This window comes from Vigna radiata, chromosome 4, assembly GCF_000741045.1.
Source record: "Vigna radiata var. radiata cultivar VC1973A chromosome 4, Vradiata_ver6, whole genome shotgun sequence".
Taxonomy (NCBI): Eukaryota; Viridiplantae; Streptophyta; class Magnoliopsida; order Fabales; family Fabaceae; genus Vigna; species Vigna radiata.
In genome coordinates, this window is record NC_028354.1 from 16,096,843 (window position 1) to 16,168,274 (window position 71,432).

Below are 71,432 nucleotides of genomic sequence, written 5' to 3' on the forward strand. Positions count from 1 at the left end.
TCAAGACACCTAATTTTTGTTATGTCTTTTCTTCTTCCTTTTCAAATATATAGTTTTTGAGGTTTTCACTGATCATGGAAGTTGCATTCCAATTAAGACATTGATGAGTTTCATGACAATAACCTTCAATCTTAGTGCATTTTAGAACACTTGTCTTCTCTCATGGCAACAATTTTTTTTTGCCATGCTTGGGTTTCCTTCTAAAATTACAATCTTGTCATTCAACTTTTCAATTTTGGATACCAAGACATCAAGGCCTCACAAACAGTAGGTGTATCTTTTAGTGTCACTCTCTTGGTACTTTCAAATTTAACCAAATGATTTTGATGATGAGTAGAATAAGTTAAACCATTTCTAGAAAAATCTCTTTACGAAAACATGTTACATTGTTCAATATTACTAGTTCTTATCAAAAAAGTTAGTAACACCAAATAATAAAATATAATTTAGTCATCATTGCTTTCTACATACTTCACTCTAATCTCACTAATGTATTATACTTGTAAATTCTCTATGAAATATATTCTCTTATTTTTCTACCACTTAAATTTCCTTTTAACATTGAACAAATAACTTTGTTAACTTAAAAAAAATGAATAATTGGTATAGAAAATATTAAGAAATATAAAAATTAAGTCAAAAGACCAAATAGATTAAAACTCTAAAAAAAACTTTTAAAAGCTCAAAACAAATAAAACTATAAATAAAGAGTTAATTTAGACAACACAAAAACTTCATTAAAAGACTTAATTCAAAATTAACATAAGTCAAACAATTCACAAGAAATAGTTTAGAAATTAAAAACATTTAACTCTTTTATTTATCAAAACTTATTATTATTATTATTATAAATTTTAGTTTATTCAAATTAAAAAGTTACTACTATGGGTTATATTATATATTTTCACATATTTAATGATTTATACGTATATAATTGATTCGAATTATAATTCTATATTTCACACATTACATCATTCCAGAGTGATATTATGAAGGGATCCAATTTTATGACTCAAGTTCATTTATTAATTAGACCTTATTAGCGAATACACAAAACAAATTAGTCACTTAAGTGAGATTATTTTAACAAGTAAATGATAATATTTTAAATAGTGACTAATATATTTGTAAGATGAGGTTTCATAAAGTTTTTAAAAACACGAGTTTATCTTATTGTAATAATAAGAGAATTTACGGTGTAAAAAGTTCAATAGGTACATATTCAGTATAAAATTCAGTAGATATCAATTATAAATGTTTTTTTAGGAAATAAAAATTATCTACTTACTTATTTAGACTTTTTTTTTTGTTTATTCTTAATATTTTTTTGTTACTAACAACTATGCTAAAAAGTCCTTTCAATTTTTCAGAGTATTCATTTTATGTAAAAAAAAATAAAAATTATATCTATATGTCGTAGTTTTTTTATTACGACCTAAACGTAAAATTTTATACTTTTAGTTTTTTTTTATAAAACTAAAATTAAAACAAACTCGGTTAAATCGCTATCATATTTTTTATTCATTTCAATTCATAAAAATTTATAAATTCAGGTAAAACTAAAAATAAACTAAGATAGCGAAACTGTTTAAAATTTTAAACAATGCATAATTAATCACATAAAACTGTAAAATATATTGATTTAAAGAAGACAATTTTAAAATCTAAGAGAAGTAAAATGAATGAAATATATAAATATTTTATAGAGTTTTATAATTTATTAAACAAAATTTAGTTAAATAGTCGGTTTTAACAGTGTAAAGTGATTTAGCAGTGTCTCTTATTTAATGTTGTGGTTGGTCAAATTCAACCACCTATTCTCATTCTCTATAAAAGTAAATGAAAGCAACTTCTTACTTTATATAACCAACAAATTGCAAACTATAATTTAAAATTATTGTTTACGTATGTAAACTTTTGAATAAAATTATGTGTTTTTTCTTAAAATAAAATTTACATACATGCAATTCTTTTGAATTTTGAATAAACGTTTTAACGTTTTTAAAGAAAAATAACATATACAAAACCTTTTGGAGGTAAAATTTCTATAGTTATTATTTTCTTTTTAAAATATAAGCTTATGACAAACGATAAATAATATCTTTCCTTCAAAATTAATTTTATGAGTTTTTTTTTCTCTCACAAAAGTAACACATTTTTTATTTATCAAATGAACAATTTTTAATTAAAAAATTATAAATGTGAACATTAAAAAAACTACATAATTTTATTATGAAAAAATTATACTAAAGTGTCACATCTTTAGTTTATAATATTTTAAATTAAAGTGGTGTTATTGACTTCTACAAAATATAAACTAAAATCGTATTATTTTGACACAGTTTAAAATACATTTAATCAAAGTCACGTTCCTAAATATGTTATGTATTTAAATCGTGTTATCCATAAACAACTTTTTCATAATAAAATCATACCAAAATAACATGATTTAACTAAGTATATCTGCAATTTTTTAAAAATAATTCATTTTGATAAAGTAAAAAATAAAATAAAATAAACATAAAAAAATACTTAATTTCACATATTCATACGATACAAACATTAATAGCATACTTGTGTAAATTGAAAAAAAAAAAATACTGGGCGAGTTGAGCAGATTAAAATGAAAAGAAAATTACACTTTATATTTTGGTTTAATATCTTAATAGATCTCTATTTTCGCTTAAAATCTCAAATAGGTCATTTACTTTTTTTAATATTTCAATTGAGTCTTTATTTTTGCAAAATTTAATTAAATAGGACATTTCCGTCACGCTGTTAAGAAGGATATGCTGAGAGTGTATGTTTTATTAAGTGACATTGAAAACATAACTAAATTGTATTTTTTTTATTTTTTAATTAAAATACGAAATATATACTTTTTAACAGATCATTTCAATTTGACAAAAATATTTATTTGATTTAATTTTAAGAAATAAAAATTTAATTGAGACGAAAAAAAAAAACCTATTTGAAATTCTAAACTAAAATAGAAACTTATACAAACATTAAACCTTATATTTTTTTTCGACGAAAATAACATGTTACACAAATTTAGATCATAATTAGAGATATTTTATAAATATCTCATTAAGAAAGATAAGACCGTTTAAAAGAAAGAAGTTTCTTATTCGAAGGTACACGTTAACCTGGTTGATAGTAACAACAAAAATCTTATATGAAACAATATGTAGTGATAATGAGCTCATATGAAAGAAAAAAAATGTATCATTGTTCATGGTATTTGATGCAATAATCATGATATAATTATATTTTATGACAATAGGCTAATATTAGAAAGTGCCACATCGGGTTGTGATATATATATATATATATATATATATATATAATAATAATAATAATAATAATAATAATAATAATAATAATAATAATAATATTTTTTTAATAATATTTAAACATTGATTATATGTTATTATATGATTGGTCTTAAATTATTTCATAATAGCGTTTATAATTATTATTATTAATCGTAGAATAATTTATGATCAATCACATAATGACATATAATTAATATTCAAATATGATAAAAAAATATTATCTAAATATCATCATGCATATATATACATAAAAAGTTAATGAGAGAAGTCAGAAAAATAATTGTCAATGTTGAGAATAAAGACTTTAACAAAAAAATATTATATGGAATATGTATTAAGCATTAAAAATTTCATAACATGTGACAACTAAGCCTACCACAAATGTGCATTAAAGATTGGACCTAATTTTTATTTATTTTTTTATTTCGACCGCTCATTCATACATCATGCAATTGCATACTCTTGGGCTCATTCATACATCATGCAATTGCATACTCTTGGGCTCATTCACGGATAAAAAAAGTATTTCTTTTACCACCTCCTGTAGGAAAAGACTGAAATATTTACTTTTACACCCGTGGTAACTGTAAAAGACTAAAATATCCTCTGCATCATACATCTGGAAGTGCTTTTCACAAAAGTAGAACGGTGCTTTTAAAAACTAGGGTGGTGGGTCAAGGAATTCTAGGGGGTGCAGGAAGAAACTTTCCTCTAACTTTTTAAGTATATTTTTCTTATAGTGCCTGAAAATTGCTTAATTGGGCCAGTAAAATTAATATTTTTGTGATACTGAAAAGCATACAAAACTATGAATAGTAAAGTGTTCTAATTCTAAGTTTCTCGAATGTCATATTTTTATTATGTTATATATATATATATATATATTTATTTATTTATTTATTTATTTTATCTTAAACCTCGAATGTTAATTGATGTAAAATTATTAAATGTGGTATGAATAATAAAAAAATTATAGTAGGATTAAGAACTATTTTCTGTTAACAAATATTTATTTCGTGTAAGTTACATTTTACAAATGCTTAAAAGTATATAAAATTACATCAGTTTCTTATACAATGATATTTTAATAATTTTTTTTTAATAATTTTTTTACAACTGGACAATCATTTTATTGACTCATTTGAATTTATTCTAAAAAAATATTTAAAACGAATCAATCATAAATTAAAAAGTTGTCAAAAACAAGTTGTTAAAGAAACTTTTTTTTCTTCTTATAAATATTTTACCACGTAATCGGAACCTTGCATATGGCATAGTAACTTTCATGAAAGCATTATTTATGTCTTCTTAATGTCATGTGTTCAAGAAAGAAGATGAAAAAAAAAAAAAAGAAAAAAAGAAATTAATTTTGGATAAATTGTACTCACTGAAATCAACACAGACTATTCACTCTCAAATAAATTATTCACTTAATTCGTTTCAGTAACAAAAGTAAGATATGATAGTTTATAAAAAGGTCAAAGATTAATAATCACATAATTTATAACACAAATGTAAGTGACATTCATTTGTGATTTTCTTAGTTCTGCTTAGAAAATTCTCACTAAATTTTTAACAGCTACCAGGACAAAGTTTATTATCATCTATCAGTATGATATGATAGCTATATCACTAAAAAGAGATTTGATTCATAAACAGATGCTTGTGGTTGTTACAGTAGAGGAGAGAACTCATAAGTATATAGCAATTCAATTGCATATGATAGGATTAAGAAGTTGGACACTGACAAAGATTACAATTAATCAATAATTAGAAAAAGGCAAAGAAAAAGTTATATCCAATTTGAAATAATCTATGGAATAACCAATAATTATTTTCAACTTATCACAGTTCACAAAGCCATCAAAAAAATATTTGGAAGAGACTTCCAATCAGTGCTGACACCTATAATATTTCATTTCCTTAATGAGAGAACAATATCTATATCTATAGAATAACAAATAAACCTCCTTAATTGTACTATCTCACTCTTTCAGTGAGAATGAGGAGAAATGAAATCTAAGCTAGCAAACGCTATACTGAAGCAATCAAAGCATAAAAAGGAAAAAAAAAAGGTACTATAACAAAGATATGGCTAAATTCAATGTTTTCAACAAGCAGAATCATTCTGAGAGTGAGCTTGTGCACGTCTTGCCTTTGCATCATCAAGATAGTTCTGATAGATGTAAGAGGCAAAACCCCATAGAGCCAAAAGCATAGAAATTATCTTCACCCCATTCATCTTATCATGAAAAACTATAACTGCAGCAATAGGAGTAACAGCTAAAGAGACAGTGCTGATAACGTTGGAGTAGAGAGAAGATACTAGGAAGATCAAGCCAACAACACCAACAGAGCATACCTGCCAGGCTATTGCTGTCCAAACCAAAGTCATTACATAAGCAACCTGTCCTTTCCCAAAACTCTCCATTTCTCCATGCATAGTACGCCATTCCCCACTTGCAAATAGGCCTATTACAGCAGCACCAGTGGCAACAAGAGAAGTGTAGATTTGCATTTCCAAAACAACAGAAAAAGTTTCCTTCTTCAGAACCTTCTCAAATGTCAGTTGCATGAGGGAAAGCAAAAGAGAGTACGCTGCAGAAGCTCCAAGGGTACATAGGAAACCAATAAGGTACTTTCCCTGAGAAAGACCTGATGGTTCCTGTGAGTCCTCGTTAATAGCAAGGAGAGAAGCAGAGAAAGTGAGAACCACTGTAGAGTTTATAATCAAAAGTGTGAACTTTTGAGCATTGATAAAATATGAGAAAACTGCATTAAAGGCTAATTGTGATGCACAAATCAGCGAGTATGTAGAAGCCGAGAGGTACAACAGTCCAGTGGAGTACATCATATTATCGGCAGCAATTAAGACTCCTAGACAAAAATATATCAAAACAATAACTTTGATGGAAGATGAAACAGAAGTTGAAGTCTCTGCAGGTGAAGGAATTGTATATAATGGAATGAACAAGAGTGGGAAGGCAGCAGTTTGAACTAGAGTAGCCATCCATTTACTATTTCCACCCTGATCATAATAAAATCTTCCAAGGATAACAGCAGCAGATTGGCCTATGATAAGAAAGCCTATACTGAGTGCCACAAGAAACCACCATTGACATCGCTTATATTTATTAAATGCTAATTCAGACATTGTTCCAGGTGCAATCATCGGTTCTTCATTGTCTGTAATTTGATGCAACATTGTAGTTAGTTTTTTTTTTTTTTTTTTAGAAGTACTTCAAAAGAACCTCTAGAACATAAAATGAAAAAAAGACAATCCCATTTAAACTCAATACATAAGTAGAGCACTCTGCACACAAGTTAACAGTTGGACATGGGTATATCAATGTCCATTCCTATCGAAGAATGATTTTATATCAATGTCCATATAAATCATGTAACTAATTCAATGCACATATGCACATTCATACTCTACTTTATTTTGATCACAGAACCATTTTATCAAGACAACTCATTTCAGTATGCAAGACTCAGTTGGAAAACATTTGTTTCATCTAACATACTATGCTCAGATTAATTAGACAATCTATTTTCAAATTTCAAATCGAAAATTTCATAGCATTATATCCAAGATTTGGTTCCCGGAATATCCCACTGCAGAGTTCGACTAAATTCAAAATGCAATGATACTCACATGTCAATTTAAACATACAACAATATACAGCTTTAGCTGATGTAGGATTGTCTACTAACCAGAATACTCTTAATACTGTTATCGAACGAATCAGAACGCATCCTTGACAAAGGTCAGTGTGGCAAACTCATACATGCATCACATCCGGCTAATCCAGTTAACAAAGTAAACAATGATTCAGAGCATAAACTCTTCAAAACGTATCATTCTATTCACAACAAGCAGGCATAGTTCATACTTTGCTTATTACAGATTCTTCAGGCACTCAATTCATCCCCACAACACATTCTAACATTTCATTCATACAATAGAGCGTATCCCTTATACTTCCCTTTTCAGACTTTTGCAAGTTACTACTACAACTCAAAAACATCACCAATACACATATACTCAGCAGAATACGTACATTCATACAACCATTCTCACAAATATAGCATACTATTCTAATATTCAAGTTTCAACGTCATCACCATATTTGAAACAGTCCAAGACATTATCAAACAAAACATATATAATCATATCAAACACTATGAATGTGCACTCAGATTTGCAATCCATTAAACATACAGGCACCTCTTGCTGGACATAGATAATTCAGTTATAAAACATATTCAAACCGACATCATAACTACAAAGTATCAGAAACCATTCGGTCTAAATATGCCTGAGCATAGAGTAGCTATATACCACGGCATTCCCCAAAACATAGCATTACACTTACCAGCCAACAACCTTATGTTCGAGCAATCCCCTGTCTTAGAATTCTATATCGTGGCAGCAGAAAATATATCATCAAACTTCTTATTTAAAACTATAACACAGCTTAAAATACCAAACATGTAGCATTATTCAGGACATAACAATGCATAATACAACACTCAAATCAAAAGACTCGAGAAAGAGAAAATTAACATACATAATAGAAATCCCAATTCCATGACAACCAGATTATTACATCACAACAGCACAATCTAAATACAATAACGGAAAAAAAAGAAAAAAACTGCATACCCTTTGACCTTGAAGACTAGATGAAGAAAAAGCATGAAACCAATAACGGAAAATCATGATTGAAGCAAAACCCATATATTATTTTCTATAAAGTATGAGACTTTGAATCGAAAAAGGAGAAAGAGGTACCCGTCATGTTGTTGAGAAGCAGCGAAGAAGGGAAGAGGTTAAGAGAGAGAAAGGTTTAGCAATTAGAAGAGGGTGAAAGGGAACATTGGTACGACGAATGAGTGAACATGGGAGAGTAAGTTGTCATTAAATGAATCGAATAAGATTCAAAGGTTTAGGCGTGGAATGACAATTTTCAATCGCACGTTACAGTGGAAGCTATGAAAGAGCTGTTTGGAGAATGACAATAGAATCACTATACCAGAAAATCCTGTTTTTACGTTGGGGACAAACAGATTAATGTTTGCTATATATAGTAAGAGAAAAATAATTTTTAAGAATCAATAACTCTCATTTAATATAAAATATACAATGTAGAGTTAACTCTGACTTTCTGATAGATGTAATTAGATTACTCGTTTTAACATCGATCTTATATTGTTAACTGATAATTTAAAAACAACTAATAATATTTATCATATTGGTTTAAATCTTCATCTAGATTTTTTTATTTATTAAAAAATCTTAACTAAATTATTAAATTTTAATTAGTTTCAGTTGAGTTTTTAGTTTTTAAATTGTGAGGCAATTTGGTTTAATACAATATTAATGATGTTTTATAAAATATATGTTTTTATTTATTAAAATTTGATAATAATTTTATATTTAATTATAATTTTCAATTTCGAAAATTTATTTTATGTTAAAGTATTATAAGGATTCTATAATACATTAAAATATGTATTTTAAATTTATAATATAATATATAATTAACATAAACAACACCATTTTGTTCTCTCTTCTCCCTCAAATCTTTGTTTTTTTCAATTCTTCAAATTCACTCCAAAAACAAAACAAAGGATAAATAAATATTTGCCTGCAGCTTAAAATATTCTTAATATTTTAAACAGGCTTTCAATTATAATTAACTCGGATTTAAAATTTTCTATGGTTTTTTTTGTCTATATAAATTTAGAAGATTTCAAAACAACCTATTATTTAGTGATGATGTAGATATTTATATCTAATGCGGTTGCTTACATCATATCACTAAACTGTAGCCAAAACCATTTATTTTAAATAAGTTTAAAGATTAAACTTAAAATTCAATGTATTTATATTGAAAATAAAAGCTTTTGCAGAACTGGTCAAGGCCATCTTCTAACATAAATTAAATTATTTATATACACATATATAATATTATTTATAGGTCTTGCAAATAAGTTTTATAAAAAAATTAAGGGAGGAAACAGATTATTTTTTAATGTTAGATTAACTGTTTCATCTTTAACTGTATAAAGTATAACTTTTTACCAGCACAATGAAATGTAAAGTATAACATATTTTTACATTTATTTAACATGTGGTAAAATAGTTAGAAAGAAATATATTTTTGTAGTTTTTGAAAAAAGAAAATATTATATAAATATAAAAAATTTATTTGTGTTAAAATATCAATTTTTTTAATACAAAATAGATTTGAAGTGAGAAGAGGTAGTGCAGGGTTTAGTTATTTAGATTTGCTACAAAATACATCAAAGCTATTGGTAGAGTCACTTCACTTGTTTGCAAAAGAAAGGAGAGAGAGAGAGAAATGGCAGTGAGGGCCGCCGTACTCCGCCACATTCGTGTGCCACTCCAAGCCGTTCCAAGACTTCAGCCATGGCGTGCCATGTCATCACACGGCGACGACCATCTCTCCAAAGAGGAGGTCATCCAAAGAGTCCTGGCCGTCGTCAAAGATTTCCCCAAAGTCGATCCTTCCAAGGTTTCCCTCTTCCTTTTCCTTCCCTAATTTCATTTCTTCCATCCTTTTTCGTATCCTTATTGCCAAATAAGAAATATGGGAAAAGGGTACTCTGAATTGTGATCTGCTGATTTCACCAAATGGGTTGTCCGATTGTTTGGGAGACGGGGAATGAATGTCGCTGGCCTTTTTTATTTTGGCAAAAGGGTTTTCCCGCACTTGGAAATTTAGCTCAATTGGAATCTGGGTGGTGTTTGGGTTCTTAACTGCCTTCAAAAATTGTCAGTGGGAATTCTGATTGATTTAGCTATAAGGGTCTTGCATCTTCCTGAAATATGACATTTTTTTACCTGTAACTATCTGGGTAGTGTTTTCATTTTGTTGTCTTGGTTAATTCGAAACTGAAAAATTGTCATTCCGTCGATTTAACCAATTGATGTTCCCCGAATTTAGCTCAGTAATAAATAACCCGGGTTGTGATTGTAATCTTAGTTAGTGTGAAATTGCGGATTAGATATTCCAAATCGTTATTCTGTTTATAGAGCCCACAAAGTCTTCGCAACATTTGAAAGTTTGCCGTAACTACTTGACTTGTTTTTGTGCTTTGTTGTATTATGTGAGACTGTGTATAGTGATCCGTTTATTTTGCTATATGGATTTTCCCATAGTCAGGAAATTTAGTTCAGTAATCATACGGTTACTTTTGGTAGTCTTAATTTTGGGAAAAGTGCAAATCACAAATCACTATTTTATTGATTTTCCCGAAAAGGTTCTTCCGAAATGTTCAGGGAAGAACCCTAACAGAGAGTTTCTCTCACCTTAAATTATAACTAAACATTTTGTATATTCCATTCATTTCCAAATTATTTATACCTCTTTTACAGAAGAAAAAACAACCTAACTAAGTTTCTAAATCTTTTGTTCCGAGTAACCAATAGCCATTCTATTCTCATTCTAAGCAAACAGTACATGTGAGTAGCACCTCCCTCATGTGGTTCTCCACTTGTTTTGTTCCATCATGTAATGGCACATTCATTAGATTAGTCATCATCTTTTGCAAACTTTCGGCGACCAATTGTTGTGGACCAATTGTTGTAAAAGCTGACAATGAAAAAATAAACATCATGAACAAAGGATTTCTCGAGACATGTAGATCACTATCTGTGATGTATCCTGCAAGTTCTCCAAGATGCAATAGGAACTTTTCAAAATTTCTGAGGATCTTAGAACTAGTCAGGATTTCTAAAAAGAGAATAAAAATAAACCTAGAATATTTTTAGGAAAAGAAGAAAAAAAAAAGAATGACATTAATTAGAGAAGAGTGGCTTTGATGATGTTTTCAAAATGGAAGAAAGGCTCTATTTATAGAGCTAGAAAAGGAGTGATCCAAGGAAAAGATCTTGCGGAAGAAGCTTCATGTGCCTTGCGGATGAGTGAAACCACTCTTTGAATGTGGATAATCCTGAGCGTGACTTTTGGATGAGTGGTATTTACCATTTGAAGTTGCAACTTTCAATGTTCCTTGCGGAACGTGAACTAAGATGTTTTCAAAATAGAAGAAAGGCTCTATTTATAGAGCTAGAAAAGGAGTGATCCAAGGAAAAGATCTTGCAGAAGAAGCTTCATGTGCCTTGCGGATGACGTGGATAATCCTGAGTGTGACTTTTGGATGAGTGGTATTTACCACTTGAAGTTGCAACGTTCAATGTTCCTTGCAGAACGTGAACAACTAAACCAACTTAGATATTCACGTTTCGTAAGAAAGGTTGAATGTTGCAACTTTAAGTGGTCAATACCACTCATCCGAAAGTCACGCTCAGGATTATCCACGTCCAAAGAGTGGTTTCACTCATTCGCAAGGCACGGTTTCGGGAAGCTTCTTCTGCAAGATCTTTTCCTTGGATCACTCCTTTTCTAGCTCTGTAAATAGAGCCTTTCTTCCATTTTGAAAACATCATCAAAACCACCCTTCTCTAATTCTCTTTTCTATTAATTTCATTCTTTTTTTTTCTTCTTTTCCTAAAAATATTCTGGGTTTATTTTTATTCTTTTTAGAGATTCTGGTTAGTTCTGAGATCCTAAAAAATTCTGAGAAGTTCCTATTGTATCCTGGAGACTTGCGTAATACACTGCGGATAAGTCCTAAAGGACAGTGACTTACATGCCTCGAAAAATCCTTTATTTGTGATCATGGGCCCTCCAATACCTTGTTTTGGGTCTTGGGCTTCCATCTAGTTATGGGTCTGAGCTTCATGGTAATTAAGAGCTTTAGCCTGGTCAATGATGTCCACATCACTAGTGGGGAATGGTTCAAATATTTAGTGAGGGAATTTATGTAAAAGAGAAAATTCTGTTATTGTTTTTAGCTGTTCATTCTTCTGAGAGTGATGTTTTATCAAAAAAACTATAGGGGACTAGGGCATGGTGTGACTCAAACTTTCTTCTATACTGTATTTGATTACGATTTCTGTCAATATCTTCCTAAATTGGTGGCCTGGTCCACAGGACTCATATCACTAAGAAGTGGGGGAAGGTTTGGATGAGGGGAATTGTTCTCTATGTGTTGTGTGTCAGACCTTACCTAGTATGATATTTGGCTTCTATGTTATTTTTGTTTTTTATCAAAATATTTATTCAGATAACAAGATTCCTTTAATGAAGCATAATTTCTGATAACAAGATTCAGGTAACAAGATTCTGACAATTTCAGTAAGATTTTGAGTTTGCATTTTTTATTGTTTACATAGCACATATTCCGGAGCAAAAGGTGAAAAATAAAATAATAAAGGCTTTCATTTTTATGAAGGCATTTAGAGTTTGATGTGCCAAGGAGTGACGGATTGGAGTTTGGAAGACTGTCCCCTTGCTTTGAAGCATTTATTTTCTTTCTGTTTTTCCTTTTTTTTTTGTATTCTGTCTTGTTTTTATCCGAATTCTAGGTAACTCTCTCCCCCTTAATAGAGTTAAAAATAATAATTCTCATAGACAAAGCAAATTATGAAATTATAATTCAGTCTAATGATCGGAATGATGCATGCATGTTTATATAAATAATATTCCCTGTTGATTTTCTTTTCAGTATTAAGACTCTTCACTCTTTACTTGCTTTGTGTGTGTGAGGGAGGGCTAGGGGGCTGGTTAAGCTTTCCTCAAACCAACTTGGTGGGAGATGAGAGAGAGATGAAGATAAGGTGTAACTAAATATGAACTGTGTAATACACTTTTGATTCACTTCAATGGATTCTTAAGTAAATGCCCGATTTCATATAAGTATTGTATTTTGGAGATATCGGACTATGGGTGTGGTTTGGTGGGTAGTAATGGTAGATATTTATGAGCTAGGGTCTCAGATAATTTGTGTTTTTGTTGCTAGTGGTGGTGGAGGAAGAATAGCATGGGCTTATTGAGATGTTGTATTGGAAGTGTGAGGTTTTGTTTGGATCGGAGGTTATTGGCTACATTGGTTGATGGAGATAAAGTTTATGGCTTTAGATTTCATTTGGTGGCTATTGTTGGTTCATCCACTATGTTTGATTTTTGCTAACGTGGAAGGATTATATAGAATGAAACTTTTATCTGTAATTGATTTAGGCTTCTTTGGGATTTTGCTTGCTTCCTTGATTTTCACTAATATGGAGTGGTTGTATGGAATTAAATTATGAATTTTATATTTTGAGAGTTAGAAGGACTTAATTTGACCCTCCTTACAGGGTTTGGCCCTAACAGGCGAGAAAAATTTACAGGACCAAAAAACTTCCCATTAAAAAAGTCTACAGGATCAAAATATCTACAAAAGTCCTGTAATTCAGGATCTATCCATATGCCTTCTATTTAGAAAAAATATTTATTTTGAATACAAGAAAAAATACAATTAATTCTTAATTTGTCGCAAATTTAAGTGTTTTTAATTTGTCAAAGAATTATATACAAACATTTTAATTAGACTAACATAATGATATTGTTTTTAAGAGTTAAGTAAAGTCTTGTATAGGACCAAACCCACCTTAACCTTGATCTTAGTCCACTTGAGAAGGGATTGGGTTTTTTTTTGGTCCTTACTTGAGGAGGCTTCCTAAAAAGGTCTTTTTCAAGGATGAGCTAGAACTGACTCATGAACTATGGGTCAAGTTGACAACTTTTTGAACCTTTGACTTAAATGCAAGATAGAAAAAATTTCAGGGACTCGTTTGCATGAAATAAATTTCAGCAACTTATGTATTAATATCTCAATTTTTTAGGATCAGATTAAGTATTTCCTCAATTTTTTTCCTGATTCCTGCATTCAGTTTTCAGCTCTAGGGAAGACATTGCATCTGAAATATGTAAAACTGGATATGGTTGTGGTCTTTATTTCCCGTTTCTCGTAGACTTTTATCTATTAACTTTTATTCAAAATTTTTTGGTTCCTCGGGGATTACCATCAATACAACAAATGCATAGTTATGGTTAAATATCTCTTGGTTCTTTTTGTACTCACTCTTTTAGATAAAATCTGGGGTGGAAGCAACTACACTTTTGCTCAGTCAGCCCACTCTTGAAATGTACAGGTTTCACTATTAGTTGATCTCAAAGGCCTTAGATTTCTTTATCTTGAATTTGTTAAGAAGTGGACTTTAAACTGAACTTAACACTACAAAATTAGCTTGATGAGATTTGCATATATTTATATAGTATAAATTCGTCTTATTCTTAATTGATGTGGATGTGGGATCTCCAACCACCTGCTCTTTGTAACAAAACTGCTAAAATTTTCTATAATTTGATTGCACCTAGTGTTGTTCCATGTTGCAATTTTGGTGATGCACATCTGGTTAAAACTGTGAGCATTGCTAATGAAATGTTCTTGTGTTTACTGGTTTCTTCTGCTCCTCAGGTGACTCCAGATGTCCATTTTCAGAAGGATCTGGGTTTGGATAGCTTGGACAATGTGGAAATTGTAATGGCTCTGGAAGAGGAGTTCAAGTTAGAGATCCCAGACAAGGAAGCTGATAAAATTGACTCCTGTAATCTTGCTATTGAGTATATTGCCAATCATCCCATGGCTGGTTAACTAATATGTCTTTTTTTCCTATTTGTCTTCTTGTTGAACTTTTGAGCATCACTGCAACCTTGAACCCTGCCCTTACTTTCACTGGATGTTTCTGGAATCTGGTGTTTGTCATCTTTTCCTTTTTCTCTTTTGAATTGGAGTGAAGGAACTGGTTGTTTAGAATAATGTGAATTGTTCAGAGAGGAATTTGTCAATGAAAATTGGTACTGGTTTTTTGAAGGACTACAATTTCTACTGTAGACTTTTTTTAGCCCTGCTAAATCTCTGAAATATGATGAATGTATTACAGACTTTTAAGTTTATATTTCTTTACTATCTAAAAGTTTGTTTAGTTTAATTAGCAATAAATAAGTTTTTTTTTGCTTCTAAAATTTTTTTAGATGCTACTCGAAATAATATTTTGAAGATATGGTAGCATATTTTTTTTATATTTATTCCTTTCTTATATTTTAATAATATTTGTTAATTTCCCTGGTTATTTTTCTATACAAAGTAAGTTTAATATTTGATTTGGTTTTTTTCCATCTCTCTCTCTTTTTTTATGTATATAATTCATGTATATAAACAAATCAAAAGATAAAAAATCATTCAAAACATTAAAAGCACCTGAAAATTTATTTTTAAGTATTTAATAAGTACTGACTAACATATTAGTTTCCATTACTTTTTTCATAATGAAAATAAATAAACCTACTAAAATTGGCATATTTATTTATTATTCTCACTTTTTAGAATGTAACATATTTTTATTATTTTTATTTGTGTTTAGACATAAGTCGTGAAGCATATTGTGATGTTATGTACGTAGAAATTTTCAATTGAAACAAAAATCCTGTATTATAGTTTTTTATTCATTAATTAAAATGTTTATGGTGTGTGTTTTTTCTTTTCAACAGGTTATTTATAATTTAAAAATCCTACCAACCGCAATTATTGCCGACCAAGGCCAAACAAGAAAGAAAAAAAGAAGAAGCTGTGAAGTGCATTTTTTATTGAAGCATGAATGACTGATGAAAGCACGTGGTAGCCCAAATATATGCAGGAAAAGCAGTGAACATGATCGTCAAAACATTTATTGCTCCTAAAATTTCTTGGCTCAAAACAATGCACTGATCACGTCTTCAAAATCATGATTTATGCTGAAAAAAAAAGAATATTCAATTATTTTAAACAAAATATCCCTAAAATCCTTTTTTTTTTAAATATATAGTATTGTAATGAATAACATGCACCTTTTATTAAAAAGAAAAAAAAATGTTACATGGTATGTAAAACTTTATACCATTATTAATCTCATCGTCTTCTATAAACTAAGTTAAATTATAAGAATAGGTTTAAACCATCTTCTACACAAGAATGTAGGACCACACACGTTTCACTAAGATAAATATATGATTTGAAAATTATATTTTGAATATTATTGATCATGCAAATTATTGTTTTTAGGATATCCTAAAAGTATTTTAGGGTCTAATAAGAAATTAAGGTTATAGATATAACGATTTATTCCAGTCTTGCTTTTCATATGTTTCTCTTTGATCTTGGTGGGATAAATGTCCATCAGGTAGTAACATGTGTTTATATATATATATATATATATATATATATATATATATATNATATATATATATATATATATATATATATTAGTAAGATCAAGTCCCTTTAAATATTTACAGATTTTTTTTATGACTGTCCGTTTGTTCTTTATCCTCTTTGTTCTCCTTTTATCTACCTGTTAAAGGTATTTTAAGGTTTAATTCAGTTGACTCTCTGTATTAGAGTTTAATAAAATAATAATAAATGTGTAATAAATACAAATCATCTATCTTTTATCTTTGATTTATATTTATAATTTCTTTCAATAATTTGGGATTAACAAAATCTTGATAATAATCCCAGTCCAATAACTTTAGTCATTACTTAGTAAAGCTGTCAAAATGGATCACAATCTGCGGGTAACCCGGCCTACCATGGGTTTGTGTTTGGTTGGGTTTGAAAAAATTGTATTTTCTTATGCGGGTCAGATTTCAATCCGGCTCATTTAAACTCGGCTCATTTAAACCCGGCTCATGCGGGTTGAACCCGTGGTGGGCCGGATTGGCCCACCAACCCACCTACCTAATTTTATTTTATTAAAATTTAATTTTAATTTTATAAAAAAACATTTATTATTATTTTTTGTTTGAAAAAATTATTTAGGTTCTCTATTTTTAAAATTAATTAAATATTACATTGGAAGTGAAATTTGGGAGTGAAATTTGTTTAAGTTTGAATTATAGAAAGTTTGTAATTTTTTTATTTAAAAAAAATTGTAATTAAGTGAGTCAGTGAGCCAACCCAATTACCCACCAATCCGTGGTGGGTTGGGCCGGGTTCAAATTTTTTTATTCGCTAATAAACAAACTGAATTGGATTGACTCACTAAGTAACCAACCCGTGGTAAGCCAGACCGGTCGAGCCGGGCTACCCGTTTTGACATTTCTATTACTTATTTTAATTTTTGTAAAAAGATCTAATTAGGAACTTTCGCTGATAGTGTTCATCCTTAACCGTTGGTTAATCAACAAATGACTTTATGACCGTTCCAATCATATGGTAGAACTGTGTTTTTCATATTTTAAATAATTTATTTCCTATGTGTTGAAAAACTTGTCTTGTAGCATGAGACATCAATATCGTTGTACACCTGCAAGGCTGTATTTTTCTGCAACGTACCATTTTTGTCTTTTTACACTATTTAGTTTTTTTTTTTCTTTTTTCTCTTTTCTCTGTCTCTGACTTTATTCTTTTTTATGTGCTTATTTCCTTTTCTATTACATTTGCCGGTTTGTCATGTTTCGTCCAATTCATGTCTAAAAAATGTTTCTAAAAATATTTTGGTGATGCTATCATGTTATACTCTAAATATAGCATGTACGTAGCTTGTTATATTTAATATATTTTTCCTTATCTTTTTGTCTTTTGTTTCTTTTGCTTTTTTTTTTTATTTATTTTACTATCACTCAATATAAACGTTTTCAAATATGTCTTATTATCGTACGATTATTCTAATTTACTACCTAATTTCATGATTAAAATTTGTAGAGTTTGACTATTGTGATTATGGTTATGATTTGATGCAGACACAAAGTATTCCCACCCAAAGCAAAAATTAAAATTATTTTTAGATGTTTATGTACTGTCCTATCAACCTAAATATTGCAATTATGCTAGTTACGAAATAAAAATTTAAAATTTTGTTAATAACATTTAACATGTTAAAACTAATTTTTCTCTAAAAAAAATATGTTAAAAATTATCAGTATTATCTAATACTTTTATATATATTAATAGAAGATTCAAAATACAACTCTCAACTATGGTTTAGTAAGTCTATTTTAACATGATCACGTTCGTGGAAATTTTATACATAATATCTGTGAAGAGTGAATGGTTGATTTAAAATTAAGGAAACGTAAAATAATGTAATTTAATGAAAAAAATAGATTTGATTATAACATTGATTGATTTTACTAAATTAATAAAAGTTGATAAATTATTTTTTAATATAATATTAAAAATTTTATTAGATGGATTTTTTTAAATATACATATTATTTGATTGAAAAATATTTAGTTGAGGAAATGAAAATAAAATATTTCTTAAAAATTAATAATGATTTAAAGGTATTGTTCATTCATTGTCAATAATAATTGAAAAAATTGTTAAAATTCATTTCAAAATCAATCTTTGTACATAAAAGTAAATTAATAATTCATCAAATAATCACCATAAATAATTTATTTTCTTATAGTTTCACATTTAATTTCATTTTTCTCAAAATTTTCTATAAAATAATCTAATATTTAATCTAAATAAACACTATCATCTCAAATAATTAACGTGAATGATAAACCTCTTATACAAAACAATTCTTTGTTGGAATTAGAGTTGTCTACATTTAAAAACATTTGAATGTATATTTATATGGTGGAAGTTTTCATAATTTGTGGATATTAATTAATAATATTTATGTTAGAATTTTAAGCGTGCATATAAGTTTTATATTAATTGAACACCATATATAAAAGATGAAAACTCATTAATTTATTGTTTTAAAATTTTTTATGATGTTAATCTTTTATGTATTGGATTCAAATTTTATTAGTGATATATCTTCTCAATAAATCTCAATCTCTTTTTTATAAACCTAATAATTTATTAATCATTCACCTTTGACAAATTACCAAATTACAATAGTTGGATGTTTTAAAAATTGTTATTTTATTGTAAACTTATAAATACTTTTTTTTATGTGTGACAAAAACTATTTGGTGTATGCTTATAACTATAATTGAAAACTAGCAAAGTATAATGAATGTGACGTGATCAATGTTTATTAATGGAAGGTCGTGATATTTGAGTTTTTTTATTTTATTTTATTAATCATAGGTAAAAACTTTTGGATGATTATTATATTTGTATTAAAATTTCAATTCAGTCCTTAAATTTTAACTAATTTTAATTGGGTCTTTATTTTTAAAAATGTGTAACAAATAAGTTATTTTTGTTAACTTGACATAAATGATATCAAGACATGTGAACTGTAATATTTAGTTAATGAAATGTCATTTTATTGAATAATTTCAATGTCTAAAGTGTTCACTCATTCCGTTTTAAGTGATTAGTTTGTTTTCCCTAATATTTAAAGTTTTGACTTTTAATAAGAGGTTGAGTTTGTAAAAGTAGAGGTTGTAGAAGGCTTCAAACATTGTTTAGGTGAGGCGTGTCTCAGTCTCGTTCTTGTTAATTTTGCACATGCAATAGTTGGGGATGAAACATAATAATGACGCCACAAGGAGGTTGGATATAAAACACATTTGCTACTATGGTGAGAATGCAATGTTTCAAGCTGCAAGAACTCCTAAGAATAAGTGAAAAAAGTTTTGGAGTTGTCCTAACTTCAAAGTAAGATTTATGAAAACAAAAATCGTTGTTTTTTATTTTTGTGGTCAACAAGGACTAGAAGTGTGTTTTGAAGCGTGTTTTTGTTGTGTTGTTCAACAGAGTGAGAGTGAAGATTTGGTTGGCTGCAATTATTTTCAATGGTACAGTGAACAAGGAATTGAAAAAAGTCCAAAAAATAAAGAAATGGCTAGAACTGTCGCGAAGATAGAAGAAATGGATCATGAAAGTCTGAAAAATAATGAAATGATTGACATTGTCTTAAAGATGGAAGAAAGGGATGCTGAAAAGATGAAAATATCAAATTTAGAGAATTTTTTTTTTATGTTGGAAAAATGGTTAAAGGTGTTAATGGGGATGATGTTTATTGTATGTGTTTTTATTGTAATTGTAATATATGAATCTTCCATGTTTTGTTGTAAAAAAAGTTGATGTAATGTAATTACGTAATTGTAATATTAACGTACTTGATGTATTTGTTGTCTGGGTATGTAATGTAATTATAATATTAATGTATTTGATGTAATGCATTTTAATTAATGAAATAATTTGAATAGGGTTTAAGAATATGTTAAAGGTAAATATAAATTTGTGTTTAACCACAAATAATTCATATTTTATTGTGTACTAAATAAAAAGGGATCTCCATCAATGGTAATTAATGATTACATCAAAATGAAGCCGATAATATAATTTAATAGAGGCCTAATGTTTGAAAAAACAAATACATGTACAAACTAAATACATAAGAGTAATAGTCAACAAAATAAAAGTCCAAAGGTAGTCCACAAAATAAACATTGCAGGTCCAAGGTCATGGCTTCAAAATACATCCCCTCTTGCAAAAGCTTTAATATGTAAAACCAGTCTTCTTGCAAAGTGAGCACTTGAAACTTGATTTGGGTATCATCAATACTTTTATATTTCATAGTTTTGCTAACAACTTTAAGAAGCTTAAAACAACTCCAAATGCACAGGAATCCCTATATACTCCTATGAACCACAAAAACATGATTAGGGTACATCGTTATGACCATTTAGATACATATTGAAAGCTGCTATATTTGGGTCTGGATGTCATTTTTATGGAAACGGTTCAGTAATATAGATTGGTTATTAGTTAAGCTGTTGGAATTTATAACAACCGTTTCTTGGATTAACAGATTGGAAAGCTATTTCATGAGTGTAGGTAATGTTATTTAATTACTCAAAGAAAATAAATTTGGTTTTTCGCTTAATGATGTTGATAAATGTGTGTACTATAAATTTGAAAATGGTGATTGTGTCATTATATGTTTGTATTTGAATTACATGTTAATTTTTGGTACATGCAATGAAATTGTCGCTAGAACTAAACTTTTTATTGGATTGAACTTTGCAATGAAAGACATGGATGAAACCAATGTAATTTTAGGTATTAAAATCATAAGGAAGGGATATAGTATATGATTATTCCAAGAAAAATACATTGAGAAACTTCTTAAGAAGTTTGGGTATTATGATTTCAAACCCGTGAGTACCCCTTATGATACTAACTCTAAATTAATGAAAAATAAAGGAGAATCATTATCTCAGCCTTAGTATGCCCAGATAATTGGGAGCTTACTGCACTTGATGAGTTTTTTTACCTAATATTTCTTATGCAGTAGGTAGACTGAGTAGGTACACTCAATGTCCAAATCAAGAACATTGGGATGCATTTTCTAGGCTTATGACATACTTAAGAGGTTCAATGAATTATGCCATTGAATATAGTGGATTTTCCACTGTATTTGAAGGGTACAATGATGTTAATTGGACCTCTTATTCAGATGAGACAAAATCCATCAGTGGTTATGTACTCACACTTGAGGGTAGTGCGATTACATGGAGATCAACCAAACAAACAATTATTGTAATATCAACAATGGAATATGAGATTGTCACTGGTTGGTAGTGAGGCTGGGTGGTTGAAAAACTTCTTAGCAAACATTCCACTAGAAATGAAACCAACCCCATTAGTGTCAATACACTGTGATTGCCAATCGACAATAGCTATAGCTAAAAAGAAGAATTACAATGGAAAGAATAGACATATACAATTGAGACATATACAATTTGGTGAAGCAACTGCTAAAGAATGGAACTATTTCCATTGACTATGTGAGTCTGACAAAACCTTTAGGAAGAAATAGGATCTTAGAAACATCGAGGGGAATGTGACTTAAACCACTGAAACAAACAAGTGATGGTAACCCAACCTTTGTGATTGGAGATCCCATGGATAAGGTTCATATGGGTAAAAACAAGTCACTTGTTAGTTCTAATAGCACTAATTTGATTTTAAATCAAATATGTCCATTCCTATGGTGTGTGTGAAAGTGCCAAAGACTATATTATTGAGAGATTAAACTTTGTAATTAATAAAAGTTTTTATTGATCTTTATATTCCTTATGGGTGGTGTATGATTTGCAGCATACACTAATCACCTATATGAGTGTCAAGTGGGGCCGTTTACATGAGATCTTGGCATGACCTCTAGAGCACTCATGAATACCGGGCACGCGCATGACCTAGTAAGCGCATCACAACAATAACAGCAAGGATCGTGGGGGGTGTAATGTGATTGATAAACCTCTAACACACTGAAGTGTCTTTGGTTCATATAGCTTACTATACCAACTACACTGTGTGTTAAGTTTCTTGATCTAAGACTGGTTCATATAGCTTGTTATACCAATTTTGATGCATTACATCTTGTGAAACCCAAAATAAATTCTTTTCTCTTTCGTTTTATATATTTTGCAATATGTGGAGGATTGTTATAAGTTTTAAATATAATATTGCAAAATATTTTGATTTAGAAGTTGTTACTGTCCCCCAAGTCTCGTAAGTGTTGTTGCCAACATTTTAATTCATTAAAAAAAAATCACTTTTCTAGCAGATATTTTGGATCTTTTGGATCATAGGCCTTGTTCACTAATTTTATAAAATCGATCATCAGAAACCATTATTCTCAGATGGTCTTATAAAATAATAAAACACTACATGAAAGACAAAAAGAGCTAACATGAAAGGAATACGAAAGTGACCAAAGAAAGAAGAGAAAAACCAATTTACTTTATTAAAAAATTGATCTATTAAACTTGAAAATCTCACCGTAAGAATCTCAGAAGATCTATAATATTCAACCAAATAAACAGAAATCTAAAACTTTTAGAAAAAAGTGAAAAAACTTTAAAAAAATAATTTCTACAAAAACAATGTATTTTAAAATAATAAAATTAGTTTATAACACACTATTTATATTAAAATAATTGAATTTTATTATTTCTAAATGACTAACGCTATTTTTTTTTATCATTTATGATGTTTTTCTTATATATAAGTATGGGTTTTGTAATAGTGAATATATATATATATATATATATATATATATATATATATATATATATATATATATATTTCACAATCATGCTAGAACTTTAACAAACTTAGTTAAAAGTAAAATAAAATAAAGCTTCACTCATTTCCGATGAGAAATTAAATAAGCTACTTTTTGGCACTTTGCACACAATAATTGTCATAGTGGTCTGAGTCTTGGATCCAACAAGTTTCATTTTTGGCGATTAATAATGTATTCTCATCACTGATTAGCTCATATACTAGATTGTCCATACCTAAAATCTATATAACATAGTGCAATAATAAAGTGAGAAAAAGACAAAAGAGGCACAATGACTAATTTAATTGAAAAATAATGAAAAGTATTTTATAAATTTTATATTAATTGTGTTTTATTATAATGATGTCAGACTATATAAAAATATCATCATCGTGATTATGAGAAAATAGTGGACAATATTTAAAAAGAAAATATATAATAAGTGAGGCGTCATTGATTTAAAAATGAAAAGAAAAATTATTGAAATGTTTGACACGTGAAATTTCATGTAATTTTCATTATTACTATAATGTTTTCTTTATTAAATACATGGGATGAAAATAAATAAAAAAATAACTTTTAAAGAGATTTGATTGAAAATAAATAAAAATAATAAAGTAACATTTAAAGTTATTAGATTGCAATAGCCAAAAAAAAAAGTTAAAATACATAAAAGAATATAATAATTTTTTTATATATAAAACCATACTAAACATTCAATAAAATTTTATTGTATATAGTTTAATCTCCGTAAATCGTATTTCACCATATCAATATTTCATAGAAATGAGACAACAAAGAAATTAAAAAAAAAAAAAACATGAAACCAAACCAAAACTATAATAAACATAAGGTTTGATGATTTACAATTTTTTTTTAATCTCAAATAAATTTTTAATTTTTTTCGTTTCAATTGAGTTCTTTATTTTTTATAAAATTGTTTCAATTAAATCTTTATTGTTAAATTAGGCCAACAACATTAAATAGATATTGACATGACATGATGATGTTTTAAATGAAGTGACAAATTATTATAGAATTTGTAAGGGAAGATGGAGGCATTGTTGCATGTGACTTTCGTGTCTAGGTAGAGTTTCAATTTAGGTTTATGGGTTTCATTTGGTGGTTTGAATATGGTTTTTGTGCAGGTAACTCATGATGGTAGTACAATTTGGCTCGTTATTGATCAGTGTGAATGCTCACGACGCTACAACTCATGATGTAGATTGAGGATTTTCTGGTTCTGTAGCTTGGGTTTTTTTGCATGTCTGATGTACAAGATGAAGGGTATTCTATGTTTTGTATGGCTTCTGGTTGCAAAAGGAGAAGATGTGAGGGTTTCTTGGAGAAGATGGTTGCACAATTCTGGATTGCGTATGTAGGAAGATTGATGATGGTGGTTATGCTACGGAGATGCATGATGGAGAACTCATGTCCTAGGGTTACATGGTTGCGCGATTTAGGAGTTCTGTTGCGGTGAGAAGATGGTTGTGGCGAATTACAATTTGGAGGCATGATTTCACAGCAGTACTATTCAAAGATTGAACTAGGATGCACGAATCGGGTTTTTTAGAGGTTGGGTTCGAGCTTCACGACTTGGATTATTGTGTTTCAGTGGTTTGGGTGAAGGTGGATGATGGATTTGTGGTTTCTTGTTATGGTGATCTCCATGACTACACAAACTGAGTTTCGCGATTCTGGTAAAAAAAGATGAGTTTGAAATGACTTCTTAATTTTATTAGGTTTTGCAATTCTGATTATGAGAATGATAAAAATAGTTACGTATGTTAATGATGACTAATGCAAGATACTGTATAAAGATAATAAAATATTTGCATTATAGTCACCTATAAAACCAATAAATAATTTTACTACTGAGAGAAATTTACAAGGATTTATTTTATATGACGTCACATTACCTCTACATAAATCAGCACATATAAATTGTTTCATAATAATGTTTGATTCACACTTTTATAAAATTGTATTACCATTTTAAAGTTTTACAACTTAAAAATTTAATATAATTACTAAAATAGGAATTTTTTATTTTAAGAATAAATCTTTTATAAAATATTACATTTTTGACTCAATGGATTTGTTTTACACCACCTGTCATAAAAAACCATCTAAATAATATAATAAAATACACAACTTGTTTGTAGTCAACTGGAGTATGCTTGGAACGAGTATTAATTTCTCAATACATAATAATCGCATGAAAGGTGTGAGAAAAATAAAAATAAAAAATAAAAAATAAAAAATAAAAAATCATCTTATAATAGAATTAGTATATATAAAAGCTGAACCTTGTTCCAACACAGTCACAGCAATCTGATACAGAAGTTGCAAGTGCTGCTATCTCAGCTTCACAGAAACACAGAGGTTCACACAAAAGGAGTTCTCAGATCCATAAAACATGGAGGATTCATTGGAGAACTGGATTTCCGATCTGGTAAAGCCTCCTTCAACTACATTTAGTTTCAATTTCTGGGTTTTTCAGTATGCATTCTGCTATATATCCATGAACAAACCAGGGAAAAAGTCAGAACTTTTTGTTCATAGTTGTCGCAGGAAATGGAAGACTATGATGCATTTGATGAGGAACAGTTCCTGAGAGAGATCCTTGAGGAGCCACAGAATTTGTCACCTGAAGGAGAGAATAACAGTCCCAGCAACAGCAGTGTGTCATTTGATGAGGCAATTGGTGAAACTCTGCAGAAAAGCTACAGTTCCAACTCCATCAAGTCCTTGAAAACATCACCACCATCATCATCATCAGCATACCTTCTCTCTTTTGATACTTCAACTGCTGAGCCAATCGCAAAAGCTAAGCCTTCTGCAAAGCTTGGTTCATCACTGAAGGGATCTTGCAGTAAAAGGGGTGGTGCTATGGTGAAAGATGGATCTCAGTTTGAACCGGCCATGGCTCAGCCAAGAAAGAGGGTTAGAAGGTCTCGTGAGACACAGCATCACATCATTGCTGAGAGGAAAAGGAGACAGGAACTCACAGGGAGCATCATAGCACTTTCAGCCACCATTCCTGGACTCAAGAGGGTCAGTTCTATATCTTCAACATTCAGTATTATATAAAAATTCAAAATGATTTTCTTTCATTGAAATGCATATTAAAAATATGTTTATGGATTTTTATATGCATTTTTTAATAAATAATTCTGTTTTTTTTTTTTTTGCCAACCAGTGTTGGTTAGAAATATCTTCTTTTAATCCTTTTTAAGAAATTAACTTAGTTTCATCATGCATTTTCTTTGATTTATATATATATATATATATATATATATATATATATATATATAGAGAGAGAGAGAGAGAGAGAGAGAGAGAGAGATATAGATAGAGAGTATATATATATAGAGAGTGTGTGTGATTGACCTATTTTGTTGTGTTACTTTTCGAGTCAACTCATTTGATACAAAGTCTAGTTGTTATATTAATAAGAAAATAGTAAGATAATTTTTATTCTTTCTGCAGGAATTAAACTAGCTTTATTGAAGTAATATAAATTGATAAAATATGTGATGAAATAGTTTGATATATTCTTTTATATCTTCAACACGTCCTTTTGAATGGAAAAATTAATATTAACACGTACATAAACTCACATGTGTTACTATCTAATATTAAAAGGATAATCATGTACTATCAATTAACTTTTGGATTAATAAAACAAAATAAAAAGGTTTTTTTATTGTTCTTTCCAAATAATTGTCGTGCTTTTCGCTCATGCTAATATTAGGTATGGAATACCTTTTCAACAGGTTGTCCCAACGTTATTTTGTCAATGTCTTTTTAATTTTAATTTTGCAATTATTCATTTATAATTTACACTAATTATTGGGCATAATAGGGCAGTTGGGGATCCACTTTAACTATTATTATCAATACACGTGGGAAATATTATTTTATTCAAAAGATGACACGAGTAAACTTATCATCACACAGGAAGAAAATATTTAAAGAAAGATTTCATGGTCCACTATGTAATACTATATATTATAATTAAAATCCGAAATGCATTATTGTTGTTTTTGTAAAAAAATATAATATAATATAATATAATATCTAATAAAAATTGTTAGTTTGTATTAACGGTAAGATTTGGTGTGTAACTTTACAGATGGACAAGGCTTACGTACTCCGTGAAGCAGTGAATTACACAAGACAACTTCAAGAGAGAGTGAAAGAGTTGGAAAATAAAAACAGTGAGAAAAGAGTAGTACATCATTCATCAACATTGGTAAGAAAATGTGAAGTTTCCGAAAAGAAAAACTTGAGCAATAGCAGTGAAAGCAACAAAGAATCACTGTTTGAGGTTGAAGCAAGAGTCCTAGATGAGGAAATACTGATTGGAATCCATTGTGAGAAGCAAAAGGACATAGTCTGCAACATACTGGCCTTTCTTGAAAAGCTGCATCTTTCTCCAACCAGTAGCAGTGTATTACCATTTGGCACTTGTACTCTTATAATCCACATCATTGCTCAGGTACATATATCAAACACCTTTCATGCACCCTTATGTTTAATGATAATATTTTTTTAAGACATTTGAACATCGTGTTGTTCTCTGATTGGTTATTTCACAGTCAATAATACTAATCATAATGGACCAATTATAGAATGATACGTAAATAATATTTAAATGTTGTAAAAAAAATATTATTTAAATATCATTATCTTATATTAATCATGCAAATGCATGATCTCGAATGTTGTGTTATTATATGCAGATGGATGAGGAATGCAGAATGAACATGGATGAGTTAGTGAAGAATCTGAGAGAATATCTGTTGGATGTGTATGACATGCAGCAAGTGAGTTTATGATCCGTGCTAGTGCATCAAAAATCTTCTCGGACTGTATACCATATATATATATATGTTTGGTTGACTAAAAATTTAACAAGTGGTGCGTTGAATTTAAAGCTGTTAGTTGCAAATGCAAAATTACTGGTGCAAAATAAATATTTTATGTCAATTATTTTTGTTAAATTACATTATTCTAAGATTTATGTAAATATAAATGGCAAAAAATTGTATCGGTTAATTATGTGACATAAAAAGCAAGGATTTTTATCAAGTAAAGGGAGAAATAACAAAAAAAATGAGTTCGTTAAAAAGTGGAATATCCTCTTCACCATACTTTTTTTTTTTATATGAAAAGAGTCTGTTCTTGAATCTTATCACCTTTTAAGCTGCGAAAGAAAGTTCAAACGTAAGACAACAAAAGTAAAAGGAAACTTTTGCTAAAAGTCATTAAGAAAATGCATAATATGATTCAACCTCATTAGACTTGACCAGAATTAATATGTTCACTACAAGAAAAAAAAATTGAATTACATATTCGTCTATAATAATGAAATTCTATTGATAAATTAAAATTTTTAAATCTAATTTAAGAGGAGTTTTTCACATATATTATATATGAATAATCATAAAAAAAGTACATTTTTAAATTGATTTTCTTTTTCTAATCAACATTAATAATTATTTTTGTAGTAACTTATATTGTTTTTTAAGTATTTTTTTCTTTTTCTCTTCAAGTTCTAATCCTCGAATTATATCTTGAAAAATCAGGAAGTGTTTATGTGATCATGACAATAAAGTCTTCCATTCTATCTGATCAGTTTTTTCAAAACAGAGTAAGTTAGTTTTTACTCTTTTCTTGAGTTGTACATTTCCTCCATGCATGTGAGTCTATTTTGTCGCATGCGCCTTCCTAGCCTTCTAGTATGTTCTATGTTAATCAGTGGTTCTAACCATGTACCCTAATCATGATTTTGTGGTATGCAGGTGCAAATTGAGTTCTTTGAGCTGCTAAAGTAGTTTTTTTATCTCTTATGTTTATTTATAAGGCTTAAGAAGATTCGTTAAATTTGAACTGATGTGCTTTAATTAGGACAATTGATTGAGTTATGAAGTTAGGATATGTAACTTGTTAAAAAACCCATGATGTGGTGGTGTGACTTACTTGATATTGATGTAAATGCACGTTATTTGAAATTAAAAAAGTATTATTGTGAACTTGTATTGAATGTTATTTGTTTTGACCACTTAAGTTGTTGTGTTTGAGATTATACTTGGTTAGAAATTGTTTGTTAATTTTGAAGTAGTGAAAAAGGAGAGTCTTGGGTTAGTTTACAATCTAATTTGGGATTTGATAGGTGAAATTCTAAAAGAATGTGTTTAGGAAGGAACTTGGGATTTGGAGTCTATTTTTGAGTCATTTAAGACTTGTTTAGCCACTTGGTTCTCAAAAATTTGGTGTATAATATATGAAATATGTTTAGTTGTATTTTGGGGAAGTTGGTTTGATTAGATGGACTAAATTCTTGAACAAGTGAGCAAAATGAAATTTCTTCTGAGTTATAAACCTATTTTCAAATCAGTTATTGTACCAAGAATACTAGTTTGATCATATGGAAAAGGTATTTAGTGCATTTAGATCAAGTAGCATAGTTTTGCATCTTCTGGTATAACGTTGAGTGTCATCCTAGGGCGTTAGACGCCACAAAGTCAATGAGCTCTCTGACTTATGGGCGCTGAGCGAAAGATTAGGGCGTTAAGCACCATGAAATCAATGAGCTCTTTGACTTCTGGGCATTAAGCGATGGATTGGGGCGCTGAGCAATACTTTTCCTTGTAGGTCTGAATGTGGCTTTTCCAGTAATTCGTTGGGCGAGTGATCTTTCTCATTAAGGATTTCTGTGTTGGTAGCTTTATAATGTTTTTTTACACTATTTGATATATTTTTATTTAAGATGTGTTGTATGGATATTTACATTGTTTATATTGGAAATTTAATGAAGTTTAAATGGGTGTTGTATGTATAAGTTTGATTTAAAGTTGATATGGAATATTTGTGAGTGTGAAATTGTATATGGTACTATAAGGATTTCAAGAAAAAATTCTCAATATGGTTGTGTATATTGTATGTATTGATATAGGGTGCTAGTTATTAGGGGTTATTCTGACGTTCTGAATCACTTCTAATCTCAAGAAGAGAATGATAATTATGTCATGGAGAGTAGTAGAAGGTCTTTAGCCTGACGGTCATTTATTGACCATAGATTTTTGACGAATTAATCTTAGAATATGGTAATTGATGTGCATGAGTTGTTGTTGCACCACCTCTAGGTGCAACACTCCTATAGTTCGATATCAATACATGTATATGGATGATCAATCTAGATTATAAATAGTTGAATGTTTATAAAATTGTTAGTTATTGAATTATAATTTGATGTTTGTAAATGATTGTATATTATTATATGTGTATTCTTTGATAACATTAACTTATCATTTTCTTTATATTTTGTGTTTGTTTGTTCTTTTGTTTGTAATGATCGTCTTTATAATGTGAACAGATGAGGAACTCGCTTTGAATCAAGCTTTAGGAGATGAAATAAAGACTTAGATTAGAATTTCATTTTAACTAATTATATATATATATATATATATATATATATATATATATATATACTTTTGAAAAATTTCTATATACACTTTTGAAAAACTTTTGATTATACTTTAGTTCTTAAGTGTGAAAGAATTTTTTAGATTTCTTTTTCTTGTATATATTTTGCTATTATAATTATATTTAGATATATATATATATATATATATATATATATTGTTTAACTATTTTAATTTATTAAGTATATGATGAGTTTTATAATAATGTTAATATTATTGAAAATTTGAGACATTACATAAATTATAAACAAGAAATACAAAAATGGTGTATAACGTCGATGTTTCGCAGCCTTTAACATTGAATTTGAGGCCGAAGTCGGATATTATCATTGTCTGTTGTCAATAAACGTTGAATTTTGTCATTGTGTGACGTTAATAAACTTTTTTTTAATTAAATGTGATCCATTTTTATTATTCTACGAGACCTAAAAAGCATAAAAACAACAAATGTAGTCTAAATTTTTGTATTTTATACAACATGAACTATGAACTATAAGCAACAAACAAGAACAACAAACAAATTCTTGAAAACGAAAACGAAAACAAAATTGAAAACGAAAGCTAACATTCAAAAAGGTGGGTTATTCGGAATAAAGTGTTACCACCAGTGAGAGAGAAAGTCGAACGCGCCTATAAAGGAGAAGAACACGAAAATAATTGGTCAAAACAAACGAAAATCATACCTAAAGTAGTTAGTCAACATGTATTTGTATAAAATGAAAGAAAGACTACATGTTCTAGTCGTCAAGCTTCGTTCAAGAAAAGTTTGAGCATAGAAGAGGGTCTCGTGCTAAGATAAAGTGAATGAATTTTCAACTTCTCTCCGAAATTTGTATAACCTTTTGACGTCTAAAACTAGGGCATTAAAGTCTTGTAACCTTTTAACATCTAATTTTAGGACATTTGACGTCATACATAAGTATATTTTTACCTTCACACAAAACATTTTTGCAAAATTTACCTAATAGGACGTTTAATTTCATAATATCCAACGTTTTATAACTAATCAATGTTGGACAAATTTAAATCTGACTTCTTAATAAAACTTTTATTTACAAAAATATCACTTGTTATTTTTATAATTAAATAGTAATTAGAAATTGAACACATAATATTATTCTTCTTTATTAATATAAACATTTGAAAAGGAAAGAAAAATGTTACAATGATGTTAATATTATTAAAATTATGAGATGTTACATAAATTATAAACAAAATACCAGAAATTAATGTTTTCATAAATTTTAAAAGTAAAAATATTTTCTAAACATTTGAAAAAGGAAAGAAGAAAAAGGGATGTTCGGTGAAGTCAATCTCCTATTAAGCTTCTCTTCCATTAAGCTTTTGTGACCATCAATGATACACTTAATTCTGACATTAAAATCTTACAAACTTTTGGATATTTATCCAAATCAAGTCTAATTGACTTGATAGAAAAAAAGTTTGTGTTGATTTGTGAAGTGTTCTTCTGGTGAGTGGAACAAGCTTCTACAACAATGTAATCACTCTTATTTATGTAGCTAAGTTTTCTTCCTTCTTATAATTATTAGAATTATAAATATTTAAATTAATTAAAGTTTCATATTCTTTAATTTTTCAATCTTAAACATTCCACAAATTTTGAAAGATCTAATAAAAACTACATATAGGAGAAGAGAAAATCAAAGTACAAACTTGGCACTGCATTTCAAAAGCTTCCAATTCCTAACAAGCAGGAGGACCACTTTTTTATTCACTTTAACACCTTCTGTGACTTCAAATTCAATAAGCATCCTCCAACTGCTTTTATTAGGTCATCAATCGTCATGCTATATTCGTCATTCATCTGAAATACAAATAACAAAAATATAAATCATAATTCTATTTTTTTTGTTATAAATACTTATTTTTATAATTAAATATTTTTTTAATCCTTAAAATAAACGTAAAATTAAATTTAAAATCATATATTTTAATTTATAAATCAATTTGAAATATTATTTAATATAAAAATTAACACTGTTAAATAAATTTATAAATTAAGTTTGAAGATTAAAATATGTTAAAATTTATAATAAAAAAATTTTAATTTTAACATTTATAGTTTTTTTTCGGTAAAGATTATCATATAGAAAAAAGAAGAAGATTGTAACAACTCTTAAACGTGTTCCCATCTCAATCTGTCGGGAAGATATATGTCTTAAATGTTATTTGTTTTATAGGCTTAATATCGCTTTTGGTTCTTAGTTTGGGAGGTTTTGTTGAATATGATCTTATTTTTTTTTATTAATAATTGATCTCATTTTTTGAAAAAACTGTTCAATTGACTTCTTTTTGGTTACTACGTCGATTTTCTAACGGTGTTGGTTACGACGAAAATAAGTTCTTTCATGGATTTACCTATCCAAATGTTATTTTAACAGTCCTGACATCATGTTATGTTAAAAATCATGTCATCATCGTACACAATAAGAACTATAATAAACAATTTGAACTTGAATATGGAACTACTATGAACAAAAAGAACTCAATTGAACAATTTTTTTAAAAGATGAGATCAATTGTTATGGAAAAAAAAAAAAGATAGGACCATATTGAACAAACCCTCCCAAACTAAGGATGAAAAACGGTATTAAGTCTTTTTATACAAGACAGGGATAAGGTCCGCGAACAGTGGGAACTTAGAGTCTGAACAAGACAGTGTTGCTATGAAAAATTAAATGTTTTGTACCTTAGCAATAATGGTGACCTTAAATGTTGATGTTCCAAATGGCAACACACTAGAACACGTGGTAGAAAGATGAAGATTATCGAGCAACGACAACACTTTGACTAAAGTGTTGTTTGGATTGTGACAAAAAATTCCTATAAGCACTTCCCTGTCTGAAACGGAAATCTTCATTTCGGGAAGTTCTTCTTCCACACTTATGGAGAGTGTTGGTTTCTTGGTGAGGCTTCCTATTGAATTCATATTGTCTTTCTTTTGATTTTCTAGCTCTTTCACTCGTTCTTTAAGTCGTTTCACATAATCCACAGCTTCACGTACCACACTGCCCTTGTCTCTCTGAAAACATGTTTAATTCATGAATCACTCAAAAATACTTACGTTCTTGTCGGCTATGTATGTATGATTACACAAACACGGTGTTACCAGAACGCGTCAATAATTTTTTTTAGAAAAATATTATAAGACATATTTAAATTTTTTATATTTGTTTGATATTATTTTTTAAAAAATAAATATAGAAATTTACACTATGATTATTTTATCTTCTGTATGTAAAAGTATTTTCAATACAGTGTCTCAAAGTTTTTTATCACGTTGAAAATGATTGAGAATTCCCTCATTTACTTACTTTGTGTAGACTTATGTTTTAAATAATTTACTATTTTCTTGATGATAACAGGGCCCATTTGGATAAATATTACTCTGATTTTTTATTTTTATTTTTTTTAAATTTAGACCTTGAAAAACTGGACTTTAATGAGTATAAATTATCAGTGTAAAAATCTGACTCCAGAAACTAATCGAAAGCTATTTTTGGTATATTATATTTTCAGGAGAAAGCGACGTATATATAACCATTCCTATCACGTGAATGAAAACAAAATAGTTAGTAATCAAACGAGTAAAAAAGTCAACAATAATGTTGTTGAGTATATTATGTAACATTTTTACATTTGACACATGGTATAAAAAGTAAAAAATCATAAAAAATAAAGTTTTATATTTTTCTTAAGAAAGAAGAAAATAATATTAAATAAATATAAAAAATTTATGTATGTCAAGAAATCACGCATCTATCTTTAGAAATATTATAAACTAAAATGTCGTGTTCCTAAATTTTATTACTCGATGTTCTACGATGTTCTACATACCTTCTTTAACCCAGGAATGATGGCGGAAAGTTCTACGATGTTATTCGTCAATTCTTCTCTCCTTTTTCTCTCAGCCAATATGTGATGTTGTCTGTCTGCTCTAGAGATCGCGTTTTGGCTCTGTGTGGTGCTTTTGGAAGGGTGGTTCTGATGTGCTTCAGAATTAGGGTTATCAAAACAGAAAACATGGGCAGCAGAAAATGATGAAGTTTTGGAGTTGAAGTTACTTTGGAGGGAGGAAGAAGATGGAATATTGCTTTCGGGAGAGAAAACAATAATGTCTTTCAGAGACTCATCTTCATTGCAATGGACCATGTGGCTTTGGTTGAAGAAATCATCCATTTCCTATCATTACCGAATGAAAAAAGAAAATGTGAATCATGTATGTAGAAAAATGAACCATGCTAATGTGTTCATAAATTAGTTCATACAACTATCATGTCATGAGAAAAGAATTAGCTTCAAGTGTACCCTAATACAATAAACATAATATAATAATTAATGAGTGTGTTTACCCATTGAGAAACCAAGCTATGCCATGAATCCTCCATTATTAGGATAAGAGAGGCTAATTAAGGATTTCAGCACAACCAAGTTACTGAAATGGTATAGTTGCTGGGGTGGTAGATAGACCAAATGTGAATTATAACTTCAAGAGTTTTATAAGTACCAAAGAATAAATTAAGAAAAAAAATTGAAATAAAATGGAATTCCATAAATATTGTCTATCATTTAATCTATGTTTTTCCCATTTCAATGTCAATAGCAAATTTTGGACTAACTTATATTTTTTATTATTTATTTTATTTATAAGCTTTAATTTGACTATTTATCTTTTAGCAAATTATTTTGTATTACATTTTATAAATTTGAGTCTGAAGTTTCTTTTTTCAAAATAGTTATTAATATTTAATTATAGGATAGATTTTTATTCATTTTCTAATTACGCTGAAAAATAGAATTTAACTACGACTAAAATTTTCTTTTTAACAAATCACTGTGTAATAAGAGTTATTATTGGTATTTCGAATGTAAGGTCGAGATTAACGTTCAATGTTCAGTTAACTGTTTAAAGAGTTCAAATGTTATAATTTGTTCCAAATCTCTTGTATATGTTCATTTTGTATCATTCGGAGGATATCTGTAGAAAATGTTTTAATGTCAAAGTTAGTTCAACGAGAGACAATTGAGATTTTAATGTCGTAGTACCCCCTTATCTCATTACCTCAAACTTATATTTATAGATTTTGAAGTGAGTCTTTGATTATCAACGGCCTAATTGCGGTCCAATTAATGGTAATAACACTTTATCTTAAGTTATCCAGCATTAGAGTTAATCTTCTTGTTAGTTGACCATTTGGTCCACCTCTATGGCTGTATATTAATAGTAATGGTTTGGGAAGGGATCCGACTAATGGTTGATCGTCCAGTCTGTGCTTGACCGAATGGTCATACGATACATAGGCCCCCCACTCACGAGTTTGTTATCACAGGCAAAGGGGTTTGTAATAGGATGAGGCTTTTGTCATTCAATCTTTTTTGAAGTAACATCGGCCCTAGTCGCTCGTCTGGTTAGCCTTTGGATTGTTCGGTTAACTGCTAACGATTTTCAAAATTTTGAATTATTACCATTGAGGGAAACATGTGTGCCACTTTGAGCCTTGCACCAATCAAAATTTGTAAAGTCTAATGTTGTGAGTCGTTGGATATGACTTGATCCAACAGTTAAGAATGGCTGACGAAAAGTCTATTTTAGCTATAAATACAAGTCTCGCCTATCATTTGCACCTTTGCCTTTATCTTTTCTCTGCCAACCGATCATCTAACTCTTCATTATCTTTTCAACAATAATGTTGACTATTGATTTATCATTGTATGTGGAATCTGTAGGGAGGGATGGTCGAAAGTATGTTGATGATTTGTCGTCGTCATCGATTTCATTGTCGACTTTTTCTTCAATTTTGGGATCAACTGTGTGAGAGTTAAGCTCGACTGACAGGGTAAATACTAATAAGCAAATCAATTCAGCAATTCTAATCCAAATCAAACATGCAATTTAGTTGATTTATACATTATCAATATGAAAAATGGTAATTAGCTTCCCTTATCTATTAAACGACTTTATAGAACCTCACACAGTTCCAATAGATCAAAATACATTATCTACACCTACGAACAACAAAATCATAATTAGGGTAGGCTGTTAGAACTGATTATCAGAGAGTCACACAGGAAACTCATATAACACATGCAACCATAGGTGGTGTGCATGCAAAGGAAGAGAAAAAAAGACTAAAGAAAAGAGGAGAAGTCAACTTGCTATTTTGCAGAAACTGGTTGACTATACTTAAAGATCTCGCCGCGAGAATTACTCAGACAGTCTCTGATCTTCAACAGATGGACAGAGAGTCAAAATCTTTAGAAAAAAGTCAAAGAACTCTAGAAAAGTAGTTTCTAGAGAGATGATGTGTTTTAAAATAATGAAACTCGTTCGTAATTAAACTATTTATATTAAAACCATCTAATATTAAAATAATTGAGTCACGTTATTTTTAGAATAACGTCATTTTCTGGAGTTTTACACACTTAATACTTGATAATCACTCTCATATAATAGATTCTAATTTTCTTACTTACTTAAGATTAAGCTAAAATAAAATAATTTTTTCCTTGACTTGTATTGTACAATTTTTTAAGATGGAAATCATTCTACATAATACAAGTAACTTCACCTATATTAGTATGCTATTTTAGATTTAGGAGAAGATAAATCTATAACTTATCTTCAAAATTTCAACTACTTTAGTTTATTTCATGTTAGATAATCTTTGATAATGATAATTTTTTAGTTATTTTATGATATGAAGTGAATGATAATCATATATTTTTTAATTCTATTATCATAGGTGCTTATTTTGGGTAAATGAAACAAAAACTTTTTTCTTTAATTAGAAAAAATAACTTATATAAAAAAATCTAATGTAGCACTCCTAAATTTTTTATCCGCCACTAACGACATCATATATTATTATCAAATTACAATTATATGTAAACTCTCACAAATTTATCACCTTACAAAACTCTTATAACATTGCATAATTTTTTCCAAAATTTTGAATACATATCTAAAATATGAAGTTTAAGAAAAAAATAATCTTCCCTTTATTAAACCCCATGCCCATTACCAATGTGTTGTTATCAATTATAAGATAACTTAGATTAAGATAAACAAAGGGGTTGGTGGGTTCAGCACAAACAAATGGGAATGTTGGGAGCAGTGGCTCAAAGCTTTGGAAGGGTAACATATAACTTTTTAGTAATTGATGTAAAACTTAGTTTCTAATGAAGAAACTATTTATGCCATAATCAAATAAAAAAGAAGGAATAGATGTAACCTTCAAACCCTTATTGTTTTAGCCTTGTATTATATGGTGACTTTCTGCAAACAAATACTGAGATAATAGTTGTCTTGTCTTCTCATAAGAAACATCGTACTTAAAGAAATTATAATACATAGTAATTTGTTTGAAACAATTAATGAGGTTCCTTGGAGTGGAACATGTCATCAATCGAAGAAGATCTCATTAAATGTAATTTTGTGGTACAAGTGGTTTAATTATATTTAAATAGATCTAAATAAAAAGATATAATATTATTTTTAATTTAAAATTTTAAGACAAATGAATATTTTAGTTATATATATTAGTCATTTTAAGTAAAACTTTAACAATTTCTTACTGCATTGTTATAAACACAAATTTCAGTTATATTAAAAAGAATCTAATAATATCAATGCAATCAGTCACACTGTATCGTTTGAGCCGATGACCGCAACATTGTCTTCTTACTAGTAGGTCGAACGACTTGGAAGACTGAAAAATAGCAATAAAAAGTGTGATTAGGGTGGGTGGACGGATGACGGACCTATGACCATAATTATGACTTTTTACAAAGATTAAGATAAATAACGATTAAAGGCATTCAATTATGATTGGATCATGATTAAGAAATCGTTAATTCCAGACTTATGACAAATTATAAATACAGATCAAAGGTAAAAAGTAGGTGGTTCACATTTACTGTGCATCTATTATTGATCTACAATACCATATGGACAATCTACTAACTTAGACATTGGAGAACCTTTACCAGATACATCTCCAGACAAAAGAGTGAAGAAAAAGACCAAGGAGTGAGACCAAACAACGCATAAAGAGAAATCATAAAAGTGTCAGAAGTGACTCGACCCTACAACCGAAATACCCTGTTTAATAATTTTTGGTATAAGAAAACTTATATATAATTACTTTTGGAAAAGAGAAAAATATAAAGAATTTTTTGAAACAATCTTTTGTAAGTTAACTAATTTATAAATAAATTTAAAATATTAAAGTAGAAAACCCACAAAAGAAAACTTTACAAATTAAATTCAGGATTTATTTTATTTTATAGAGAAATTAATTTTAATTTTGTTCTTAATTTTTTTATCATAGAAATACTTACAAAAGAAACTCGTTCAAAGAAGGCTTATATATAGAAGGCTGTACATATTATAAAAAATCAAGCTTTTGTTATAAATATTTTAAGTAAAATTTTTGCTTATATATATGACAATAACATTTATCTTCTGCTACTATAGTATTTTGAAATTTAAAAACTTACCTTTAAACAGACATATGACTATTTTCATATACAGGGTTAATTTTTTTTTTTAAAATACAATACTAAGTCATTTTCAAGTATACTAAAGAGAATAAATTGGTTATATTTGAAATTAAAAGAAAAAAAAATTAGGGATCATCGTAAAAGATGACTTATCTATATTTTTTCCAAAGGAATCTAGATCCCTAACTTATGTCACGTCTATCTATGTTTGCAAATTTATTTTTAAAATCCTAAAAACTTAAAAAAAAAAAAAAACTACATAACAATTAACTTATCTAGGATAAGCAAATTCTTTGGGAAACCAAATCCAAAGATAAACTGAATAAAATTGCATCATTAAAAAGTTCTTAAAATGTGTTTTGGTAATCAAATATAGGTGCAATGAATTGAAATATAACATTCTAGGATATTACTATAGCCTATATTTTATATATTTATGGGAAAACAAAAGTTTAGACAGATACATAAAAGTGTGTTTGGAGAAAGGAGGTTCAATGTATGAAAGTTTCCTTACAACTTTGAAATGTATGAGAGTTTGTTTTTGATTTTGTGGAAATGACAAAACAAAACACAAACTAAGCTTACCAAGTCCAAGTTATAAATGAAAATTAAAAAAAAAAACATAATTATAGTATTTTAGAAATTTTTAGTATTGTTCTCATTTGAAAAATAGAATGAACTTGATAAGTCAACTAACCTTTAAATGTTAATTGGATTGTTTATATGATTCTGCCTATAAGTGTCAACTAGATGAGTAAAATAATAAGTTATACTAGGTTAATTTATGTATTTTTTTATATTTTAATAAACTATTATGAGAAATTTATTGAATATTTTGTAGATTATTATGAATTTCATGTTTTTTTTACATTATATTTATTTAACTTGGGAATAGCTAAAGGGCATATATGTCAATGCAATATGAGTTGATATTATATTTGTGTTTGAATTTTCTGTATGCAGTGGACAAATCCGGCCCAGGTTACTTCGCATACCCTATTAATTTTCTTCTTGCACCCCATCAAAGCTTTTGGGAAGCTTTTTCCAGAATAGAAATGGGTGAGAGTATCTTTCGAAAGAGTGGATCAGAAAAATTTCTCAGGAAATTATTTAATACATTTTGGAAAATAAAATCCAAAATAATAGGGGTGTAGAAAGCAACAGCCTATTCGATTTTATGCAATTTAATTTAAAAATGGCCCAGCCCAACCTGATTTTTAGCATGTTTAAGATGCATTGGGTATATTCGTTTTGACCTAACGGATTTCATTTTGATAACCGACATAAAAAAACAAAAATCTCATTTAATAATATAAAACTAATTTTAAAAAAGCATTAATTAAGAAATTTAAAAACTTAATGATTTATTTAATTTAGTTTTCACCAAGCTACTCTTACATTCGAGAAAGGGGTTATGTGGCAAGTGCCAGGTTGTTTCCAACGTTAGGAGTTTTAAAAAGATTTTATGTGACCGCCTTGTGGTGTGGCGTGTGGTGCTATCGTCTCATTTCAGCTTCATTTCGTTTCATTTGCATTTCATTTGACGTTTTCTTTCTGGAAGCTTCGGCACGCAGAGATCCATGGCGTCGTTCGATGAAGCTCCTCCCGGAAACTCCAAGAGCGGCGAGAAGATCTTCAAGACTAAGTGCGCTCAGTGTCACACCGTCGATAAAGGTGCCGGTCACAAACAAGGTATATTCGCTTCTTCCCTTTTTGTCCTAATTAGCACTCAGATCTATCGCTCCACTGTTACTTTTTCATCACTTTTTGCTTCGCCCTCAACGCTCCATGCTCTCAGGTTTTGGATTTTATTTTTCATTGTTTAGGTTTCAGAGTTCCTCTGTATTGATATTGACTCAAACATTCTATTGTATGTTTGGCTTTCGGTTGTAAGAGTTTGAAAATACTTTTACTCTCAGAGCAACTTCGTTTTGTGGTTGGAATTTGAAAAATACTCTATTGACTTCAATCCGTACATAGCCCTATGTGTTAGAAATTCGTTGTTAAATCTGAAGGTTATTTTGATGTGTGATTGGTTTTTGGAAACTTGAAATTGTTTTTTTGAAGTCTGATCTATCAACCAGTGTCAATTATTTTTATTTTTCTAATTAGGTGGTTTGTTTGTTAGAGATTTGACTGGAGAGAAGCAAAAGGCGAATAAATTGGTTATGTTAGAAATTATTGGGAATGCAATAAGAGTTTAATTTGTGTGCGTTGTGGGTGAAACCTTTTTATAACCGATAAGAAATCATATACTTTGAATATTCTATACAGAAGATTTCCCTGATCTAATGTTCCTTTCTTATCGGAATTATTCGGTTTTACTTTTATTTTGTCATAGGGTATATCGTTTACACACATTTATTTTTGAGAAACGGTAGGGAAGACCTAGAAGCACAGTGAATGATAAGTAACAATTTAAAAGGGATCTCATGGTGTCTCTAAGAATTTGGTTTGTAACTGAACCTAGTGCGATAATATTGTTATTGTTGCCATTTATTGTTCTATTACTTTTATTGTTTAATATTTAGTGAAATAACATTTTGTGATGTTAAAATAAACTTTATGATAAATTTCTTTCTTGCTTTTCCTTGACACTTGGTCAATAATTTTTACGTTACATCTTTTGCCCCCATGTGATTAGTATATTAGTCCAATTACGCTTCCACTTATCTGATCGCATTCCGCAGTTAATTCTTTAGTCTTCTGTTAATTGTCTCCTCTCCATGAATAATGTCATTATGCAATATTCTGAAAATAAAAATATTTACTCTTGTTGATCGTTTTAGGACCCAATCTGAATGGTTTGTTTGGAAGGCAATCTGGCACTACCGCTGGATATTCCTATTCTACCGCTAACAAAAACATGGCTGTGATATGGGAGGAAAAGACCTTGTATGATTACTTGCTCAATCCCAAAAAGGTACAGCGTAAATTAATATTTTGATTTCAAATGTACTTCACTAACCTACATAGTTACCACTTCATGCTACTTACCTTCGTATTGATGTATAAATTTTTTTCTTTAAGGGCATTGTGCTGTTAAGTTGGTAATGTTGTAAGGTGACATTGAAAATAAATTTTTCTAATCTACAGAGACGATAGGTTAATTAATTAATTAATCATTGATTATACAAATGTTAGATTTGCTTATGTAACCTGTTTGTGAATCTTTTTATGTCACTTAATATATTATTTTCATCTTGAGATGGTTTTCTTATGTAGTCAGGGTATTGTGCTATTAAATTTTATGATAATAATATTGCAATGCAGGGTGACATTGAGAACTTGTTTCCACCACCATGTTACTGATTTGTGCTTTCATTTATCCCCTTATGCAGTATATTCCAGGGACAAAGATGGTGTTTCCTGGTCTTAAGAAACCTCAGGATCGTGCGGATCTTATTGCTTATCTTAAAGAATCCACTGCATAAGGATTAAACTTTCATACATACAGTTACGCATTGTTCATTCGAAGTTCCGGAGATTTAAATTTTCAGACATTTAATTATGTGGTGCAGGAAGTACTGTATCAGCAAATAAAGTAGACTTGATTTGTTTGCAATGCTATTTTGTTCATTTTGCATTGCCTTTTAAGAATTTGCAATATATGGGTTAATACCCAATTAATTTAACAGTTGAAAGTTGAAACATTGTTGCTGATATTTAATTTGCTAGAAGGACAATTTGGTCTACCTTTGTTGCACAAGTGTTTTTCAAGTCGTATAATTTCTGTAGTTTGCTTAGCTGAATGAAATGCATACTTTAACTACAATGATCTTGGTCATGATATGCTAAAGGAGAGTGTTGGCCCAATCTTGAGCTGGAGTGGTATGGTGAGAGATTTTGTTCCATTGTCAGTTAGCCCTGGATAAATTTGAGCCGAACAATTCGTGGATTTTATTGTTTAGTTTGAATGATGAAATCGGTCAGTTGGATTTAGCTGAACATGTCTTCTAGTCGTTTTATGGAGCCATTAGTTTATTTGGTACATGTCTTCTAGTCATTTTATGGAGTTGGTTGATGGGTGAATTTAATTTAGGTTAAGTCTTAAGGACTTTATTTAAATGTGAGGATTTTTAATTGAGTTCTTATTTTAAATTATTTTGTTCATTTACGTTTTAATTATTTTGTTAGGTGATTTTTGTAAGATAACGTGATAGTACATGTTACCTGTGTCTTTTAGTCTCTAACTAATAATCACATTGTTTTTATCTGCATAGTTCTTGCTAAGATGAATAATAGATGTTTTGGATTTGGAGGGGAATGGTTAGAACATTCAGATACTATGCTGGAAGTGACTCAATGGTCACCCAACTCTGTCACGGGGTTGAATTAAGCTGTATTTTTCTAATCGGTCAATGTGAAAATGTTTATATTATATAAGCATATGTATTATACCATATTAATATTAAAAATTAAGTTTGCATGAAAGGATTATATTTATTGGCTTTATTATAATTACTTAAAAGGTATATTATGGTTTGTGGTTGGTGAAGGTGTCAAAAGGGTCTTGTTTGTCGGGCTGTTCCTCAGCTTATCAAAGTTTGACTTCAGGTAATCAATTAACTTATTTTTAAAATTAAAATTAATTTTTACATAATTATATATGTAATATTGTGAAAAATAATATATGGGAATAATTTCTCTTATCTTCGGATTACATCATCGGCATTAACTTGACTAAGAAGTTTTCTGTGTTTCTCTCATTTGAGAATCTTAGTTCTCTTAATTAAACTTTTTTTTTCTAAATTCATCCGCCGTGAGTTTGAGAGAAAGAAAGTTTAATTATAAAATTGAGAAGAGAACTAAAAATTTTAAATAAGGATACATAAAATTTTTTAATCGAGTTAATGTGGATAATGTGATTGAAGAATAAGAGAAATTATTCTTATATATTATTTTTACTACATTCAATATAGTATCACATGTTAGAGTATATTCTAAAGATATATGTGTGCATATTGTTTCATCTAGAGTTTCTATTGAATCATTTATTAATGTCTAGTTTTATGTTTGAGATGTCTAGTTTTATGTTGGAGATGTATATATCTCAGTGTTGGAAGTTTTTCACTCATTAGATATAAAACTAATTTAATGTAATATCGATTGAGATAAAGCTTAAATTTGCTTCTTAACCATATTTATTTAAAAATAATTATAATTTAAATTATTAATGTTTACAAATTATTGTGTATTAGTATGAAATGCTTTTTATTTATGTTAAATTGAGGTTTTGGTCCAATTTTATTGGCGAATTGAATGGCTATGATTGCGGGGTCACTCAAAATAACGTTGGTTTTTGTTTCCCTTACTTGTATATCTTCTTCTGCACTCTCCATTGAATGACCCAAATAAATAGTTTTATTAAAAATTATTCGGCAAATTTTTAAAAATATCATTTGATGATTGTTATTACGTCAGTTTTTCGTCATCCGAGAGAAAATATTTTAGAATGAGTTTAATTAATATTATAAACAATTAATGGAAATCAATGTTTTAAGGGTTAATTGATTTGATTTAAATTAAAAATGATTAAGAATGAGCTAGATATGATATAATATCTTTATGGATCAATTAAAATGATTTGTTTTATAAAAAATGAAAACTGTGGATCTATATAGAGTGATTTGTCACAGAAAAAACAATGTATAAAAAGAGTTTATGAGTAAATAGATTCTAAGAAGTGGTTTCACTATTAATGGAGTGGTATTACAAAATTTATGGAGAAGATTAAACATAGGTAAAGGAGTTATTTATGAAATGAATTGCTGATTTTTAAGATTTTTTAATTAGACTTATTTTCTATTCTTTTTTTTTTTTTCTTTTATTTCTAATTGTTTATGCACAAATAATGAAACGTTCTTATTCCTTTCATTGGATTTCATACATTACCTTTTTCTTTCATACTTTATAATACTAGAATAATTTTAGTATTTTCTTAATTTTTATTCAATTTTCTTTTCTTTAAAAGCTTTTACTAGGAAGAACTTCGAAAGTCTATTTTAATTCCGTTTTTTAGGTTTAAATTATTTTATGTGATATAACATATTATGATCATTCTTCAACTTTTTGTTCTAAATATCTCATGAGTGAAGTTTATGATGTTTTGTATTTAAAAGATAAAATATTATCTTTAAAATTGGTTATATTTTTTTTTCAGCAGATTCAATTCTTGTTATGAATTGAATATTTTACATTGAACAGAAGATAATTCATTTATATTAAAGCATTTTGTAGATAACTAGTCTAACCCTATAAACATTTTTAATTGATTTTTTTAATCCGTGAAAACACCACCTTTTTGATGGATATTCCTCACAAGTTACTTATTCATGTATCATTTAAGCCACCTTGTTCATTGAGCATTATGTTTATTATTGGTTGTGAGGACCCACCAAAAGTAGAATTAGTCATTAAGCACCCAATTAAGCTTTTAATAAGCTTTTAATAATGCAGATAATTAAGGGTACTGGTCATATTCCTTGAACATATGTTAAACTTGAAGGATTTTAATGAAAGTCAAGTAATAGTTGCTTGCACCCAATTTTCAGGTCGTTGTCATGCGCATAAGTGCTTTTTTTTTTTTTTTTTTGGCTCTAATGTGTCTTTTTCTCGTCTGAAATAGGTATGTAAATATTCAACCTTAGCAAACATTTTTATAGTGAAAGTTGAAGCAAATAAAACATAACAATTGAAGCATCTGGACTTATATGCTTTGTTTGGTCGAGGAAAATGGTGTGAAATCAAGACCAACATTCATTTTGATTTCTTTTTTTAATTGCATGTTATGATTGGCCTTTTAAAATGTTACTATAATTTATTGTTCTTATTTCAAAGAAAAGCGTAGTGGTTAGTTAGCCTTCTTTTCAAAAGCAAACATTGATGAAATCCACACATGCCCTTTAGGCTCAAATTGGTGCAATTAATTTGAATCCCTACACACATAGAATGGTTTGAAGAATCTGTTGAAATTAGAAATTTCTTCTAAGTGTGTGCAGATGAGATAATCTTTGCACTGACACGTATTATTTGCAAATGTGATTAACTTTGTTGCAAGGATACTTTTTATACAAAGTGTATGTTTATCCACAATGAATTCACTGTTGTTTTGAAGACTTTTGCGATAGCTTTAAGCAATGGTGGGGAGTGTACAAGATATGATTGAGATTTGGCTTGTAGAATGCAGCAAAAATTAACCATAACACAGTGAATTTTCTTACGGGAGATTTTTAAAGTTATGGGGGAAATTGCTCGGAAGAAAGCAAGAGAAGTTTGGTTAGATACCTGACAGAAATGAACCTGTATACTCTTTTTTCTTTCTTCTCACTGCAATATCTGCAAATTCTTGATAAAGATTATTTCTTTGTTTTATTTCCATGATGGCCAATTCAAAATTTAGTTGCTTTTAAGGCCTTCTTTTATGTGTTTGTGTGTTCTTTTTTATCAAAATTTAACTAATGCTTTTTGATAGGATAAGGAGGAAAGTACAAGAATTTATTTGGACTAGTGAAACTGTGTTAGAACTCCAACAAACTTTTTCATCTATTTCAATAAATTGTTTTGTTGAAACTCGTCAAAATAAGCTGTTTAAACAGCTTAATTAATTGCTCATCAATAAGCTCTCATCATGAGACCTTTCGCCATGAATTTAACCATGAAACTCAGTACAATAAGCTAAAAAAAGGCTTATTTTGATAAGTTATGCCTTTAAGCTTGATGAAACAAATTAAAAAAACTTAAGAAAGTTATGTTATAAAGCATTTTCACAAGCTCAAATCTAAGTTTTTTTCTTCCAAACACTCCCATATGCTTAACAAAGCTGGATAGAATTTTTAGTCTCAAACATACAGCATTTTTTTCTTCTGGCTTTACCTCAATATAATAAATGATTCCACACACATTTAATTCTTTACATTTCCAAGCATTGTAGTATCTATGCATCCATGCTTCAACGGGCCAAAACATAATGTGACCAAGAATGTACCTATTGGCCCACGTCCTACACGAAAATCCACTCATGCACATGGGATTGTGGAACAAACAGAAAGGGTATTAAATGCATACTTGATCAACTATGCACACATAATGCAATCTAAAACCAAATTTAGCATGATGACCCTCTTATGGTTTGGATGCTTAATCCAGATGAGGGCATAGCTAATAGTGACAGTAACTCACAACTCAATAGATTGAACTCAATAAAATACTCAAGGGGAAAGAAAATATGCCAACATGAGGGGAAGAACAAGGAAATTGAGCAAAATAAGGATTATAGCAATTGATGATATTAAATTGATGTTTCAACATTGATAGCACACTAGTGGATCTAGACCATAAAACCTATATATATATATAACACTAACATTTATTTTAGGGGCACAAGGAAAGAGATACTTACATAATAAAATTGATTGCATAGCCTAGTTATATCTCACATACACATACCTTTTCAGTTATGTCCCTCTCGAGCTACAATAAGTTCTTCTAAGTTCTCAGCGTCACCAGAGTCTACAGGCAGCATTATCTCATCCTCAACAGTGAAATTATAATTCAAGCCAATGGCTCTTAGAAGCTGGTATACTTCAAACATGGTAGGCCTCTCCTTTGGCATTTCTGAAACACAATTGCATGCAACCTTCAGAAATTGGAAAACTTCCTGGTCTACTCCATTCCCAAGTAATGATTCATCAATGACAGCATGGAGTTTTGCATTGCTAGATTGCTGTGAAATCCATTCAACCAAATTTCCCTTGAAAGTTTCCGGAGCTTTAGCCACATGAGTAGGTCTTTCACCTGTCACCAGCTCAAGAAGCACGGTCCCAAAGCTATAAATATCCCCTTTAGGAGTAGCCACCAAAGTTTTTGTATATTCAGGAGCAACATAACCCAAATCCCCAAACTCCCCATTCACAAAAGTACTCAAATGTGTATCAATTGGGTTCATCAATCTAGCAAGACCAAAATCAGAAATTTTGGGCTCAAAATCAGCATCCAACAAGATGCACTTAGAGCTTATGTTTCGATGGAGAATACGGGGATTGCAGCTATGATGAAGCCATGCCAACCCTTTGGCTGCGCCAATTGCAATTTTGAGCCTTACAGCCCAATCCATGGTGCACGCGCCTGCCTCAGGATGAAGTTGATCATGGAGGGTACCATTTGGCATATTTTTATAGACCAAAAGCCTCTCCCTTTTAGCCAGACAAAAACCTAAAAGAGGAACCAGGTTACGATGTTTGACAGTCCCTAGTATAGCCATCTCAGACATAAATTCTTTCTCTGAGTGTTGAGATTCCTGCAATCTCTTAACCATGAGTGATGTGCCATCAGGAAGGACAGCTTTGTAAACAGTTCCTGATCTTCCAGTCCCAATAATATTGCTATTACTGAAGTTATTAGTTGCCTTCATGAGATCATTCAAGTTCATTTTTGAAATTTCCTTCTCAAACATAGAAACCTGGTGTACAAATTCAGCACAGTTACACATAATACGCAAGAGTTCAAATCACATTAGCTTTGGCTGCATAAATTTAAATGAAAATATACAAAAAGAAATTATCATGCGTGATAAACTTTCCATAACTAAGCAATCTTCTAAAACACGGATCAATCCTAGAAATAAAAGGAGTTTTCAGCTCCATGTATAATATTGATATAGCTTACCTTTATTGTTTTGGTTCCCTTTAGACTTCTTGCCCACTTGTTTCCTTCAGGGTCCTCTTCCTTCTTCCTATAAGAAATACGGCGCACGTAGAAGAACATTCCAATGCCCAAACCTAATGCTGCAACTGTCACACCACCAACAGCTGCTCCAGCTATAACAGCAGTGTTACTCTTTGCAGAGTTGGCATGGCAAGCATCCAAGGGACCACCACACAGGCCAGAATTATTTGCATAACTTCCTGCATCAGCCACACCTGCTTTAAAGGCTGGAACCGGCCCTGTCAAAAGATTATTGGAAACACTAAAAGCCTTAAGCCGCGGGAGCTGGCTCAAGTTTGAAGGAATTTGACCAGAGAGTTGGTTTTGATCAAGTCTGAGAGTATTGAGATAGGTACAGTTTGAGAGGGAAGCAGGTATTTCCCCTGTAAAGTCATTTGAGGATAGATCAATGGATGTCGCATATGTAAGAAGTGTGGATATATCTGCTGGAATGGTGTTAGAGAGTCTGTTAAGTGAAAAGTCTAATCCTGTCATGCTTGAGCAATTTTTAATGCCGCGTGGAAACTCACCCTTGAGTCCCATGTTCGACAGTTTCAGATTCAAGACCCTGTTCTCATCAGGGTGCCAACACTCAACCCCAGTGAACTTGCATATACTCCCTTCTGTTTTGTTGCTGAAATCCCAGGATTGCAAATACTTGAAAGGGTCCTGAAGTGCTTCCTTTACACTTTTCAAGCAGGATATATCACTATCAGTCCCACAAACCATGCCACAGAAAACCAGCAGAAAGAAACTAACAATAACATGAGAACTGAAAACTTGGCTACCCTCAACCATCTTTACCAAAAATCCAAGAACAAGGTATTGAGACAAATTCACCAAAATTGGTAACTAATCAAGCTGTAGCATAAAATTTATACACTCCATAGCACTTGAATCCTCACAAGTGCACATACACGCCCTGAAAAACAATAACACAAACACCATCAACTCAATTGAGAGTCCACAATTCACACCGACCAAATCAACCAACCCATGAATAGAAAAAAAGAGGAAAAAAGGGCATCAATTCCCCACCCCCCTTTAAGAACAAAAATTCAGAGTCTTCGCCAAAACCCAGTGAACTTACGTAAAAAATACATTTTTAAAAAATCCCTTTTGACACAAATAAACACAAACATAAATAGAAGGAACCCAGATTCAGAAATCACGTGAATTTTGCCCAGGAGCACTGAAATACCCACCTGGGATATTGAGCAAGTCAAGCCAGAAATAGCAGGGAATAATCACTTTGCCCAAAGGAAAGGGCAAGGCACATGGAACAGAACAAAAGAAAGACTTGACCAAAAATTATGTATAGAGAGAGAGAGAGAGAGAGAGAGAGAATCGGTATATAGTGATGATGGGAAAGAAGAGAGTGAGAATGCGTTTCAAGAACTGTGATGAGAACACAAAAGAGTCAAACGAATAACACGCTAAGTTTTTTTTTTTTTGGACAAGTTCAGAGAGGTGTAGACTATTGATGAAGACGAAGACTTAACGAGTTTCTTTCTTTGACTATTTCGCTTTTTCCTCAGAATGAAGGCCAAAAAATTATTCAGTCACAAAACTTTATGATTTTTTTTCCAATTTTACCTAATAAAAAATAGGGGAAAAAGTATATAAATGTTATGCATGGTGTGTGTGTATATATATATATATATATATATATATATATATATATATATATATATATATATATATATATGAAACATAAGGCTAAAATAGAATGAAAGAGAGTGTGAATATATAAATATAATAAAATTAATTTTTTATTTTAATGATAAGGTAAACAGGCGTGATAAGTATTTATATTTTGTTTTTAAACAAGATTACATTTTTAGGACGAAAAATTTGAATTTTATTGATTATTACATTAATTAAATATGTATTAAGGGTTTTTTAATAATTATCAAAAAGTAATATTAATATGAAATATACAATTAATCTTGAAGAAAATAGTATTATCTTAAATTTACAAAATAAAGAATAAAAGTTAAATTACCTCTTTAATAAATACAGGAGGTAATAATTATTAAAATTGAAATGTGTATTCGATTATATTTAGTTATTATAATTCAAAAAATAAAATTAAAGTTTTTATATTTAGATTAATTTTTTTTATTGTAATATTTCGGTGAGAGAGTATTTATTCTAGCAATAAATATGTATGATAACAACTGACGTGTATTAGGATTCAAATTTTAATTTTATTTCTTCTCATTCTGGACTTATTTTCTTATAAAAATATTTTAAATATTTTTAAGCACTTGGAAAAAATAATAACTCTTAATTCCTTAACTAATACCTTCAAGAAAATTTAGTAATGGTATTGGTTTTCTTAATTTTTTTTTTAATTTTAATTTTTAAAATTATTTTTTATTTAATTCTTATTATTTTTGTGACACCAATGAATTAGATATTGCATGAGTAATTAAAATTAAATACGAAGTTTTGTTTACGCAAAAACTAGACGTAAAGTTAGGTACGAAATAATTAATTAAAAGCAAAAGAAAAAAAAGTGGAATTCAAAATTTTCTTTTACTTTTTTCTCAAAAACTTTAAGGAACCTTATATCATTTTAAAAAGTGTTGGAGAGACGTATCAAACTAGAATACCAAATTTGGCTTATAAGCGAGTTTTTAAAACCTTATATTCAGAAGCTATTTTCGAAAGGATTAAATAACTTTTTTTTTCTTTATTTTTTACTACTGAAAAATTATTTAATAGCTTAACTGTCAAACTAACTCATTAAATTATAAATGTAAAAGAATTATTAGCTAAATAATATATAAAAGTGAATAAGAAACGATATTTTGTATTGTTAAAATATATTTTGAGGATATTTTAATTATATTTTTTATTGACATTAAAATCTTATATGTTACGTATAGGCAAATTATTATAAGTCTTTTAAAAGGGTAATAATACATAGAAACATTTTTTGACAACACAGAACATCAATCATTCTTTTTTTCTTTTTATTCACAAAATTAAAAATTATGTTTAGTTCTTCACGTTCAGAAATACTACTTTTAGTTCCTTAATATTGTTAGTGTCATAATGATGACTAACACGATATATTTTATCTATGTTAATCATAAAATAATGACGTAATTTTTTAATTTAATTACTAAAATATATTTCTAATCTTCAAATTTAAGTCAAAATTTGTTTCACTCACTTAAATTTTAAAACTAATATATCTTTAGTCCCTTACAACAGTGTTAGTTTGCCAACATAATTTTAACAATGTCAACTTTAAAAAAATAATTATTTTTAATTGGAAAACATAAAATAATTATTTTTAATTTTGTGAACCAAAAAAATAATTTTCGATAAGGAATACTGAAAAAAAATATATTTAAATTGTAGAATTTAAAATATCAATTTTACATCGGATGATAATATTTAGACAACATTTTTTTGATAACATTTGAACATTGATTACGTGTCAATCTGTGATTGGTCAAAAATTACAGATTGATACGTAATCAATGTTTAAATATTGTCAAAAAAAATATTGTCTAAATATCATTATCTTTTACATTAGGGAGTGACAAAATATTTACATTTGGAACTAGTGAGTTAAGATATATTTTTGTTCATAATTTCTTTTCTTCCAAAATAAAAAATCCTCTTTTGGAAAGATAATAAGTTATTATTGAGGTAAGTTATGCTCTTTTAATAATTATAACTTTTTGGTGTTTTATAGGCAAGAAAAATTTGTATGTTTTGATGTATGAATTTGAATGTAATGTAAAGATATATTCATATTTTATATATTTGCGTTAATTTTGATTTGACAACAACTTTTTTCTGAGATAAAGTTTTTATTTTTGTCACTTTTTGTAAAGATTGATGATGTCATATCTATCTCTGATTGGAAGTTAAGAGCATTATTTTAGATAATGTTAAATTATCACTGATAGAGACATGTGGGATCAGGAGTTCGACAATCACAATTTAGGGTTTTTAGTTTGAGTTTGTTTAGAAGAATTTTTCCGAAACCCAATTACATTTATAACAATTATTAGTCTTATAAATTTTAATAAATGTAGGAAAAGTATTTAATAAATGTTTTAATTAAGTTTATCCATAGAAAGGAAAAAGGGCATCATAGAACTATGAGGCACCATCCCAATTTTCAAACCGATAATCTTAACTTACTCGAAAATTATTTGACTTCTCCAACTACTTATTGTGTTGGTTTTTGACATTATTCCTCATAACCACATGCATTTAGACACGATCAAACAAGTTTCATGTACACCTTTTAAATATTTTTCCTCTATTTTACACCTAATATATTTTTTTTTAAGTGTTAAATATTTTTTAGTTCTTATACTTTGGGACGATTTTGGTTTTAGTCCCTCTTTCAAACTAAGGTACAATTTAGTCCTTCAATTTTAAAAAACACTAGTTTTAGTCTTTTTTACTAAATTTTTTTAACTTTATTTGTTGTTTCAAACACCTTTTTCAGTTAACATTGAATCAAAAATGTGTCAAATAGTGTAAACAATCTAAATACTATAATAAAACTTGTTTGAAACAGCAAATAAAGTTAAAAAAATTTGGTAAAAAGAACTAAAACTAGAGTTTTCTAAAGTTGAAGGACTAAATTGTACCTTAGTTTAAAAGATGGATTAAAACCAAAATCACCTCAAAATATAGAGACTAAAAATATATTTAACCCTTTTTTTAAAGTTCATTTATTCAAAATTATTTTATATTTTAAAATAAAAATATTATTATGTTTATGTTGGACAGATATTGAATAAAAAATTGGGTGTTTGTCATTACCTAAAAAAATCAACTTTACTTTTTTAAAAGTTATAATCTGAAAATAAAAATTAACAAATTATACACTCTAATAGCTAAAATTAGTTTTTAGATTATGCAGAATGAAAACCAAATAATTTTCAATATATATATATATATATATATATATATATTATCTTTCAGATTACACTATTTAAGAAAAATGAAAATTGTTTTTATATGAAATATGAAAGTGCAAGAAGAAACGTAAAAGTTGGTTAGCCCAATAAGGACGAAGACATTAAGACATCTAGACATGATTATTTTACAAATCAAATAGAAAACATAACAGGAATTCCACAGACACGTTTTTAGCCGTCAAATCCAACTTCATAGATTATTATAGTCCTAATTTAACAACTTTTTTAAATCAACATTATTTAAAAATAGTTACATGACCAAATAATCAGTCAAATCTACGTAGCTGCAGGCTGGTTTTCATTTCAATAAAGAACACAGTTCAAAGATACGGAATTGATAATAGTACTACTCATTTAAAAATTATGTATCCCCATTAATATTATTGTACATGAAATCAGTTTTATAATACTCATATTGTTAACAGATTCATTGGAGAAAACTTCTCAAAGGTAATGCTCACTCAAATAATTGTTCTTAGTATATTTAATTTTCATTTCACACGGCAGATGATAAAGGAGTAGAAACCAGAAAATTGAAAGTTCTTAGTAGGTGGAAGGGAACATTGCTTGGACACGCAAAAATAAAAATAGGAAAAGAAAAAGAAAGTCGTTGATTGAGGACTAGGGACCATAAACTTTCTCATAAATCCTGTTTTAAAATACTCATCCATTTCAGAGTTCCCTCCTCCACATCTGACCAATTATAATTTGTTGGTTTAAAAAACAATTAGCAATCATATTTGCAGTAGAAGTAAAAGACTATGAAGAATTTGTGCTAGTAGAGAACATGGTAATTTACAAACCAATAGAAAAAAAGCTTAGGATAATTTCAGCATATAATATCGATGTGATCAAACCATGAAAAATAGTCAACCTTTCTTCCCACACAATTCATGCCATCCTATCTAATTACGGGACTCGGTGATATACATGGATAGGTCCCACTTCCTATGGGATTCAACAAGCTATGTTACCAATAGAAATATACTGCAAAACTTCCTTTGACTTCTTAATCATATAGTAAATTATCATCATAATCTTAAAAAATTATGACCTAAATGAAACAAGTGCACCTATTTCCAAGGAAACTTCGGGAATCCTTTCAGAAGTCTAACTGCTGAAGCCTCCCAATGTAATTAAGACGTCAATTTGCGTTACCAGTCCTGAAAAAAAGAATGAAACACATTTCACATCAGATGATAAGTCCAAAAACTTGCATTCATAAATTTAGCTATTGTGCAATGCCAATCACCTGAGTATAGTCATCATCCTGGGAAGAAAATAGATATTTGATAAAGTTGCACAAACATAAACACGGGAAATCTAAAGTCATCTATTGTGTGAAAATTTGAATTTAGATATTTATACAAAATTATAAAACGTTGTTCCCAAGCTATGATTCATATGCAGCCAACCTTAACGTAAAAAATACTGAGCTAAGAGACTCCACAAACCAATGTTTCAATAGGTCAATGCAAATGGAACAACAAAGAGGTGTTCTAAAATGAACAAAGTAGAGAATAGCTAAGGACTGCACGCAACATCCTCGTGTGGCATAAATTATATTTAACATTCAGTTATTTTACTAAGGCTAAAAAAATATTCAATGTTACAACATTAAAGCAGACATACGGAGAAACATAGTTTACATTTCCAATAAAATGACAAATGATCTCCTTTAGGCCTCAAGAGAACATAAATAAAAACATACACAATCTGAAACAATAAAAATATAATATTTAAAGGAAAATTGTTGCATCCTGCCCTACGACAAATTTTCAAGTTCATTTAAGGAATTCAATATTTGATTTTCCCTTTACTTTTCACTTTATACACTTCCAAAGTAGGGAAATGCAATATGTCATCCCTGCACGATATCTTCCCTTGATCTGTTTACTTTCATGTATTTAAGTATAAAGAGAAGAGATATATAACTGAGAAAAGGTTAGTGGATATAGCAAAAATTTGAAAGTGACTCATCAATACCGATCTCTTATTCAAACTGAGTTGATAAAGATATGCAAACTATTTTTTTTTGCATTAGACGACTGGAATTTTGTATGTAAGCTTTAAATTGATTCAAACATGTTAGCTTTATAAGTTTGAAGTCATTTTTTTAAAAAAAAAAATCTCCATGGAAAAAAAAAAAACACAGTAAATGACATTTTTCTAGGAAAAATTAAAGGCTTTGGTAAAAGTAAAGATGTTTGCTGCCCTTGGGTACAGTTGGTTGGAGCCGGATGCTCGCAACTTCAATGGTTTCACTACAGCCTTATAATTTGCTGAGATCAAATATAAATTTTAGCTTCGGTTTCGTTATCTTCCAGGATGTTTGCTATTTCAGACGTTAAAAGAATGGGCAGCTTTCCAAAGGAGGTGAGAAGTGTAATGTGTCATAATGAGCACACTGGAGTCTGGCATTTGTTCAACATAACATGGCTCCCTACTTTTAAGTATAGCCGTACTACAAAATCAAAAATTATATAGGACAAAACTTAATGCAGGAACACGTTCATCAGAACATAAACCATAAAACTAAAGGTGTCAGAATGAATTGCAATCAGTGAGTTAACCAAGCTCACCATGGGTTTGAACCACGTTGAGTTGGAAAATTGAAGAGTTTTAAATTATGGATCAAAATTAACTCGCCTCATTTAACATGAGTCAAACAGGTTTGAGCCTGGTTACAAGTGGGTTGACCTGTTTTCATGATAAAAAATAATTACAATTTGAAAGTATTAGAACTCTTAATATTGGTTATATATTTAAATATTCAATGTTATTATAGACAGACATATATACATAGAAGACAATTAATAAAAAAACATCATTTTTATATTCTTTTAAATTCAGTTAGTCAACCCACGTAAGTGAGTAGGGCTGAGCAAACCCATCTTTAGCTCACCTGTGGAGAAGTCACCCATGTAAACTAAATTGACTCACTTTGATATCCCACATAAAATTTCTTGGCATTAGACACTTAATATATAATCCACTATTAAAAAACGAAAATTTACCTGTGGATAAAATGCACTCAAAATAAGATTACAATTCTACATTCAAGATTCCTCCAAGTGTTTTTGCCTTTTTGCACTTGTTCTCTTTTCAACAAAGTCCAAGGTTGACAGTTCCCCATCCACAGCATCTTGTTCAAGCATTACTCGTTCTGGCTGAATTCTTTTCTTCTTTTCACTCCTGTGTATTTTTAAGACAGCTATGAAAGTATATACTTTCAAAAGTATTGTTTTGACTGGACAAATACATAATAAAAGAAAAACCTGTCAGCATGGGAAACAACTTCTAAGTTCTTGTCCAACCAATGAATGCTGCCTGTGTGATCGGGAATTAGAGATCCATAAACATGAAGTATTTCTTCATCAAAACTGCAAAAGGATAAATCATTGAAATTTATCATGTGATGAAATGTTCAACTCACAGCTATTGCCATCAATTCATACAAATTTCATCATCGGGAGGTTATCAGTATCTGGTCTATAACAAATTTCATTACTGTGAACAAAAATCTTCACAGTACTCCTATTATCTGCACTACTGTAGAAACAACCAAACACGGAATACATGTTCCTAAAAACAATAGCAAAGACTTAAAATGGAACAATTATATGATACCCACTGCATATGCATAAGATGCTATCAGTGCCCACTTTAATCCATTCAACAAAAGCAAAAACCAAAATACATAATCTCATACAATGAATATGTCAAAACTGTGGAGTTTCTGATAAATTCAGATACAGCTAATCATACAATTATAAACAGTCGTGCAAACTTATGACTATTGCCTAATTACTGCCTATATAAGTCTGCAAATATGGTGTTTCTTCATTGCAGTAAACCCCAACCAAGCGACAGACACATTCCGGTACAGTTTGACATGTCTTCGTTGTATCAACTAGGATAGGTAATACTATTTATTGATACAAATGTTCACTAAGATTTGAAGTCACACTCAATTCCAAAGAATATATATCCTACAGAATTAGTCTTAACTGAAGCAAATTAACAGTATGTCACCTCTTGACTAAAAACCGTATCATGGTCCCGACCTTTATCACATGTCGCTTGTTAGACCTGCTTGCATACACCTCATGCCCTTTTTTCTACAAAAGAGGAAGAGGAATAACATAAACCGTATCAGCACCACTGATTAATCACTAAAACAAATGGAACTAATAAATTCATCATTGCCACAATAAAGAATGTCCGGATTCAATTTTCAAAATTACACATTCCAATAGTCCCACGTCAAATTTGAACGAAACACACAAAAAGGTAGTTATTCTAGCTTCACTTGATTCACATCAATGTTGAATAAAACTTTAATTGCGTAGTATGTTCCTGTACCACTGCAATCTTTAAGTTTTAGTCCCGAAACCTAAAACTACTTGTTTCGGTCCCTGTCATCCACAACCATATGGACAAAATATGTGTGTAAAGACTACAATGAATTAAAAAATGTGCAAGCAGAGACTACTGCGAGTAGCTTTTGTGCGTAAAGAGAGACTAAATAATAAAGGCAGTGTGAGTACGGAAACTAGATGGATAATTAAACATTGAATTAACATGCACCCAAACACATTTAATTGATCGCTAAACCATATCAACACACCTCTAATTGATTAATCGCTAAACCATATCATAAACACTAAATAATCCTTCATTAATCTACAATATCCGAACAACACAAACCATATCAGCAAGACTGATTAGATAATTAATCACTCAAACAAGTTGAAACCAAGAACCAAACCAGACTCACCATTTTCCACACAAACTCTTCCCTGATGTCTTTCTCTGCTATAACTGCAGCGGAAAAGCCAAGCACAACAACCTGAATGGAATCCTCCGTAAGCTTAACCACCTTCCCTTCTGAAACCAACAAAACAAATCCTACCAGTTAACGCGACGCATTGATTTTTCATTACTTTATTCCTTAAACTTAAATAAATAAATTAATTAAAAAAATGGTGGAAAAGAAAAAAAAAAATACCTAAAAGCGTGTTTGGCTTGGGAGAAAAGAGCAAAAAATTGACCTTGAGTTTGACGCCGAAGTAAGGGTGAACGCCGGAGAGGATCTTAGCGCACGTGTCAAGCGAGTTGACATCGTAGGCCAAAACGACGCCGTCGACAATTTCGCTGAAACTGAAATAGGAGAAGTTAAAGACAAAACGACGACAAGGATTGTGACGTTTTGTTAGGGTTTGGAAGCGTACGTGAAAAGCAAGGAGCTGAGTTCGCGGAGAACGGCTTGGGAAACCTGGTTGCTCTTTGAAGGGTGAATGTATACAGTTAAATTCGCGTTCGATACCTTCAAGCCTTCCATTGACGATTGTGCTCCACGCGCCACCCAGCTCAGGTGATGAAGTGACACCGCTGTTTGGCTACGAAGGGAATGAGGGGGAAGAAGAAACCAGAGAATTAGGTTTATACACTTTTTAGTACCCAAAATACCCTCTACCACTCTCTTTTGGGTTGATTAATTTGACTTCAGACACATTTAAACTACAACAATTCAAGAGGAAAATAGAATGAATATTTGAAAAACTAGGAAAAATCACTGTTTTCGTCTTGTTTTCAAATATTCAGCCTAAAAAATCATTTAAAAAATACTTTAGTTCATTTATGTTAAAAACTAGGCGGAATAATTTATTTCATATAAAAATATATATAAGAAAAACAGAAAAGAAAAAAATATATTTCTTTTAGCTAAAATAATATATTATCATAACTTAAACAACAGTAGATAGATATGTTCTCCTATAATCCGCTATAAAAACCTGATATTTGATAGACGTGACACAATTATAACTCATTATCATATACTTTTATAAGTTAAATTATATTAAAAATGAAAAATTTTAAATATTCATCCTCTACTTTCTTTCTAATAAGATAATAGATAACGTATATGTAACTTTTTTTTAATTTTAAAATAAAAAGTTGTCTAAATAAATCAAACATAAAATTATATATGTTTGATTTTAATATGAAATAAAATAAAATTCAATTTAAAACCAAATTTTAAATTTGTAATTTTACAGTATATTTTTCTATTTATATATTTATTCAGTCTTATTCTTCTTGCATTATTGGATCATAATAAATAATTTTATTATATATTAATATATAATAAGTAATATAATAATATTTAAATAATTTATTTCAATACAATTTAACATCAAGTGGTATCTAAATGTGGTAGATGGCGCTAGATAGTTGGTTCTAAAAAAATATATATATTTAGATATATAAAACAAAATAGTTTTTTAATCACTTCTAAATTTTGTATATTGGATTAGTTTTCATCACGCTAAAAAAATAGGTTAAAACCGCGTCTTTATTTTTTTAAAGTATTTTCAATTTGGTCTCTTTCTTTTAAACATTCCAAATTGAATCCTTATAAGTGCTAATTTCAAACAAATTAGTCCTTGCAGTTAAAAATTGTTAACTGTGTTAAAATTGTGCATAAGTGGATAGATAACATGGTTAAAATTCTCTTTTTGAGGTGTTAAAATTGTTCAGAGGTGTTCAAATTCTCCTCTGCACAATTTTAACACTTCAAAAGGAGAATTTTAACACGTCATCTACTCACTGCACAATTTTAACACCGTTAACAATTTTTAACAGCAGGGATAATTTGTTTCAAATTAACACTTATAAAGACTCAGTTGGGAAGGTTTAAAAGAAGGGGACCAAATTGGGAATACCTTACAAAAATAGGGACGCCAAAATGGTTTTAACCTAAAAAAATATGTATTTGGAAATATGATTTAAATAAGATAATTTATTTTTACATAAAAAATAAATATTATATGACAAAGTAGGTAATTTTGAAATTCTTAAATTTTAAAAGAGTTGAAAATTTTTAAATTTTATGTGAAAAAAAAATAAAATTATTTGTACTCTCGTATTTTTTTTATTTTTTTAAAATTGATTTAACTATAAAAATAATTGAATATATCGCATGAATATTTACTGACGAACGTAAATCTATTGATAATTAATAATCATTGACAGATTTATTGATAAAATTTATCAATTAAGTTACCAACAAATATGTTTGTCAGTAATTATTCGTTATTGATAGATTTATCAACAAATTCTAATAGTTTAATTACTAGTGATAACGTATATTTGCAAAGACTTATGTGAAATTGATTATGAATTTGCGAAATCACTTTCCCTTTTCTCGGCTTCATTAAAAGCCTCCCAATTTCCTACACTCTTCTCTTTTTTCTTTAGACTCCGTCGCAGCCTCCTAGTTTCCCTCTTCTCCATTCACTATTTCGACTTCCTCACAGCCTATTAGTTTCCTTTTTATCCATTTCCTTGTAGAGTCTCGTTCCTTCATTGAGAGCCTTGTTCTCTCACCCAATCACTTAGCCTCCTTCACACAACTAGCTTGAGTGCGTCCTTCCCTTATTCGTAGAGCCTTCTTCCCTCATTCGTAACAAAATCTCCTTCATAGAGCCACCTTCGGCACGTCATCCTCCCTCGTTGATTGTTGTGGTTTTGCATTTGGTAAGTCTCTCATTCTTCCATTTTGCAAATGGGTTATCTCGTAACCCTATCCTTTGGATTGCATTTCATGATTGTGTTTGGTTGTGTTAAATGATTTTAATATGCTTTTTTTATTAAAAAATTGTTTAATTATCCATGTTCCCACTGTATCTCTCGGCTTCTTCCCAAGTAGAACCATGTGCTTACCAACCTTGTGGTTGTCTTCGTGTTTTGGGATGAGTCGTCCATATATTGGTTCTTGTGAATCCTTTGCTTATGTACAAGGAAAAGTGTTGCATTTTGTTGATTTGGTTTTGGTCATAATGTTAACAATAATAATTTATGTGTTGTTTGAGACATAAGGAACCAAGGCAAAAAAGTTTGTAAGTGTGCGTATTTACAGTAGTACTAAAAGGACAATCAAAGGGTAAGTATTTAGCCCTTGGGTTGGAGTGTTTGGTCTGGCCAAAGTAACAGTATTTATGGTCCTTTCTAGTGATAATTTTCAAGGCTTATTTATGCAGTTTGAAGATCCAATTTAACTTTAATGAAATTATTAAATATGGTAGCAGTTTAGGCTTATATTGTAGTGCAAAATTTGTTCAGATTAGAAAGGTGTCTTTAGGTCTAAAATGTACAACTTAAGGCCATTTTAGTATGCAGTTAGGGGGCTGGTGATGTTTCTAACCTTGTGCCTATTGACTGTCATATTTGAATGAATTTAAGCTATCCATTTAAAATATACGTGTTGTCCATTTAAACTATATGGCCATTCAATTTGCTTGAGTTTTTTGCCTCTTTCATATGTGTTGTTTTGTGTGTGTGGAAACACTATATATATATGACGAAGACACAAGTTTGATTCACTATTTCATGATTATTTCCATGTTAGATTCATGCTTATACATGGAAATTTAGTTTTAATTCTCATTTTCAAGTTCCTACCATTTAGTTAGGTTTTGAAGTTTGTTAGTTTTAGGAACTTTAGCATGCACTTTTTAGATTTTGGTTGTTTTCAATTTTTATTCATTGGTTACTATGTAAGCAACCAACGGAAGAATAGGTAATTAAAAGTTACTTTGCCTACTTAAAACTAGTGAAATAGGAAACATATTGGTTTAACTAATTAAAGTACCTGAACCTATCATGTAGACAACAGGTTTTCAAGTTAAACAACAAATTTTCAAGTTAGGCACTAGCATTTTGTCGAAGGAATTGAAGAGTTTGTCCAGATGGCTCGACAATATAAATATTATGCTTTTGATAAAAGGATTGGATGCTTATGCATCAAGTGCAAATGTACAAGAATTTCAAAATATGAATTGGTCAAAGTTCGCTTATACCAAAAAGGTTATATGCCAAATTACAAGATTTAGACACTTTATGGTGAAAAAATTTTATCCACCTCAACTACTCATGAAAATAGGCAGTCGTCAGGTTCGAACACTTTTGTACAAACATCTAAGATGATACAAATTATGTATATGCAAGAGATGGAAAATAACGCTCTTAGTCGAAGACACTCATAGGTTTTACAATTTATTGACAAAAGCATGAGTTTGCATTTGAAGGGTCAACAGATTCAAAATTGACTATGTGCACTAACTTATGGCTTGTAAATCTTATTAGAACGTTCTCAATCAAGCATTGAATTTCATTTCAGGAATCGTTTTAGATCTAACACCACAAAATAATTCATTGCCAAAAAATTATTATGAAGCAAAGATATGTGTTTCTAAGTTGGGATTGAAAGCCAAGAAGATTGATTATTGTGTGAATGACTGTATGTTATTTCATGACAATGGCAAAAATGATGTATCCTTGCTTGAATGCAAATTTTGTGGGCAACCTTAGTATTACACAATGCATGCAGGTCAAAGGCAAAAAAAAAACAATTCCATTGAAGTTCATATTCAACTTGCAGATAATTCCAAGATTACAAAGAATGTTTGCTTCGATACAAACAACAAAACACATGATATGACATGATTGTAACAAAACTCAATGAATGTTAGGTCATCATTTTGATGGGGAAGCTTGGAAGTACTTCAATCGAAAACATTCACCATTTGTAAGTGATCCCAGAATGTGCGACTTGGTCTATGTTCGGATGAATTTAATCCATACATTAAGGCGTCCTCATTACCATATTCTTGTCGCCCCATGATTGTCACTCCATTCAATATTCCACCTTAGATGTGTATGACAAAGTCTTACATATTTTTAACATGTCTAATATCAGGTCCATCTAATCTTAAGTCAGTGATTGATGTTTATTTATAGCCTTTGATTGATGATTTAAAGAAGTTAAGTGGTATTTGGACGTATGATGTTTCAAGAACACAAAATTTCCTTATAAGGGAAACTTTGACGTGGACTATTAATGACTTCCTTGCATATGACATGTTATCCAGTTGGAGCACGCATAGTAGATTAGCTTGTCTGCATTGCATGAAGCACACTAAGGTTCTTATTAAGTTATGGTTGGAAAAGTTGTTGGTTTGATTGTCATCGTAGGTTCTTGCCCACTAATCACTCTTTTAAGAGAAACAAAAAGACATTTCGTAAACGGCAAGTTGAATTGAATATGTCATTGCCTATGTTTACCTCATCACAAGTTTGGATAATAATCAAACATTCTCCAAAAATGGCTCAAAACGATCTAAATAGGATTAAAGGGTATAGAAGATGTCATAATTAGACTAAAAGAAACAATTTAATTATTTTTTTAAGATAAATTTTTGCGTATCTTAAATTAAGACTAGATTTAATTACTATATAAATACTATATTAATATTTTTATTAATATTAACATTTTTATTGAATATTTTTATATTTGCTTTTAAACCAATCATATGTTAGATAGTTATTTTAAAATTAAAAGATTTCTTTTTCATTATTTTTATATTCTACCCATATTTTTAACTAAGTCAAACCTTATTTAAACCAATTCTAATATTTTTTTGTTACAAATAGAAAAAAACGTAAATCTAATAATTATATTATAATAATATAATTATATTTGGTTTAAAAATGATTTAAAAAATATTTAATAAAAATGCGGATTTTAATAAAAATATCAATATAAAATTTATACAAAAATTAAATTTAGTTTTAATTTAAAAATAAACAAATTAACTTTATTTAAAAAAATTGAATCAAAATATGAAAATAAAAAATAAAATACATTATGCATTATAAGAAAAAAAACTAAATTAATGAAAATTGAAAAATTAAAAAGAAAATTAAAACTACATAAAAAAAAACTGAAAAAAAAAATACTATTTAAGCTTAATTATAAAATAGCAATAGAATATGATCGGGTCACGTAAGACGCACCAAGACATTTAAGGAAAAATCTAATCAAAATTTTGTTCTAATATCTTTTTAAATGTTGAGTCAACAGATAAGACAATATGATGAATTAAAAATATTCTACCTTGTGTGCATTTTTTAAAATTTCTTATATGTTGATGATTTGTAGTGCTCTGATTTGATAATCTCAGCTTATAAATGAGTCTTCTATCTTAATCATACAACATATGGAATAATCTATTATATGTGTATGTTAAATGAATTATACATACAAACTACATTGAATTAATCACAATCAATTTTACTAAGCTATGTTTTCAACCAATGTGATATAGTTCCCTAATTATTGATAAACATAATTGATTATCTTATAATTTGATAAAATGGTCAATAATAAATAATCCATTATCTTAATAAAATAATAAATAGCATAAATCAATTTTGTATTTTTAGATTATGTTGTATTATTTAAACATTGTAACAACATTTTTTTAGTAAAACATAACATCCTATCAATACACATTAAGACAATAAATTAAATTAAGCATACTCTGTCTATTTCATTCATTATTTTTCAAAATTAAACAATATATATATATATATATATATATATATATATATATATATATATATATATATATATATATATATATATATATAATAGCCATATACAATTTATTGAAATTTGGTTTCAGCACTCAAGTGATTGTTTGATTTAAAATGCAAAGTAAAACTGAAATCTCTAAAAACTCCATCCTTGAAAATAAATGTTTTCATTATTTGTAAAAAGTAACATTTTAGTTTCTACATGCTATTACTGTATGTATTAAGTTTTTCTATATTATGATTAGTTAAAAATAATTTAAAAAATATATTTTAATAAAGTTACCGTCCATTGATATTCTTAGATAAAAAATGTTGCCTATCCAGTACAATTTAAAAATGAAATTAAATTTCACGAAAAAAGAAAACAACGAAAGACAAAACTGAAAAACCAGCCTTTCAAATTTGCCCGCCAAAAAAAAAAATGAGAATTGCAGAGATATCCTCGCCGGAGCTCCGTCCACCTCAGCGAGAGACGGAGGCTAACAACCGTAGCCTCTCCCATATCGAAGCAATCGTCAAGCAACTCGAAACGCTCACCGCCCATAAACCACCTCCGGAAACTACCACCTCGGATCTCCGACAATGTCTGACTCAGCTAAGTCAACTAGCTCCGTTTCCGAATTCGTTGAAGCTTCAGATCTGGAAGCTCAGTTACCGCCTCTGGAACGCATGCGTCGACATTTCCAACACCACCGCCATCCGCTCCTCATCCTCCTCCACCACCGAAAGTCAAGCCGAACTTCGACACATCGCCGCTGACCTTCTCTCTATCGCCGGAGAAGTCGCCGGCGTTCCCTCTCCGGCAATAAAATCGGCGTCGTTCTACCACAAGACCGGTCTGATATGGCACAATCTCCGGAAATTTGATCTCGCGGCGAAGTGCTTCGAGCGCGCCACTGATCTGGTCTCGAAGCTTGACATCAATTCAATCGTCGACGCTGGAGAGAGAAAACTGTTGCTGGATCTGAACCTGGCACGGTCCCGAACAGCGTGGGAGGTTCAGGACCCAAGCTTGTCGGTGGCGCTGCTTAACCGGAGCAAGAGCTTCCTCTTCGGTTCGTGCGACCACTATGCGGATCTCGCGAAGCAGTTCATGGCGTTCGGGAAACGCGTGCTGTCGAACAGCGGCGCGGACGCGAGTCGCGAGGCGCTGAAGCTGATGAACGAGGCGTTGGAGACTTGCGAAAAGGGATTCGATACAGCGCGAACACGGGAAGAGAAGGTGGAGATCCGAGGGTTAAGGTGGAAGGCACTTAGGTTTATTGCTGCGATTCATTTGCAAAAAGAGGAATACGAGAGCGTGATAAAGTGTGTGAAGGTTTTGAGAGACTCGGCTGATGGCGGTGACGAGCATCCGAGTCTTTCGGTGTTGGCGATGAAGGCGTGGTTAGGGTTGGGGAGGCATGGTGAGGCGGAGAGGGAGTTGCGGGGTATGGTGATTGACAGAGGGATTCCGGAAGGAGTTTGGGTTTCGGCAGTGGAGGCGTATTTTGCGGCGGCGGGGACAGCTGGGGCGGAGACGGCGAAGGGGGTGTTCTTGGGGCTGTTGGGAAGGTGTCATGTTAGTGCTGGGGCGGCGGTGAGGGTGGCGCATAGGGTGGCGGGTGGTGGCGGGGAAGGGGGGAGAGTGAGGGCTAAGGTGGTTGCCGAACTTGTGTCTGATGAGAGGGTGGTGGCCCTCTTTGCAGGACAGGATGCTGCTAAGGATAGGGTGGCAATGCATGCTGTTCTGTGGAATTGGTATAGCTTCTTGAACCTTTCATTCCTAATCTGCTTTGAATACTTGGCACCGTGGGGTGTGCAAACTTCAAATTTAGAGCAGTTTGGTTGTGCTGTCTTTCTGTTTTATCTTCTTAAATGTATTCTCAAGAAAATATATAGTGAGCGTGGTTGAATATAATGGAATAGAAGTTATTGTTGGTGGTCAAATTGCCAACCAAGTGCGATAGCTTTCGAGGTTGATCTTATGTTAAAGGACATAATAGACACCATGGCATTGGAGATTAGTAGTTGTTCACATAGTGGTTAATTACAGTTTGAATTTTTGTTGGAAGAGGTGGCCCCGTTTCATGCTTGATTGCACTTCAAGCAAGATTGCCTTTAATGTTGAGTTCCTATAGCAAACTCAAAATAGGAACATAAGAAAGTTGTTATACTTTGATTCTTAGATGTGATATTTCATGGCTTGATTATTATTGACTTTACCTTGGTAAATAATAAGATGTACACGCTGAGGGATTTACCGTTTGCCTGATCCAGATTTGCGTTCCGCAATGTTTTGCAATAACTAGGAAGTTCTCTCCAAATGAACCTACTGATCTCCATATTTTAATGTGACCTACAGTGGTGCCGATAACTTTCACTCAAAAGATTATGAGACCAGTGCGGAACTCTTTGAAAAATCAATGCTATATATTGCACATGATACAGAGAACAGAATACTTCGAGCAAAGGGCTATAGAGTTCTGTGTCTCTGCCACCTTGGTCTCCTGCAGCTAGATCGTGCCCAAGAATACATCAATGAGGCTGGAAAGGTATTGTTATTGACAGTTTTGAATTTGTTGCATTAATTTTCAGTCAATATGAAATATTATCGATGTTTTTCTATCTCTGCAGCTTGAGCCTAACGTTGTCTCTGCTTTTCTTAAGGTACACTTTCTTCTAACCGAGAATGTGTTGGTGCTTCAGTGTCGCATGTATATAAAGCAGCACATACATTTATAAGGCTATCCTATGCTTGAATTCACGTTTAGCTATCCAAAATCACATTGAAATACGATTAATAATCGTGTGTTGGTGCTTGCGTATCCATATGCATACATCATAGATCGCACAAATTTATAATTGATTTATTTTAAACAATAAAAAGAAATTTTAAAATATGAGCTAAAATAATATTGGATGAATTGATAAAATTGAATTTGAGTTAAAAAAACTTAACTAACTTCTTGTCTTGTTTTACTGTGAAGTTTGAATTAGCATAATTTATTTAATTCGAGATCTATTTTAATTAAAATTTATTTTTCAAACATGTAATGCTTTAAGCTTGTTGCAACTAACCCCACTTGCATCTCATTAGGATGATAGAAACACTTTTGCAACAGGAATGACATGCGAACTTACCTTGACATTTATTTGTTTTAACCCAGTTCAAAATTTATCTCCAAAAGAATGACCACAAAGGTGCTATTGATCAAATAGAAGGCATGACAACATGCCTCGACTTTCAACCCGATTTTCTCTCACTTTCAGCGCATGAAGCTGTTGCATGTCATGCTCTACCTGTTGCTGTTGCCTCTCTATCAAGTATGCTAAACTTCTTTGCGTCGGGAAAGTCCATGCCCACTGCCGAAGTAACAGTTGTGCGCACCTTGCTGACAGTCCTCTCTCAAGAACCAGGTAACGAACAGCAAGTTGTCAAATTCTTAAAACATGCCTATACTCGAGCATCAGAGATTGGTCCCGATTTCTTCTTTGGGAAAGAGGAGGTTGGCAGACGGGAGCGGAATTGGTTTGCTGTGACTTCATGGAACTACGGTACAAAAGCGGGGCAGGATAAGAATTATGAATTATCAGCTGAGTTCTTAAAACTGGCATCAGATTATTATGCACTAATCGAGGGGTCGGATGACAGCAATGTCATGGTTTGCAAATCGTTAGTGCTTTCAGTATCATCAATGATAGCTTTAGAGTTTCAAAGGAAGACTCCAATGTCAGAAACTGAAGTCAAGCAAGCTTTACACTTGTTAGATAGAGCAGGGCAGGTATGAAAATGTAGCACCACATTCATTTTGCTAGATGATTTCTCTTTTAGATTGACATGATGCATAATGTGCCATCAAAGTAATTTTTTTAGGTTATATTTTAGTTTTCAATGCCCTTGAGCATTTTCTTGCTTCCATATTGTGTGGATGCAGATGCTAAAATCAAATTCGGCCAGGAACTCAATTGACAATGAGCAAATTAGTACTATTGAGCCTGAACTTCTTTTCATATACACTTTCTGTGCTTATGATATACAAGGCAGGCTGAATGACCCAGGGTCGCAATTTCTCAACGTGAGAAACTTTGCCAGTTCAAAGGCTTGCAAACCCTACCACCTCCTCCAAATCGGTCTCTCTGCCTCACAGGCACCACGGTTGAATCACGAAGTAGCATCCTTTGCTCTGAATGAATGCCTCTCATCTTTCCTAGCATCGCCAGTTCCAGATTATCAAAATGTTGCTCTTGTGATGCGCAAGCTTATATCCATGGCTAGCGTTTACAAGGGTGACACTGATGATGATCTTGTTTATGGCATGTACAGGCAAGCCTATAGAATAATGGTTGGCTTAAAGGAAGATGATTATCCAATTGAAGAAGGAAAGTGGCTTGCCATGACTTCATGGAACCGAGCAGCACTGCCAGTGAAGTTGGGCCAGATTGAAGCAGGGAAGAAATGGATGACTGTCGGCTTGGACATTGCAAAGCATGTTCCAGGCATGGAAGCTTACAGAGCATGCATGGAAGAAGTCCTAGGTAATTTGAAGAAAGAACCTTGATATACACGAATCTCAAATACAGTTTCTAGAAGTACAGAACACAGATCTTGTACAGGAAAGAAGTTCAGAAAAGTGTATATTGTAGAAAACTTCTGGTGTTGAATTTTGTTTTGGTAATTTTCTGTAAGTTTTATAAGAGCAGGTTTCCACTACTTCTATTATTCTGTAAAACAAAGCTACTCCCATTCTAATCTTGGGGTTTTCTTTTCTGGGTTTCCATATTATTGAACTTATGTATCTGTGTTTAAATGGTGAGTCGAAAGACTGGAATTTCTAGATCCAAATAGGTGCTTTGTAGTTTATATGATTCAGATACAAGTCAGTTAGTTATTCTTCCTCTTCGTAGCTATTAATTTTCATTAATATTAACAATGTTCTTTTCTTTTGTTTTTCATGTGAAATATGATCTCTTTTCTTAATATCAATAAATTATTTTCAATTAAATTTGGTTAGTATTCTTTTGATTAAAATATTATTCAAAATTGTTTCTCAATTAATATTTACATGATTATTTTTTTATACAGACTTTCCATAAAGGTCAATGGATAATTTCTAAAAAATTTATATTGCACTTTCTATCAAGGTCAATAAAACATTTTTTAAATGGATAAAGTAAAATATAATTAATATTGATTATATTTAAATGAGATGTGAGTAGTTGATGTTAATATTATTATTATTATTATTATTATTGGTAGTAGTAATATTATAATAATAATAATCATTATTCATTTTATTATTTATAGATATTTTATAATTACAAATATTATTCAGATTTATTATCAGTGTTATTATTATAAAATTATGTTTGTATGATAAAATGTAACTTTGTATATAAAAATAAAAATTAAGAATGTATATTCGAATAAAATAATCTCGATTTATATTAATTTGTAATTCAAAATTTAAATTATAATAAATGTAACGTAGCTAATAAGCACTAATGTTGTGGTGAATCGATTATGGCGGTGTAATGTGAATTGATAAAGGGAATTGATTTTCTGGTTGTGACAAGAGAGGGAAATCGATTTGCTTGTGTATTTTGGAAGAATGTTTCACTGTGAGAGAATCAATTCTGTCGTTCTAAAATCGATTAATCGATTCCCACGCTTCATTTTCATAATTTCTCACCTTCTTAACCTCTCTCTAAGCCAAACTAAACTACAAAGCCTTCATCATTTACCTTCATAAATACGTTAAAATCATAGGGAGAAAAAAGTAATTTGAGTGGAGTGACGTGACATTCCCTATTTTTTGTAAAAATAATTAAAAATTAAATTATTATTATTATTTTTATTGGTACTATTATTATTATTATTATTATTATTAAAATACAGTGAAAAACCTTTTCTAAAACATATTTTATGTATTCTGAAAATCTTTTTTTCAAACACATTTCCTATAAGAATATTTTAAAAAAATCATTTAGAAACATTATATGTTATAACCGGTTTATTTTTGAAATCACATTTGAAAAACACTTA

At 30.0% G+C, this 71,432-nt stretch overlaps 8 protein-coding genes across 14 annotated transcripts; 4 read left to right on the top strand and 4 right to left on the bottom strand.

The window, feature by feature from the left end:
- Positions 1–5,022: 5,022 nt before the first annotated feature.
- Positions 5,023–8,383, bottom strand: LOC106759359 (probable purine permease 11). Of its 2 annotated transcripts, none has more exons than XM_014642503.2 (2): positions 8,137–8,383; positions 5,023–6,524 (listed from the first exon to the last, which is right to left on the bottom strand). In XM_014642503.2, exons 1-2 carry the CDS (start codon positions 8,141–8,143, stop codon positions 5,449–5,451), a joined length of 1,083 nt encoding a protein of 360 aa, XP_014497989.1. In that variant the 5' UTR covers positions 8,144–8,383; the 3' UTR covers positions 5,023–5,448. The 2 variants fall into 2 exon arrangements, with proteins under 2 accessions (XP_014497989.1, XP_014497990.1); XM_014642504.2 differs by lacking the exon at positions 8,137–8,383 and adding an exon at positions 8,008–8,078.
- A 1,267-nt stretch (positions 8,384–9,650) lies between these two features.
- Positions 9,651–15,140, top strand: LOC106759360 (acyl carrier protein 1, mitochondrial). Its single transcript, XM_014642505.2, has 2 exons — positions 9,651–9,883; positions 14,736–15,140. Exons 1-2 carry the CDS (start codon positions 9,710–9,712, stop codon positions 14,910–14,912), a joined length of 351 nt encoding a protein of 116 aa, XP_014497991.1. The 5' UTR covers positions 9,651–9,709; the 3' UTR covers positions 14,913–15,140.
- Positions 15,141–25,570: 10,430 nt separating this feature from the next.
- On the top strand, positions 25,571–29,321 carry LOC106758812 (transcription factor NAI1). Of its 4 annotated transcripts, XR_001375575.2 has the most exons (6): positions 25,574–25,738; positions 25,849–26,340; positions 27,422–27,787; positions 28,032–28,115; positions 28,878–28,942; positions 29,094–29,318. XR_001375575.2 is itself a non-coding variant. In XM_022779942.1 (5 exons), the coding sequence occupies exons 1-5, from the start codon at positions 25,703–25,705 to the stop codon at positions 29,124–29,126; spliced, it is 1,002 nt and encodes a 333-aa protein (XP_022635663.1). In that variant the 5' UTR covers positions 25,571–25,702; the 3' UTR covers positions 29,127–29,321. The 4 variants fall into 4 exon arrangements, 3 of the variants coding, with proteins under 3 accessions (XP_022635663.1, XP_014497287.1, XP_022635664.1); XM_022779942.1 differs by lacking the exon at positions 28,878–28,942 and having other exon boundaries at positions 25,571–25,738; positions 25,858–26,340; positions 29,094–29,321; XM_014641801.2 differs by lacking the exon at positions 28,878–28,942 and having other exon boundaries at positions 29,094–29,316.
- Positions 29,322–32,508: 3,187 nt separating this feature from the next.
- Positions 32,509–35,333, bottom strand: LOC106758431 (transcription factor bHLH25-like). Its single transcript, XM_022780168.1, has 3 exons — positions 35,150–35,333; positions 34,635–34,979; positions 32,509–32,601 (listed from the first exon to the last, which is right to left on the bottom strand). Exons 1-3 carry the CDS (start codon positions 35,183–35,185, stop codon positions 32,509–32,511), a joined length of 474 nt encoding a protein of 157 aa, XP_022635889.1. The 5' UTR covers positions 35,186–35,333.
- Positions 35,334–40,736: 5,403 nt separating this feature from the next.
- Positions 40,737–43,008, top strand: LOC106758147 (cytochrome c). The gene is made up of 3 exons (XM_014641081.2): positions 40,737–40,991; positions 42,089–42,222; positions 42,641–43,008. The coding sequence occupies exons 1-3, from the start codon at positions 40,880–40,882 to the stop codon at positions 42,731–42,733; spliced, it is 339 nt and encodes a 112-aa protein (XP_014496567.1). The 5' UTR covers positions 40,737–40,879; the 3' UTR covers positions 42,734–43,008.
- A 4,547-nt stretch (positions 43,009–47,555) lies between these two features.
- LOC106759403 (probably inactive leucine-rich repeat receptor-like protein kinase At5g48380) lies at positions 47,556–50,536 on the bottom strand. The gene is made up of 3 exons (XM_014642561.2): positions 50,210–50,536; positions 48,966–49,926; positions 47,556–48,759 (listed from the first exon to the last, which is right to left on the bottom strand). The coding sequence occupies exons 2-3, from the start codon at positions 49,800–49,802 to the stop codon at positions 47,752–47,754; spliced, it is 1,845 nt and encodes a 614-aa protein (XP_014498047.1). The 5' UTR covers positions 49,803–49,926; positions 50,210–50,536; the 3' UTR covers positions 47,556–47,751.
- A 4,219-nt stretch (positions 50,537–54,755) lies between these two features.
- Positions 54,756–59,455, bottom strand: LOC106758065 (probable DNA-directed RNA polymerase I subunit RPA43). 3 transcript variants are annotated; one of them, XR_002667585.1, is made up of 9 exons: positions 59,200–59,455; positions 58,977–59,128; positions 58,746–58,855; positions 58,001–58,086; positions 57,244–57,348; positions 56,983–57,160; positions 56,615–56,665; positions 55,218–55,235; positions 54,756–55,128 (listed from the first exon to the last, which is right to left on the bottom strand). XR_002667585.1 is itself a non-coding variant. In XM_014640974.2 (7 exons), the coding sequence occupies exons 1-6, from the start codon at positions 59,307–59,309 to the stop codon at positions 57,025–57,027; spliced, it is 699 nt and encodes a 232-aa protein (XP_014496460.1). In that variant the 5' UTR covers positions 59,310–59,454; the 3' UTR covers positions 54,756–55,128; positions 56,983–57,024. The 3 variants fall into 3 exon arrangements, 1 of the variants encoding a protein (XP_014496460.1); XR_002667584.1 differs by lacking the exon at positions 55,218–55,235; XM_014640974.2 differs by lacking the exons at positions 55,218–55,235; positions 56,615–56,665 and having other exon boundaries at positions 59,200–59,454.
- A 6,320-nt stretch (positions 59,456–65,775) lies between these two features.
- On the top strand, positions 65,776–70,316 carry LOC106758432 (TPR repeat-containing protein ZIP4). Its single transcript, XM_014641358.2, has 5 exons — positions 65,776–67,147; positions 67,752–67,941; positions 68,024–68,056; positions 68,557–69,171; positions 69,325–70,316. The coding sequence occupies exons 1-5, from the start codon at positions 65,829–65,831 to the stop codon at positions 69,946–69,948; spliced, it is 2,781 nt and encodes a 926-aa protein (XP_014496844.1). The 5' UTR covers positions 65,776–65,828; the 3' UTR covers positions 69,949–70,316.
- The last annotated feature ends 1,116 nt before the right edge of the window (positions 70,317–71,432 follow it).

Bases quoted from the DNA above. Each gene is read 5' to 3' on its own strand.
- LOC106758065 (XM_014640974.2), bottom strand. From the start codon at position 59,309: ATGGAAGGCTTGAAGGTATCGAACGCGAATTTAACTGTATACATTCAC. The intron at 58,087-58,745 runs GTGAGTCTGGTT...CCTCTTTTGTAG, and splicing joins AAGAGTTTGTGTGGAAAATG to AAAAAAGGGCATGAGGTGTA. The intron at 57,161-57,243 runs GTTTTTCTTTTA...AAAAATACACAG, and splicing joins GTTGTTTCCCATGCTGACAG to GAGTGAAAAGAAGAAAAGAA.
- LOC106759403 (XM_014642561.2), bottom strand. From the start codon at position 49,802: ATGGTTGAGGGTAGCCAAGTTTTCAGTTCTCATGTTATTGTTAGTTTC. The intron at 48,760-48,965 runs GTAAGCTATATC...TTTGTACACCAG, and splicing joins AGGGAACCAAAACAATAAAG to GTTTCTATGTTTGAGAAGGA.
- LOC106758432 (XM_014641358.2), top strand. From the start codon at position 65,829: ATGAGAATTGCAGAGATATCCTCGCCGGAGCTCCGTCCACCTCAGCGA. The intron at 67,148-67,751 runs GTATAGCTTCTT...TGTGACCTACAG, and splicing joins CATGCTGTTCTGTGGAATTG to TGGTGCCGATAACTTTCACT. The intron at 67,942-68,023 runs GTATTGTTATTG...CTATCTCTGCAG, and splicing joins ACATCAATGAGGCTGGAAAG to CTTGAGCCTAACGTTGTCTC.
- LOC106759360 (XM_014642505.2), top strand. From the start codon at position 9,710: ATGGCAGTGAGGGCCGCCGTACTCCGCCACATTCGTGTGCCACTCCAA. The intron at 9,884-14,735 runs GTTTCCCTCTTC...TCTGCTCCTCAG, and splicing joins CCAAAGTCGATCCTTCCAAG to GTGACTCCAGATGTCCATTT.
- LOC106758812 (XM_014641801.2), top strand. From the start codon at position 25,703: ATGGAGGATTCATTGGAGAACTGGATTTCCGATCTG. The intron at 25,739-25,848 runs GTAAAGCCTCCT...TTTTGTTCATAG, and splicing joins AGAACTGGATTTCCGATCTG to TTGTCGCAGGAAATGGAAGA. The intron at 27,788-28,031 runs GTACATATATCA...TATTATATGCAG, and splicing joins TAATCCACATCATTGCTCAG to ATGGATGAGGAATGCAGAAT.
- LOC106758431 (XM_022780168.1), bottom strand. From the start codon at position 35,185: ATGGAGGATTCATGGCATAGCTTGGTTTCTCAATGG. The intron at 34,980-35,149 runs GTAAACACACTC...CGGTAATGATAG, and splicing joins ATAGCTTGGTTTCTCAATGG to GAAATGGATGATTTCTTCAA. The intron at 32,602-34,634 runs GTATGTAGAACA...TTTGTATTTCAG, and splicing joins TCATTCCTGGGTTAAAGAAG to ATGAATGACGAATATAGCAT.
- LOC106758147 (XM_014641081.2), top strand. From the start codon at position 40,880: ATGGCGTCGTTCGATGAAGCTCCTCCCGGAAACTCCAAGAGCGGCGAG. The intron at 40,992-42,088 runs GTATATTCGCTT...TGATCGTTTTAG, and splicing joins AGGTGCCGGTCACAAACAAG to GACCCAATCTGAATGGTTTG. The intron at 42,223-42,640 runs GTACAGCGTAAA...CCCCTTATGCAG, and splicing joins ACTTGCTCAATCCCAAAAAG to TATATTCCAGGGACAAAGAT.